Source organism: Tachyglossus aculeatus, chromosome 22 (genome assembly GCF_015852505.1).
Source record: "Tachyglossus aculeatus isolate mTacAcu1 chromosome 22, mTacAcu1.pri, whole genome shotgun sequence".
Lineage (NCBI taxonomy): Eukaryota > Metazoa > Chordata > Mammalia > Monotremata > Tachyglossidae > Tachyglossus > Tachyglossus aculeatus.
Genome location: NC_052087.1, coordinates 28,058,209 through 28,128,844, shown reverse-complemented (window position 1 = coordinate 28,128,844; position 70,636 = coordinate 28,058,209). Strand labels below are relative to the sequence as shown.

The following is a 70,636-nucleotide window of genomic DNA, read 5'->3' as shown; positions in this document are numbered from 1 at the left end:
AGTGGTCCGGAGGGTGGGGGTGGGTGGGATGGGGGGAGGGGGAGCCTCCATGACGCATCCACATTATAGTCTTCTCCCGTGCCTCTGTCCAACCTACCACCACCACCTCCGCAAAAAGGCACCGGCCAGATCAACAACTGAGACAGTAATACCACTGTCAGCAGGCTCCCCTCTGGGCTTCTGGGGCCTGACCGCTCCCATCCTCCACCCCAGCGGTCCAGGAGGCTGATGGCCACCTCCCAGCACGGCAGAGCTGGTGCCCCCAGAGCTCCCCAGACTCACAGATAGACTCCCAGGACCAACTGGGCCCTCACTGCTTCTGCCTGCTTCCAGGGGCCACAAAATTCCCATCATGAAGCCACTTCGGCAGATGAATGCCCCTGAGACTCCCTATTCATCCCTTGTTGTAGCTCCACAGAGAAGCCTTGCAGCCCCTCCCTATCCCTGGCTGGCCTGCAAGGGGAGTTGGGCCTGTTTCCCTCCCACTGCCCCCAGCTTTCCAAAGAGGCTGGATGGCGGGGGCCTGCCTGCTCTGGCACCCTGGCCCCTCTGCTCCGGGCCCCCCCGTCACTCGGCCGCTGTCTGAAGCCCACCTCTGGCTCGGCCGCGGGCAGCTCGGGGCTAGGCCGGACAGCTGTCCTCATGACAGCCTGTGGCCACGTTGGGTGTCCCCCCCCACCACTGCGGGCTCGCCTCGGCCCCCCGGCCCAGCTGCCCGACAGCGGCCATAGGAGATGGCACCGGCCCTGTCTCTAGAACCGCCAAGGCCTGCGGTTCTGGAAGCCGGCCTGTCCCCACTGGGCACACATCCTGCTCTCCACTGCTTACACAGCACGGACACTTTTATTCCCCGGCTGGGCTGCCAAATCCCTCACAGGATCCCGGAAAACGGATTAACCCTGTCCACGTGCCCTCCCTCCTCTCCACACCCCACCCGGCCGGTTTCCTTTGATCCAGGGGAGCTCCTGGTCACCCTCCCCGGCTCTTTCAGACTGTGAGCCCACTGTTGGGTAGGGCCTGTCTCTATATGTTGCCAACTTGTACTTCCCAAGCGCTTAGTACGGTGCTCTGCACTCAGTAAGCGCTCAATAAATACGATTGATTGATTGATTGATTGATTGATTTCCACCCTGCTCAAGGCACGGACGGCCAGAACCGGCCCGCGCCCTGGCACGCGGGTGCTGTACTTCCCAAGCGCTTAGCCCAGCGCTCTGGACACAGTAAGCGCTCAATGAATAGGACTGAATGAATGGATCTGCTGCATCCCAGTCCTCCACCGCACCCCAATTCGGGGAAGCAGGCTCCATCCCTGGTCCTCCAGCATCCTTCCCCCTCCCTCCCCCTCCATCCCCCCGGTCCTCGTTGGGCCCTTCACCTGCGTGCGGGGCACCTGCGGGAAGAGGTTGAGGGTGGTGGGCCGCTTGGGCCGGTAGGTGTCCATGCCGAGAGGGGCCGTCTCCTTGCCGGGCTCGGGGGCCGTGCCCGCCCCTTGCCGCCGGCCCTCCCGCCCCTTCTCGTCGTCGTCGTCGTCGTCGTCGTCCTCGGCGGTGTCCCCGGCCGCGTCAATCAGGTCCATCTGGAGCATCTCCGCCTGCAGCCGGCTGCCAGCCCCGCCACCGCCGCCGCCGACCCCGCACAGCACGGTGCGGTGGGGCTGCGGGGCGGGATTGCTCACAGGGGCGAGGCCTAAATCGGCGGGCGGAGCCAGAGGGGCCGGGCCACATCGACGGAGCACAAAACCTCCTCCCTCTGAGCTTCAAGTCCCTCCATCCCCTCGCCCCCTCATCCTACCTCCTCTCCCTTCTCTCCTTAATAACAGTAATGACATTTATTAAGCACTTACTCTATATGTTGCCAACTTGGGCTTCCCGAAGCGCTCAATAACTACGACTGAATGAATGAATAAGCGGCAGAGCCGAATTCGAACCCCGCTCTATTTATTCTGACGGTTTTGACACCCGTCTACATCATCATCACCCGTCTCTAGCTGTTGCCGACTTGGACTTTCGTTCATTCGATCGTATTTATTGAGCGCTTACTGTGCGCAGAGCACTGGACTAAGCGCTTGGGAAGTACAAGTTGGCAACATCTAGAGATGGTCCCTACCCAACAGCGGGCCCACGGCCTCTCAAGCGCTTAGTCCAGTGCTGTGCACACGGTGAGCGCTCAATAAATACGGTTGAATGAATGAATGAATGAAAAGGTCCTTCCCAAACTGAGCCTCCGCCTTCCTCTCCCCCTCCTTCCCCTCCCCATCCCCTCTGCCTTACCTCCTTCCCCTCCCACAGCACCTGTATACATGTATATATGTTTGTACGTATTTATTACTCTATTTATTTATTCTACTTGTACATTTCTGTTTTATTTTGTTAATATGTTTTGTTCTCTGTCTCCCCCTTCTAGACTGTGAGCCCACTGTTGGGTAGGGACCGTCTCTATATGTTACCAACTTGTACTTCCCAAGCGCTTAGTACAGTGCTCTGCACCCAGTAAACGCTCAATAAATGCGATTGATTGATTGATTGATTGAGCGCTTACTGTGTGCAGAGCACTGGACTAAGCGCTTGGGAAGTGCAAGTTGGCAACGTTCTGTTTTGTTGTCTGTCTCCCCCTTCTAGCCTGTGAGCCCGTTGTTGGGTAGGGGCCGTCTCTATATGTCGCCGAATTGTACTTGCCCAGCGCTTAGTACAGTGCTCTGCACACAGTAAGCGCTCAATAAATACGACTGAATGAATGAATTAATACTCTGTGCAAAGCACTGTTCTAAGCGCTGGGGAGGTTACAAGGTGATGGGACAACCTGATCACCTTGTAACCTCCCCAGAGCTTAGAACAGTGCTTTGCACATAGTAAGCATTTAATAAATGCCATTATTATTATTATTATTATCAGGTTGTGATCTCTCATCTGTAAAATGGGGATTAAGACTGTGAGCCCCCCGTGGGACAACCTGATCTCCTTGTCTCCAGCGCTTAGAACAGTGCTTTGCACATAGTAAGCATTTGATAAATGCCATCATAATTATTATTATTATCAGGTTGTGATCCCTCATCTGTAAAATGGGGATTAAGACTGTTAACCCCCCCCCCCCCCCCCACCGTGGGGCAACCTGATCTCCTTGTCTCCAGCACTTAGAACAGTGCTTTGCACCTAGTAAGCGCTTAATAAATGCCATCATTATTATTATTATTACTTCTCTTCCTCCTGTCCACTGAGCCTCAGGCCCCAAGCCAAGTCACGCCAGCCCCTGCTGACCTGAAATATTATTATTATCATTAGGTTGTCCCTCGGGGGGCTCATAGTCTTCATCCCCATTTTACAGATGAGGGAACTGGGGCCCAGTGAAGTAAAGTGACTTGCCCAAAGTCACACAGCTGACAACTGGCGGAGCCGGGGTTTGAACCCATGACCTCTGACTCCAAAGCCCAGGCTCTTTCCACTGAGCCACGCTGCTGTCTCCAGCCCACCCTGCACCCTCCGCTCCTCTGCCGCCGCTCACCTCCTCACTGGGCCTCATTCTCGCCTGTCCCGCCGTCGACCCCCGGCCCACGTCCTTCCCCTCCCCGGCCTAGACTGTGAGCCCGTTGTTGGATGGGGACCGTCTCTATTTGTTGCCAACTTGTAATAATAATAATAATAATAATAATGGCATTTGTTAAGTGCTTACTATGTGCAAAGCACTGTTCTAAGCACTGGGGATGATACAAGGTCATCAGGTTATCCCATGCGGGGCTCACAGTCTTAATCCCCATTTTACAGATGAGGTAAATGAGCCACAGATAAGTGACTTGCCCAAGGTCACACAGCTGACAATTGGCGGAGATGGGATTTGAAGCCATGACTTCTGACTCCCAAGCCCGTGCTCTTTCCATTGAGCCACGCTGCTTCTCTACTTCCCAAGTGCTTAGTACAGTGCTCCGCACACAGTAAGCGCACAATAAATACAACTGAATGAATGAATGGAATGCCCTCCCTCCACACAACCGCCAAGCTAGCTCTCTTCCTCCCTTCAAAGCCCTCCTGAGAACTCACCTCCTCCAGGAGGCCTTCCCAGACTGAGCCCCCTTTTTCCTCTTCTCCTCCCCGTCCCCCCAGCCCTACCTCCTTCCCCTCCCCACAGCACTTGTATATTTATTTGTACAGATTTAGTACTCCATTTATTTTACTTGTACATATTTCCTATTCTACTTTGTTAATGATGCGCATTTTGCTTTAATTCTATTTGTTCTGACGACTTGACACCTGTCCACGTTTTGTTTTGTTGTCTGTCTCCCCCTTCTAGACTGCGACCCGTTGTTGGGTAGGGACCGCCTCTATATGGTGCCGACTTGTACTTCCCAAGCGCTTAGTACAGTGCTCTGCACACAGTAAGCGCTCAATAAATACGATTAAATGAATGATGGGGGCGTGGCCGTGCCGGGAGGGGGAGGGCCAGACCCTTCCCTTAAAGGGACAGCGCGTCGCTCCCTTGCCTTAGGTCATTCATTCATTCAATCGTATTTATTGAGCGCTTACTGTGTGCAGAGCACTGTACTAGGCGCTTGGGAGTACAAGTTGGCAACATATAGAGACGGTCCCTGCCCAACAACGGGCTCCGGGAGTTTGTGCGTTAAGGCCGCGGAGGGCAGAGGAAGCCAGGAGCTCAGCCCGCTCCCGTTTCACCTGCCTATTCCCGGCCTGTCGACGCCTTCCTCCGCCTTCCCCGCTCCCGTTTCCTAGGCAACAGACGATGACCTCACCCAGGCTGGAAGCCGAGCCCGGGAGTGAGGTCAGCGCCGTTGCCATGGAGACGCGGTCCTCTCCCTCCCATTCAGACCGCCGGGGCAGAGGGGAGGGGGTCCACACAGCCCCCCGGGGATGGCACCGGGAGGAAGGCCGAGATTGGCGTGGCGGGCCTCCATCCTCCATAATAACAACTACGGTATTTGTTAAGCGCTTACTGTGTGCCAGGCACTGTACTAAGCGCTGGGGTGCACACAAAGTAATCGGGTGGGACACAGTCCCTCTCCCATGTGGGACTCGGGGTCTCGATCCTCATTTTACAGATGAGGGAACGGAGGCGCAGAGAAGTGAAGTGACTTGCCCAGGGTCACACAGCGGACAAGTGGCGGAGCTGGGATTGGAACCCAGGACCTTCTGACAGCCAGGCCCGGGTTCTAGCCACTATGCCATCTTCATCCACTGTGCCATGCTGCTCCATCCTTTACGCCATCCCGGCTGGGGGGTCTCCAGGCCCCTAATCCTCTCCTCCCCTCCACCCCTGCCCGCCTCCCCTTTCAGGAGCCAGGACACCAGCTGAAGCTTCTTGGGGTCCCCTTGGGCCCCTCAGCTGCCGCTAATTTGCCCCCAACTGCACCAGGCCTAGCTGCCCCTGTGGGCAGAGATGGGGTTAGGGGACGGGGGACCAGAGGGCTCAGAGGTCCACGGGTTGGCACGGAGACCACTATGTGTTTCCCTCCTCCCAGCCCACAGCAAACAGGGGCCAGAGCTCTCCAACCTGAATATTTTTTTGTAGCATTAGAGAAGCAGCGTGGCTCAGTGGAAAGAGCACGGGCTTGGGAGTCAGAGGTCATGGGTTCTAATCCCGGCTCCGCCACTTGTCAGCTGTGTGACTTTGGGCAAGTCACTTTGCTTCTCTGTGCCTCAGTTACCTCATCTGTAAAATGGGGGTTAAAACTGTGAGCCCCACGTGGACAACCTGATTACCTTGTATCCCCCACCCAGTGCTTAGAACAGTGCTTGGCGCATAGTAAGCGCTTAACAAATGCCATCATTATTATATTATTATTAAGTGCTTACTCTGTGCCAGGCACTGTCACAAAGCGGACACATCGCAGAGGCAGAACTGGAACCCAGAGCCTCTGACTCCCAGGCCATGCTGTTTCCAATGGGCCACGCTGTTTCCTCCACTACCTCCTTCTGGCCCCACCGGGAACTCTGGATTTAAACCCGTTGTTGGGTAGGGATTGGCTCAGTGGAAAGAGCATGGGCTTTGGAGTCAGAGGTCATGGGTTCAAATCCCGGCTCTACCAATTGTCAGCTGTGTGACTTTGGGCACGTCACTTAACTTCTCTGGGCCTCAGTTCCCTCATCTGTAAAATGTGAGCCCCCCGTGGGACAGACAACCTGATCACCTTGTAACCTCCCCAGCGCTTAGAACAGTGCTTGGCACATAGCAAGCGCTTAATAAATGCCATTATTATTATTATTATTATTATTATTATTATCAGATGTCTCTATCTGTTGCCAAATTGTACTTTCCAAGCACTTAGTACAGTGCTCTGCACACAGTAAGTGCTCAATAAATGCAATTTAATTTATGAATGAATGAATTTAAGACCCAGGTCATTCAGCTCCTTCCCCAGAGGCTCCGGCTGAGTCTTCTGCATGCTCTTCCTGATTGAGGGAGGAGTGTGGGGACTTAGGGACCCATTCAAGTGGTTCCACGTGGTCTCTCCCCTAGGAGTGGGGCGAGACTGCTCCCATGTTAAATGTTCAATGCGATAGTAATGGCTGGGAGACCCTACCTGCCTTACTCTTACAATTAGTTCCGAGATTTCTGTCCTCGGGTAGAACCCACAACAGGAGAGGGGGAAGCAGCTTGAGCGTTTATGTCTGCAGGAAATGGGAAACTAGCCTCAAAACCCTTCGGCGGTGGGAACATTCTTCTCCTCCATGGAAGTCCTGCCCTTTCAATACCTCAACCGCCTCCCGCTTGTTTTGATGCTACGGCCCGCCTGTCCCGGCTAGTCACAACCCTGATCCACTCAGGCCCCATGTGGATATTTGCAAACACATCTACTGATCTCTGAGCTTTTCTCTTAATGTGGTCCTCTCTGTTTCTCTTCTGCCCCGGGGGACTTTTGGGAACTCTGCTTTCCCTGGTTCCCAGGGCACCAGTCCCTGAGCAGGGCCCTCTGGTGCTGTCTGGGGGCGGATGATTTTCATTCCATTGTGGATATGGTGCTGCTGGAGGAGCCTACTGCTGAATGCAGCATCTTGGGTGGAGCCATCCTCTCTCTTCATCTCCTTCTCCCTCTTCCTCTCTCTCTTTCTCTGCCCTGGGCCGCTGTGCGGCACACTGGTATAGCTATTTTGGGAGCTGCGTTGGCTATTTTTTTTTTTGCTGCCCTAAGGCACTGCAAACTCCACCCTCCCCAGCTGACCACCCCCCCTCCGCCCCTACCAGTCAGGCTTTCTCCTCCAGGGCCACTCCCCAGAGAAATTACAATTTTCCATTCCCTAGGTTGAACCTGTCCCAAGTTGCTAACTCTTTCGAGGCTCCTTGTCACCTCCCTGTCCACTATCCCAGCAAACTATTTCCTGCTCTCAGGTGGCATCTGCAACCGCGACCCCCAGGAGACCTCTCCCTCACGCCCAGGAGGGCAAAGATCATGACCTTGTCCATTTTCTGTTTCAGTCCTGCTAGAGTTTCCCAGGCTCTGTTCTCTTTGCCCAAATCCCTGGCTTTAGTGATGCTATCAGAAACCAGCCTGGACCCCCTTGCTTCTGTCCCTCCATTGGTCTCCCCCACCTATGTCCCCACCCTCCCTCCCATCCCCGCCCCCCCATCCCCCTTCCCATCTCTGTCCCTACCCGAGTGGACAGGTTGTCCTTGCAGTGCAAGCTGATCCCACACTCATCTGTGATCTCCGAGAGGTCTTCATCCTCAAATTCCTCTAGGCTGATGTCGTGGGTGAGCCTGGCAGAAACAAGGAGCCAGAGTTACTCCCGGGAGGGGCCCTGCTGGCACCCACGGCTTGGCCGTGGCTGTGGCATCCGTGGGAGGCCAAGGGAGGGCACATTCTTAGCGAGGGCCAGTTTCCTGGAAGACTGCAGCTTCTATGAAGCAGGCAAGGGGTGTGTCCCCTTGGGCAGCTGGGAGGCACGAAAAGCTCCTGACCTTCAACCCAAATGGGAGATCACCGGGTTGGCCACGAGGCTAGACTCCTCTATCTTCTCCTTTTCGGGCCACAAGCCCACCCCTGACTCAGTGGCCTGGGGTAGAGGAATCGGGAGCTGGGGGACCCCCTTGGGACCCATAAGAGCCTGTCTTATCCATTGAAATGCCCCTCGCACCTAGGGACAAGAGGCCTGGGGAGGACTAGCAGGAAGAGAGGAGCCACTGTCAGTAGCCCCCGCTCTTCCAGCAACCAACGCTTCTGCTGGGCCAAAGACGGTGGAGGGTGGGTGCCCAGCAGAAGAGATGAAAGCCAAACTGGGAAAGTCAGAGGGCTATCATGGGACAAGGGGCTGGCAGCCCCAGGAAGAGAAGGTAGTCCGGTGGCAGGTGAGGAGAGTTGGGTGCAGCCATCTCAGCAGCTCCAAGAGCTCTCAAACTGGACCCCCGGGCCCTCCCTGGTGACCTGGTCTGTCTGGGGGAAGTTGCCTACACCAGACACTCAATTTCTCTTCCTCTCTCCCCTCGCCTCCCCTTCCCCACGCCCCCGGCCCTCCTGTTAGACTGAAGGGAAGGTAAACATGGGAGACAGGAGTCTAACCCTCCGGAGTAAGTCAGTATCTGTCCAGAAGGGGGCAGCCAGGAGCCTCTGAAGAAGCCAGCAAAGATTTAAACCCCTCAGTTTCCCCTTTTTTCACCCCTCTTGGCCCTCATGACTGCTCCACCCTCTTCAGCCCAGAGCATCACAGAGGAACAAGAAGTTTGAAAGACATGGTTCCTATCCGTCCCTTTCAGCTGGGGGAGGGGGGCAGGGCAGGAATGGGGTGCAGAGCTTAACATCATCATCATCATCAATCGTATTTATTGAGCGCTTACTATGTGCAGAGCACTATACTAAGCGCTTGGGAAGTACAAATTGGCAACATATAGAGACAGTCCCTACCCAACAGTGGGCTCACAGTCTAAAAGGGGGAGACAGAGAACAAAACCAAACATACTAACAAAATAAAATAAATAGAATGGATATGTACAAGTAAAATAAATAAATAAATAAATAGAGTAATAAATATGTACAAACATATATACATATATACAGGTGCTGTGGGGAAGGGAAGGAGGTAAGATGGGGGGATGGAGAGGGGGACGAGGGGGAGAGGAAGGAAGGGGCTCAGTCTGGGAAGGCCTCCTGGAGGAGGTGAGCTCTCAGTAGGGCCTTGAAGGGAGGAAGAGAGGCGGATGGGCAGAGGGAGGGCATTCCAGGCCCGGGGGATGACGTGGGCCGGGGGTCAACGGCGGGACAGGCGAGAACGAGGTACGGTGAGGAGATTAGCGGCGGAGGAGCGGAGGGTGCGGGCTGGGCTGGAGAAGGAGAGAAGGGAGGTGAGGTAGGAGGGGGCGAGGTGATGGACAGCCTTGAAGCCCAGGATGATGTGCAGATTGATTGGTGAAAGAGGTGACTGACTGCCCCCCAGGATTCACTTTCCCTCCTCTCCCACCCCCACATCTGCTCCCTGGGGTGCTCCCACCTTGGCCCAGAGGAGGGGCAAGGTTTGGCCCCCAGACAACGGGCCTAAGGGATGGCCTGGCCAGAGGACCAGCCCTGGGCCAGCGGGACTTTTCAGCTGAGAACCTGAGGAGCCGGGGGTGCTGGGCACCCTGAAGGCGCAGACCAAACAACATTGGTTGCCTGAATAGCTCCGTTGGGAGAGTGAGGCTCACCCCAAGTGCACAAGCGCAGTCCAATGTGCGCAGTACCAGAGGGGCAAGCCACGTCTCTTGCCTCAGACCGTGCCCTGGGCAGGCCAGCAGCAGGCCACATACAGGCATTGGATCTGCTCAGTGACCCGCCACCCCCAGGTCATCATCGATCGTATTTATTGAGCGCTTACTGTGTGCAGAGCACTGTACTAAGCGCTTGGCAACATATAGAGACAGTCCCTACCCAAGATAGGCGGGTAGCAATACCTGTTAGCAGGGGATCCTGAGGGAAACTGAGGCATACAATACCACCCCGGCAGAGAGAAAAACCAGAAAGACCGGCTCCTAGCCTCTCCTCACCAATGCAGAAGCCAGCTAAGTACAGAGCCCATCCCCAGCCCGGCGCCAGCTCCCCAGCCCCTACCAGTGCTCCCACTGATCCTCCAACCAGCTGTCCTCATCCGGACTGGACTCCATCTTCCCCACCAGGTGCATGGTCTGGGCTGTGGGGTTGGAGGGCGAGCGGCGGCCGTTGCTGTGGCCACCGGAGCGGCTCCCAGGCCTGCCCGTCTCGCAGCGGCCGCCTCCAACGCCGAGGTTTTGCTGCGGTTCTTGCCCAGCCCACGCGGCCTCCTCCCCCTCCGCCAGAGTCGGGTTACCGCAACCAGCAACAGCAGCACCACCTGCCCTGCCCGGGCCCAGGGCCCGATGACCAACACCTATTTGCTTCTGCCTCCTGCAAGCCTTCCTATCATCATCATCATCAATCGTATTTACTGAGCGCTTACTATGTGCAGAGCACTGCACTGAGCGCTTGGGAAGCACAAACTGGCAACATATAGAGACAGTCCCTACCCAACAGCGGGCTCAAAGTCTAAAAGGGGGAGACAGAGAACAAAACCAAACATACTGACAAAAGAAAATAAATAGAATAGATATGTACAAGTAAAATAAATAGAGTAACAAATATGTACAAACATATATACATATAAACAGGTGCTGTGGGGAAGGGAAGGAGGTAAGATGGGGGGGATGGAGAGGGGGACGAGGGGGAGAGGAAGGAAGGGGCTCAGTCTGGGAAGGCCTCCTGGAGGAGGTGAGCTCTCAGCAGGGCCTTGAAGGGAGGAAGAGCGCTAGCTTGGTGGATGAGCAAAGGGAGGGCATTCCATTCATTCATTCATTCAATCGTATTTATTGAGCGCTTACTGTGTGCAGAGCACTGTACTAAGCGCTTGGGAAGTACACGTTGGTAACATATAGAGATGGTCCCTACCCAACAGTGGGCTCACAGTCTAGAAGGGGCAGACAGACAACAAAACATATTAACAAAGTAAAATAAATAGGACAAATACGTACAAATAATATAGAGTAATAAACACGTACAAACGTACAAAGACTGACGGCAAGCCCCACCAGGCCTTTCCCTGCTTGCGGAAAATAATAATACTAATAATGATGGTATTTATTAAGCACTTACTATGTGCAAAGCACTGTTCTTTACGATTGTCAAATACGATTGAATGAATGAATGTCTTTTAGACATTCCAGGCCCGGGGGATGACGTGGGCCGGGGGTAAAGTGAGGCTAGAAGGATCCCCCCACACACATTCAGTCCAGCAGCTTCCCAGTCCAGGGAGGGAGGGGGAAAAGCTGGGCCTGGCCCACCGAGGCCTTCTTAGGCACAAAGAGCATGGCTCAGTGGAAAGGGCACAGGCTTTGGAGTCAGAGGTCATGGGTTCAAATCCCGACTCCGTCAGCTGTGTGGCTTTGGGCAAGTCACTTCACTTCTCTGGGCCTCAGTTCCCTTATCTGGAAAATGGGGATTAAGACTGTGAGCCCCACATGGGACAATCTTATCACCTTGTATCCTCCCTAGTGCTTAGAACAGTGCTTTGCACATAGTAAGCGCTTAACAAATGCCATTGTTATTATTATTATTATGGGCTTGGGAGAGCAGGAAGCAGAGAGGGGATCTAGATGAGAGAGTTTTGGGCTGGGGCTGGCCTGGACTGGACCCGGATTGGGATGTAGCTGTTTCCTCTCCTCCTCCCCATCCCCCCGGCCCTACCTCCTTCCCCTCCCCACAGCACCTGTACATGTGTTTGTACAGATTCATTACTCTATTTTACTTGTACATATTGACCGTTTTGTTTATTTTGTTAATGATGTGTTAGAGACTGCGAGCCCACTGTTGGGTAGGGACCGTCTCTATATGTTGCCAACTTGTACTTCCCAAGCACTTAGTACAGTGCTCTGCACACAGTAAGCGCTCAATAAATATGATTGAATGAATGAATGAATCTAGCTTTATTTCTGTTTATTCTGATGACTTGACACCTGTCCACATGTTTTGTTTTGTCATCTGTCCCCACCTTCTAGACTGTGAGCCTGTTGTTGGGTAGGGACTGTCCCTATATGTTGCCGACTTGTACTTCCCAAGCGCTTAGTACAGTGCTCTGCACACAGTAAGCGCTCAGTAAATACGATTGAATGAATGAATGAATGAATGAATGAATGAAGGCTGGGCTTGATGGAGGCTGGTTTTGGGCCTGGCCTGGATTGCGGCTGGCTTGGACTGGGGCTGGCACTTGGGCTGGTCTTGGGCTGAGGCAGAGGATGGGGCTGGGCCTGGGGCTGGAAATAAGTCCAAGACTAGGCTGGAGCAAGAGCTGGGGAAGACCCAGCCTAGGCTTCCCTGTTCCTGCCTAAGGGGTCTGAGGTGTAGAGGCAGAAACCTTCATTTCATCCTCCAAATTCCCTTTAAAGGGCCAGGGACCAGAAGCTCAATCCTAACCCTGCCCTGTCTGCCCCTCCCTAGCCCCCCTCTCCCCCAGGACCCCCCCCAGTTTCACTGAGCCAGGTTGCAGGGTGGGTTTGGTGAAGGGTGGGCTGGGGCAGGATTCATTCATTCAATCGTATTTATTGAGCGCTTACTGTCTGCAGACCACTGTAGACCGCTTTGCTTCTGCCTCCTGCAAGGCTTTCTAGATAAAGTGAGGCGAGAAGGACCCCCACATTCAGTTCAGCAGCTTTCCTGTCCAAGGAGGGAAAGGGAAAAGCCGGGCCTGGCCCACCAAGGCCTTCTGGGCTTGGGAGAGGTGGGGAGAGCGGGAAGCAGAGAGTGGATCTAGACTAGGGAGTTTTGAAGAGGGAGAAGTGGGTAGGGACAACCTCCTGCCTGAAAGAATGGGCTCTGGTGTCCCTCAAGAACTTTTTTTGTTTTACGGTACTTGTTACACACTTACTATGTGCCAGGCACAATACTAAGCATTGGAGTAGATACAAGATAATCAGATTGGACATAGTCCCTGTCCCACATAGGGCTCACGGTCTTAAATCCCTTTTTACAGATGAGGGAACTGAGGCAGAGAGAAGTTACGTGACTTGCCCAAGGTCACCCAGCAGACAAGTGGCGGAGCTAGGATTAGAATCCAGGTTCGTGCTCTTTCCACTAGGCCACGCTGCTTCCCTAGGCCACGGGCTTCTTGGCCAAATCCGCTTGGGAAGAGGAAGGGATGTAGACACCAACAGGACATCAGGACTGGACTTTAATCCCCAAGGTACCCTTCTGCTGTGGGAGAGAGCAGAGGGAGGGTGGAGGGCGGGCAGAGGGCAGGCAGAGGGAGGAGAGCTCCAAGTCTTATTATTAAGACTTTAATATTACATTTAATTTAATCATAATATTTAACTATATATTGTATACTATATTTAATTATAATTTAATATTATAATAAATATTATTATTAAAGTCTTCCTCCTCATATGGGGAGAACCTACTTGGGCCCCTTCCAGGCTCTTCTGAACAGGACTGCAGGGAGGCAGGAAAGGAAATCACACACACCGAGAGAAACAAAGGGCTTCCCTGCCTCCTGCCCTAAGCACTGTGAGGTTTATGGAGCAGCTCTGGGATGGAAGTCAGGACTTGAAGCAGTTGGTGGATAATGATGATGATAATAATAATAATAATTGTGGTATTTGTTTAGCACTTGCTATGTGCCAGGCACTGTACTACGCCCTGGGGTGGGTACAAGTGAACTGCGTTGGGTTCAGTCCCTGTCCCACAAGGGGCTCACAATCTCCATCTTACAGATGAGGTAACTGAGGCCAAGAGAAGAAATGACCTGCCCGAGGTCACAGCATACAAGTGGTGGAGCCGGGACGAGAACCCATGACCCCCTGACACTCAGGCCCATTTACTTTCCACTAGGCCAGGCTGCTTCTTCAGGAAGTGAGGGAGCAAGTGTTTTGATAAGTTGTGAAGGAACGGGGTGTTTGTGGTGCAGCCTCTGGGAATCCTGGACCACGTCTGAGCTGCACAGCCTCAATCAATCAATCACATTTTTTGAGGTCTACTGGGTGCAGAGCACTGTTCTAAGCACTTGGAAGAGTATGATGAAATGAGGACACATGATACCCACCCTCAAGGATCTTACAATCTAGTGAGCCCGTAGTTGGGTAGGGACCGTCTCTACATGTTGCCGACTTGTACTTCCCAAGTGCTTAGTACAGTGCTCTGCACACCATAAGCGCTCAATAAATACGATTGAATGAAAGAATGGAGGGAGGTTGGCAACGTATGGGGCCATAAAGGATTCCAGCACTGGCCAAGATTTTGAAGTCAGACCCAGCAAATCCAGAGCCAAGACCCTCTGAGTCCGTAACTTGGACCCACCAAGTCCAGAGCTCAGGTCCAGGAACCCGGACTACTGAGTCCAGTGCCCAGACTGATTGAATCCAAAGTCCAGACACATGGAATCCAAGTCCTGGACCCACCAAGTCCCAAGTCCAGGTCCACTGCGTCCAGAACCTGGTGAAGGGGTTCAGATGCAGCCTGAATTCAGGCTGTAGGCAGTGTTCCCTCCCACTTCCCTCAGAGGGATGTGCGGTCTGACCCAAGCAGCACAGGTGGAGGGAGGAGGAGGAGGAGAAGCAGAAGGAGGAGGAAGAGGAGAAGGAGGCTGTTCCAGAAAGGACTCACTCCCAGGGGGACAATTCCAGGCCTGCCTAAGCAACCCCAGGATCGGAGGAGTCCAGGAGGTGGAGAAACCCCAGCTTGAACCATCTTGCTGCCTCCCCCATTCCTGCCCCCAATCTCTGGAAGTTATTATTGATGTGTGATGGCCAGAGTGCCCCCAGGACACCCCGCTGGGCCTGCCAGGCTACGTGCTTCCATATCACTCTAAAGCAAGGCAGAAGGCAGGAGTCATCCTAATTGCGGTATTCGTTAAGCCCTTACTATGAACCAGACACTGTACTAAGCATGAGGGTGGATACAGTCCCTGCCCCATGTGGGGCTCACAATCTTAACCGCCATTTTACAGATGAGGTGACTGAGGCCCGGAGAAGTGAAGGGACTAGCCCAAATCCACACAGCGGACAAGTGGCAGAGCTGGGATTAGAACCCATGACCTTCTGACTCCCAGCTTGTGCTTTATCCACTATGCCATGCTGCCAGCAGATTGGCCTAGAGGGGCTGGCAGAAGCAGGCCCTCTCCTCTCACTTCTCACTGGTTTCCCACATTCCCATGTGACCTTTGGACTTCTTGATGGCCAGGAGGTTCGGGGGATTCTTGGGATCCATAGCTTGCTGACTAACCTTGTGCAAGTGGCTTTTTAGTGCTTCAGTTTCCATCTCCTTCCATTCCTGTCTGCCCGTTCAGCCTCAGTCCGTGTCTGCTTTTCCTCTTTGCTTACACCTAAGGGAAGCACGGGTCCTTCTGCGAGTCTATTTATGTATCTGAAGATCCATAGAGGCAAGCTCCATAGAAACCCCAGATGATGCTGTGTTTCTCTTAAAATGCCCTTGACGATCCTGCTGGACTGCAGAACTGAGTATCCTGGCCCCTGACTGCCCAGCCCTGGCAGTGGGGAGGTGCTACTCTCTAGGGGAGGCTTCTGGGGGGCAGAGGCTCTTGGGGGTAAAAGATGCTGGGGTGGCAGCTACTGGGGTAGAGGTTTCTGGGGATCAGAGACTTCTGGGGGAAGAGGCTGACTGATCCACGCAGGGGCAGGTAAAGGCTGCTGGAGGTAGAGGCTCCATGGTTAGTGGAGATGGGGAAGTAAAGGCTGCTGTGGGGGTAGAGGCTGCTGGGATTAGGGCCTTCAGTGGGGCTTGAGGGCAGTGGGAGAGGGGTTTGCTCTCCCCCCTACCTCCCACTGGAGATTCCATAACTGCTTGGGATAAGGAATGGCCTGGGGGGGACCCAGATGAATGAGGGAATTGGGAAGGGGGTTTGGTGGGGTCTGGGGAGTAGCCTCTGGGATAAGTTTATTTCTGTTGTTTTGATGTTTTTATTATTTCATCCTTCCTCTGTGTTTGTCACCCATCCCCTCTCCCCTCCCTTATTCTTGGGTTGAACTGGAGCTCCTTGAGGAGGGAGGGCATGTCTGATTTTCACCGGGATATTTTTTTCCAGAGCTTGGTACAGTGCACTCTCGATACACAGTAAGCACTCAGCTAATACCTTTACTACTATTACTACTACTATTACCAGAGCTGCCCCCCAGCCCCCACCCATGACCCAGTTCCCTGCCCTCTCCTCTCCCACAGCCAGCAATGCCCATTGGAGTGCCAGGCCAAGGGGAGGGAAATGGATAGGGGTCACCAAGCCACTCCTTGCCACTGACCTCTCCCTAGCTGCTGTGGCCACCCACTCAAGACCGTGCTGGGAGTCGAGGCACAGGCAGAAATGACCAGCATGTGACTGCCCTTCCTGACTGGGCTGGAAGGCAGGGCTCTGGGCCAGTATCCCAGTCCCTGAATCATTCCCCCCACCCCCACCCCCTCCACTCCTGGGCTGCTCAAGGAAGGCCCCTCCACCTGAGGATAGGCAGGGGAAAGTCAAATAATTATAACTCACACCAGTTTGTCTGTCCCAGTGAGCAGAGTCGCTGTCGGGATGTGCACCGTAGAGCTCCCAGAGGTACCAGAAAGGAGACGCTAAGGGCCCTGCCTTTGAGGAATACCCCCTGAAGCTCCCTGTGAGCTGTCTGGGCAGAGCTAGCAGGAAATGCTGTGATAATGTGGGAGTTTCTCTTATCCATGCCATCTCTGCCCTCCTTCTCTTGGATAAACCAGAGTCACCATTTTGCTCTTCTTTCTGTCAGCGCCCAGCAGGAGCCCAATAAATACAACTGATTAACTGATCGGTCGATTGACTTCCCCCCAATCTCCGGCCCCTGGATAACTGTCCTCGTTGGGTCTCCCCAACTCCACCCTCCGCTTTAACCGCTCTCCCTCCTCCAAGTCCTTCACAGACATCTCTGATCTGGTGGTCTCTTCACTGACCCGGGACCTAGGAACAGGGACATCTCCTGCTGGGAGACAGTCCAATCAACCTCCTTCCCCACCGGGCATTCTTTCCCAACAACTCTTGTCACTCCCACAGTCCAGGTGGGACAGTCTTGTAGCGAGCGTAGGAACAGAAATCAGGAGCTCACTGATCTCCAGTCCACAGGCTGAGTAAATTTTCTAGGTGTCAGGCATGCGGGGGCACTTCCTGGGGATTGAGGTTCAGCATGATGTCACAGGGCAGAACACCAGGCAAGTGGCGAAATGCTGCCCGGGTGGTCCAAGCTCTTAAGGCCCATTGGCTGATTCCAGTTTGGCTAACGGGGCCAATGGGCCCAGCCCCTGAACCAGGGAAGCCATGTCCCCGCCACGTTCCTCCGCAGAGACCCAAACTAGTGAGGCCAAACAGCTGCTTGGATGGGGATAGAGGGGCCGGTTTTCTAGGCTGTCCACTCCTTGAATCTCCAGCTAAACCGCCAAAGTTCAAAGGTTAAATCCTGGCTGGGCCTCAGGTCCAGTGTGGGGTTTGGCTAAGCCCTTTGGTTCCCCAAGAAAGTGGGGTTGGGCCCCCTGGAGAGCTGGGGGACAGTCCATACCCCCTTCACACCTAGGACTGACCCAAGGGTGTCTGGCTGCTGGCTCAGAGCCCCAAAGCAATGTCTGAGGTGTTACGGCATGGAGGTCAGGCCGTGAGACTCAGAAAGACCAAACTCAGCAAGGCCTTGGTTGATCATTTTGGAAGCACTTACACTGCTCCAAGCCTCTTGGGGTGGAGGCCGCAGCTCAGGACTCCCCGGGCAGGGCCCTGCTGCTGACCAAGATGTGACGCCCCGGGGCTCTGGAGAGGACTGAGTCTGGTCCCAGCTGCGCCCAGCCATCCCCTCCGGCTCCACTGGCTCCTACTGCCTTGCTCAAATTAAGCAAAGAGGGTGCGATATCTCCACAGAAAACACCCTCACATGAAAACCAAGAATGAACCAAAAGGAGAGGAAGAGTTCCACATATTCAATTTTCTTTCAGCTTCCTGCCTGACTTCTATTAGGTCTGCTTTCTGTTTTCCAGAAGGCCCAATCAGTCAATGAATTGTATTTATCTAGCCCTTACTGTGTACAGAGCACTGTACTAAGCACTTGGGAGAGTACAGTATAACAGAGTTGGTAGACACATCTCCTGTCCATAATGAATTTACAGTCTAGAAGGGGATATTAATATGAATAATATGAATAATCTCCCCTTTCTAGACTGTGAGCCCGTTGTTGGGTAGGGACCGTCTCTGTATGTTGCCGATCTGTACTTCCCAAGCACTTAGTACAGTGCTCTGTACACAGTAAGCGCTCAATAAATATGATTGAATGAATGAATAAATTAATTAAATTACAGATATGTACATAAGTGCTGCCGGGTTGAGGGAGGGGTGAATGAAAGGTGCAAATCCTAGAGCAAGGGCAACACGGAAGAGAGTGGGAGAAGAGGAAGGCCAGGGAAGGCCTCTTGGAGAGATGCGCTTTTAATGAGGCTTTGAAGGTGGGGGAAGTGAATGTCTGTCAGATATGAAGAGGGAGAGCATTCTAGGCCAGAGACAGGACATGGGTGGGAGCTGGCAGTGAGACAGACAATTCCTGATTTCCATCAGGTTTAACTAGATTTCTTTTTTGGCTTGAATATGAGAGCCAGTGCTAAGATTGCTGTTACAGTGAGAATGGTAACAGTTAAATTCCGTGTCCAAAGAAGCCAGAGCAAGAAGCAAAGGGTTAAAACTGAAGCAGGATGGATTTAGATTAGATTTAAGGAGGAACTTCTTCCTCCTTAAAGGGAAGTTAAGCACTGGAGCTGGCTACTCTTCATTTCTTTTCCTGGGAACCCTGAAGAATAGGATAGATGCCCTTCTGTTGGAGGTGGCTTAGATGGAGGCAGGAGAATGATCTCTCCAGCACTGGTCCACCTTAGACTGGTTCACAATTAGGTCTGATCTCCTGGGAAAAGGAGGGGACTGTGAGATCATGTTCCCCAATCATCATTAGTAATAGTAATAATAATAATAGTAATAATAATAATAATAATAATAATAATAATATTTTTAAGTGCTTATTATATGCCACATAATAATTATGTGCCCTGGGTAAATACAAGTTAATCAGTTCAGACTCAGGCTCAGTTCAGACTCAGTCCCTGTCCCACACAGGATTCATATTCTAAGAAGAAGGAAGAATGAATTTTAAATTCCCAGTTTACTGAGGAGGAAATGGAGGCCCAGAAAAGCTAAATGACTTGTCCTATGTCATACAGCAGGAAAGTGGCAGAGTTGGCATTAGAACCCAGTCCTCTGACTCCTAAGTCTGTGCTCTGTGCACAAATTGAAGTGACAGTAGATCCCTCCTCCTCACTGGCTCCATGCCTCAATTTCTCCCCCTGGAAAACGGGAGCAACACTGCTTGCCATGACTCATCTATCATAGTAGTAATTATGGAATTTATTCAGCACATACTATATGCTAAACACTAAAAAAAAAGTAGATCCAAGGTTATCGGGACTGGACGCAGTCTCAGTTCCACAACCTATCTTATTCCCATTTTACAGACGAAGAAACTGAAGCTCGGAGCGGTTAAGTGATTTGCACAAGGTCACACAGCACGTTAGTAACAAAAAGACTAAAACTTGGGTCTCCTGACTCCCATTCCCATGCTCTTTCCACTAGAATACACTTTTTTATGGTATGTGTTAAGCGCTTACTATGTACCAGGCACCGTGCTAAGTGCTAGGCTAGTTACAAGCTAATAAGGTTGGACACAGCCCACATAGGGCTCTCAGTTTTAATCCCCATGTCCCACATGGAGCTCACAGTTTTAATCCCCATTTTACTGATGAGGTAGCTGAAGCACAGAGAAGTTAAGTGACTTGCCTAAGGTCACCAGCAAACAAGTAGGGGAGTCAGGATTAAAACTCAGGGCCTTCTGATTCCCAGGCCCGTGCTTTATCAACTAGGCCTTGCTGTTTCCCAGAGCACTGCTTGCTCCACTGCCTCAGTGGGACACCCAAAGGGTCAGTGCAATGCTGCCTGTGTGGACCCAGGAGTTGTTGAGGCACACCTTGGAGAGGATTCCTCAGGCTGGACTTGGCCTCTATCCTGGTGCACCTAAGATTCTTGTGGCAGGAGAGAAGAGCAGCTGACCAGAATGGAAATCTAAAACAACCCCTCCAGGGGTAGAACAGAACTGAACTGTCAACTTCTTAACACTAAGGAGGCCCAACAGGTCTCCAAACAAACTGATTTCCTTCATCCCTCCGGGAGAAAAACACAAGTTACTGGGATTTACCTAGCGGCTTGGGCTAAGAACCCCTTAGTGTATTTCCAATGGGTGGAACTGGGCTACTGATGTGGACTGCCTTGTTTGTGGCTGAGACCTGGGGGTTTCTTTCTTGTTTAGGTGTTATTCTTGGATCAGCCCGACTTCCTTTCCCCCTAAAATTTTTCCTAGTGGCCATTACATTTCTACTCTTCGACCCCATCAAAGTGATTAGGGCCACAGCGCGTATACCCCATTCTGGATCTAGGTTCTTGTCTGCTGTGAGACCTTGAGCGAGTCACTTAACTTCTCTGTACTTCAGTTACCTCCTCTGCAAAATGGGGTTTTAATATGTTCTCCTTCCTACTTAAGCTGCGAGCCCTGTGTGGGGCCTGATTATCCTGTATCTACCCCAGTGATAATAATAATAATACTACTAATAATAATGGCATTTGTTAAGTGCTTACTATGTGCCAGGCACTGTACTAAACTCTGGGATGGATGCAAGCAAATCAGGTTGGACACAGTCCCTGTCCGGCTTGGGGCTCACGGTCTCAATCCCCATTTTACAGATGAGGTAACTGAGGCTTAACAACAATAATAATAATAATGATGGCATTTGTAAGTGCTTACTATGTGCCAAGCACTGTTACAAAGGCATAGAGAAGTAAAGTGAATATGCCCAAGGTTACACAACAGACAAGTGACGGAGTCAGGATTAGAACCCACGACCTTCTGATTCCCAGGCCCATGCTCTATCCACTACGCCATGCTGCTTCGCAATTCATTATTATTGTTATTGTCAGCTAAGACCTCCTTTTCTCTGAAGAGTTGCTGGTGGGCCAAGATAGTCCCTCTTGAAAATTCTCCCCCCAAATAGGTTGAAAGTGTCTTGAGTTAGAGTAACTGCCCCAATAGTCCCAGGAGTTCCAGCCCCCACCCTCCCAGATGGGTACGGGCTGCCTTCCCCAGAGCTAGGGAAGTCACGACCCTGCCAGAATTAGCTAGAGGGTCACAGGTCCCCCCCTGCATGGTCTACGGGTCTCTGCTGGCATCGCGTTAGCCTGAACCAGCCAGAAAACAGTTTCATCTGTTCTTTTCTTGGAGAAGTCCAGGTTGGAGAATTCACAGTTCCACACCCAATCTGGCTCAGGCACCAATGAGTCATAATCAATCCATCTATGGTATTTATTGAGCACTTGCTATGTGCAGAACACTGTACAAGCACATGGGAGGGTACAATACAACAGAATTAGCAGGCATGTTCCCGGCCCATAATGAGTTTACGGTCTAGAGGTCAGTAAGTTCTTCCTTAGGTCTAACCCAACTCTCTCTTGCTGCAGTCTAACATTTCCTCTCAGTAGTAGAACTAGGATGGCTCATTCCTTTGTGGAAATGGAGAACAACCGCTCCGTATCCTCATGCTCACCATGACCCTTCAAAGACCTGTAGGCTCTCAGACTTCTAAAAACCTTTGAGAGACATACAGTCATATCCGATCCTTCCTCAGCCCCATCTTTTCTCCAGGATAATCCATTTCAGTTCCTTCACCACCTCCTTATAGAAGGAAGTGCAGGGGTGGTTGTGGGTGCAAGGATTATATGTGAATCTTCAGGCACATGTGTGCACATATGGATAAATCTGTAATTTATTTAAACTAATGTCTGTCTCCCCCTCTAGACTGTAAGTTTGTGGGCCAGGAATGCGTCTGTTATATTGTTATATTGTAGTCTCCCAAACACTTAGGACAGTGCTCTGCACACATGCAGAGTACATATGATGGCCTGACTGACTGGCGACTACCACAATCAGTGCATGCTTTCACGCTCTTCTCCTGGCTCCTGTGAAAGTGGCACAGAGGAAGTCTTTGGGAGAGGAAGAGCTTCCTCAGTTTCTCCCAATACACTCCTCCCTCTCTCCTCCTCCCAGGGCAAGCAGTCTGGTATCTTGGCAACGCCCCCTCCCCCTCTCCCCCACCTCATTTTTCCAGGGTCTGGGCAGGTCGCAAGGAGCCATTAGCAATGCCCCACGCCCCCAACCCATCCCCAAACCCCTGGGGGATGCTCAGACAACCCATCTCAGCAGCCTCCCTGGCCGTGTGCTGGCCATAATAAAAATTATGGCATTTGCTAAGCGCTTACTACATGCCAGGCACCATACTAAGCACTGGAGTGGATACAAGCAAATCAGGTTGGACAGTCTTTGTTCCACATGGGGCTCACCGTCTTAATCGGCGTGGCTCAGTGGAAAGAGCATGGGCTTTGGAGTCAGAGGTCATGGGTTACTCTGATGACTTGACGCCTGTCCACATGTTTTGTTTTGTTGTCTGTCTCCCCCTTCTAGACTGTGAGCCTGCTGTCGGGTAGGGACCGTCTCTCTATGTTGCCAACTTGTACTTCCCAAGCTCTTAGTACAGTGCTCTGCACACAGTAAGCACTCAATAAATACGATTGAATGAATGAATGGGTTCAAATCCCGCCTCTGCCACTTGTCAGCTGTGTGACTTTGGGCAAGTCACTTCACTTCTTTGGGCCTCAGTTCCCTCATCTGTAAAATGGGGATTAAGACCGGGAGCCCCCTGTGGGACAACCTGATTACCTTGTATTCCCCCCAGCGCTTAGAACGGTGCTTCACACATAGTAAGTGCTTAATAAATGCCATCATTATTATTATTATTATTTTACAGATGAAGTAACTGAGGCACAGAGAAGTGAAGCGACTTGCCCAAGGTCACACAGCAGACAAGCGGCTGAGCCGGGAATAGAACCCAGGTCCTTCTGACTCCCAGGCGGTACCCTATCCCCTAGGCAGTGCTGCTTCTCTCCTCAATGCCCCCCAAGCAGCTCCCGCGGTCACCGCAGTTCTGAGCTTTCCCTACAACAGACTTGGGGGGGAGAGGGGATGATGAAAACTTGGACACTGGGATTGTATCTATTGAGCGCTTACTGTGCGCAGCGCAATCTACTAAGCTCTTGGGAGAGAACAACAGAACAACAGATACATTCCCTGCCCACAGTGAGTTTACCGTCTAACCCAAAGCGTTCAACGAGCACAACAATGCCTAGATAAAGCTCCGGCGTCCCGCATCCTGCAAGTAGGCCCATCCTGTCCCCAGTCGTCTGGGAGAAGCCAGGCTGTGCCCCATTATTCATTCATCCACCCATTTATTCATTCATCCCACAGCCACCACCGCGGTGCCCACTGCCTGTGTGGCCCTGGTGACCGGTGCGCTTCCGATCCTGCCCATTTTGCCAATGGGAAACTGAGCCCCCCAGAGAGGTGGGTGGACTGTCTTCCACCCTGCCCCGGTGGGGGTGGGCCTAGTGGGGCTTGGACGTTGGGCTCTGGGGGCTTCATAGAAGCGCCTCTGGGGTTAAGAAGCCAGGATGTCTGCCTTCTCTCCAAAGATGTCTCAGGAAAGTGGGTGTTGCTGGGAAGGGGACTGATGGGGTGGTGGGTGGGTGTGAGCGTATATATTATTGTGTATATATATGTATTCATGTGTGAGTAGGAAGGGTGTGTGTGTGTGTGTGTGTAAAAGTGTATGTGTGTATGGATGCATGAGCAGGGTGTATGTATGTGTATGCATGTGTGAGCAGGAAGGGTGTGTGTGAGTGTATGTATGTATGTATGTATGTATGTATGCATGCATGAGCAGGGTGTGTGAGTGTATGTATGCAGGCATGAGCAGGGTGTGTGAGTGTATGTATGCAGGCATGAGCAGGGTGTGTGTATGTGTATGCATGTGTGAGCAGGAAGGTTGTGTGTGTGTGTGTATGCATGGATGGGCAGGAAGAGAGAGAGTGTGTGTATGTGTGTATGTATGGATGGGCAGGAAGAGAGAGAGAGAGTGTGTGTGTGTGTGTGTGTGTGTGTATGTATGGATGGGCAGGAAGAGAGAGAGTGTGTGTGTGTGTGTGTGTGTACGTATGTACGTGTGTATGTATGCGTGGGTGGGAAGGGTGTGTGGGTGTGAGTATATATGTTTGTACATGTTTATTACTCTATTTTACTTGTACATATCTATTCTATTTATTTTATTTTGTGAATATGTTTTGTTTTGTTCTCTGTCTCCTCCTTCTAGACCGTGAGCCCGCTGCTGGGTAGGGACCGTCTCTGTACGTTGCCAACTTGTCCTTCCCAAGCGCTTAGTCCAGCGCTCTGCACACAGTAAGCGCTCAATAAATACGATCGATCGATTGATTGATTGATTGATTGACTGAGTGAGTATGTGTGTGCGTGCTCGGTCGGTGTGGGTCCCGGCTCCCAGCTCAGCCCTTCGGCTACGAATTGGCCGGCTCCGATGGCCGCAGGTGGGCTCCGGGCCCCGCGCCCCCCGGTCCCCCGCGCCCCCCGGACCCCGGGCCCCCCGGGCCCCCAACCCTCATTTCTTCAGTCAGAAAGTCCCGCAACCGGCCGCCCCCGCCCCAGCCGGGGGTCCGGGGGAGGGCGGCCGGGCCCGGGCCCGGGGGCAGGGGGCAGGGGGTTGGGGGGAGCCCCCGGCTCCTCACCTGAAATTGGGCGGCGAGGCGATGTGCAGCCCCAGGAACGGGGAGAGCCCTGTCGGGGAGGCGGCCCGCCCCCCTCCTCCTCCTCCTCCTCCTCCTCCGCCGCCGCCGCCCCCGTCTGCCTCCGACATCCTCCGCCGGCCTTGGCGGTGGCGGTGGCGGCGGCCCCGGCCAGCCCAGGGGGCGGGCTGCTCGGGGGGCGGGCTGCTCGGGGGGGGGCGGGCTCCTCGGGGGGCGGAGGACCGAGAGGCCGATCTGGCCGCCGCCAGGCCCGGGCAGGGGAGGGGGCCCGGGGAGGGGGGCGGGGCGCGGGGCGGGGCGCACCTGCGGGGGGCCGGGCCGGGCCGGGCCGGGCCGGGCCGGGTCCCTCCCCCTCGCCCTCCCCGCCCTCCCCTCTCCCCCCGCAGGTGGACGGCGGGCAGCGGAGCGTTTAGGGGAGGGCCGGACCGCACCGCCCCCCCGCCCCTCCCCGCCCCTCCCCGCCCCTCGCTCGGCCCGCGGGGTCCGGCCGGGCCTAGGCCGAGCCCCGACCCGGGGCTGGAACCGCTCTCCGCGGTGCTGAAGGTCCCCTTCTCCTCCCCTTCTCTGCCCCTCCTCCCCCCTTCTCTGCCCCCCTCCTCCCCCTCTTCTCTGCCCCCTCCTCCCCCCTCTTCTCTTCCCCCTCCTCCCCCCTTCTCTTCCCCCTCCTCCTCCCCTTCTTTCCCCCCTCTCCTCCTCTGCCTCCCTTTCCTCCTCCTCCTCCCCTCCTTCCCCCTCTACTCCCCTCCCCTCCTCATTTTCCTCCTCCTCCCCTTCCCCCTCCCTCTCCTCCCCTCCTTCCCCTCCTCCTCCTCCCCTCCCTCTCCTCCCCTCCTTCCCCTTTTCCTTCTCCTCCCCTCCTTCCCGCTTTCCTCCTCCTCTCCCCCCCTCCTTCCTTTTCCTCCTACTACTCCCCTCCTTCCCCTTCCTCCTCCTCCTCCTCTTCCCCCTCCCCTCCTTCCCCTTCCCCCTCCTCTCCTCCTTCCCATTTTCCTCCTCCTCCCCTCCCCCTCCTCATTTTCCTCGTCCTCCTCCCCTTCTCCCCTCCTCCTCTTCCCTCCTCTCCTCCCCCCTTCCCCTTCTCCTCTTCCCCCCTCCTCCCCTCCTTCCCCTTCCTCCTTCCCTTCCTCTTTCCCTTCCTCCTTCCTCCTCCCCCCTTCTCCCCCTCCTCCTCCCAGCCCCCTCGGCGCCCAGTCCTGCCTTCAGCATTAGCCCCCTGCCCTCCGCCCCCTCTCCCCCGGCTCCCTGCCGAACTTGGATCGCCACGACCACGGGATGGTGGCATCATGGTGACAGAGGAGTGACCAGACGGGCACACACGGACTTGAAGCCATTGCTTCTGCAGGCCCTATGGCTGTCGCACTGTGGCGGTGGCCCGGCGGCCCGGTGGCCCGGCGGCGGTTGGGGCACTGTGGGACAGCCTGGAGTCACGCCAGTGGGCTCCCGGGGGCTCTGCTGCCAGACGACAAGCGGACAGGGGAACGGAGGGGCCGTGGGAATCTTTCCACTAGGCCACACTGCTTCTCGCTAAGGCGGGACCGGATGACAGAGAGCCTTGAAGCCGCTTGTGCGGGTTGGTCTCGTGTAAGTTTCTCTCTAGACTGTAAGCTCATTGAGGGCGGGGAATGTGTCTTTCTTCCTATATTGTGCTCTGCCAAGTGTTTAGTACAGTGCTCTGCACACGATAAGCGCTCAATAAATACGATTGAATTAATGAGAAGGGCAAAGGGCTGGGGGAGGTGGTGGGGGTGGGGTGTGTGTGTTGTTTCTCCCCGGGGAGCAGAAGGCTTGGCCTGCCCAGCTGGTCCAGAGGGCTGAAGGCTGGCACGTGCCCAGTGGGGTGGCTTTCCCTGTCTGGATCCACAGTTCCTGGAAGTGATGAGATGTGCAGGGGGACCACCCCCTCCCCCAGGACTCCCTCCCCTAGGGCCCCTCCACTATCCCTCTGCTCCACCCCAAAGCCTTCACAGGGATCTCTTCTCCTGGGCTTCGTTCAGACTCGAACCAGGCAGTTTTCCTTCTTTCATGTCCCTTCACCCCACCCGCAGCATCAGGGTCCCGGTTCCAGTCTCACATTGATCTCAGCTGCATCGGGGCTGGGTGCTTCCAGGATCTCCGGTGTGGGGATCCCCCAGCCTACACCACTCCATCCCTGTGGCCTCGCTTCCTTCTGCTCCAACTCTTTCCAAGCCCCTCTCCTGCTGGCATCCAAGGCTCTCCGGGCTGGCGGTTTCCAATGGCATTTTCCAGTTGCTTCCCTCCAGACAGGGCCTGGTTGCAGTTTCTCCGTCTTTCCTGCTCCCTCTCGAACTCCCCTGGGTCTACGTGAGCAGGGCTCTCCGGAGACCCTTTCCCACTTCGGTTTCTTTTGGGAAGTCACCCTATGGGCCAGCTCCTGGTTGGTGCTTAAGGTGAGTGTCCCCGCCCACAGTTTACTCCTCACCCTCGGTTTATGGGGCTCTGAGATGTCCCGGGCCTCCCCCAGAAACACCGAGAAGGCCTCTGTTCCCCCTTGATCAGCCTCTTCGGTGGGGCTGGGGAGTTCGACCCCATCCTCTGATCACTCTACTTAAGGAAGAAGGCAGCGTTCTCGTCTTCACCCCATCTCCCTCATTCATTTAGTGCCATTTATTAGGCAGAGTACAGTGCTGGATTGGGAGAGTACAATAATAACACTAATAAATATTTGTTAAGCATTTACCATGTGCCGAGCACTATACTGAGCACTGGGGTACATAACATGACTTAGTAGGAGGGAAAACAAGCCATTGAATCCCCATTCTGCAGGTGAGGGAACCGCGGCACAGAGGAGTGAAGCGACATAGCAGGTAAACGATAGAGCCGGGATAAGAAGGCGGGTCCTCCAGTAGGCCACACTGCTTACCGAGTGAGACACAATCGCGGCCCTTGGGTAGCTTCTGCTGTGCAGGCCTCGAGGCTCATTAACAATTGGACAAGGATTAGGTTTGCTGCCTGGTTAAGGGCAGAAACAGCCCTGTTAGATTAGCACTCACGGCTGCCCTCCCCTTCCTGTCCTCTCCCCTCCCCCAACAGCCTAACTCCTTCGCTTCTCAAGGACAGCCATAGTTAAACCCTTGGGCTCGGTGAGTGAGACAGCTGAGGCTGCTATTAAATTCAGGCCACGTGCTGAGGGGCCCTTCCCCACTCTGTGGTAGCAGCAGCTCCCTTCCATCCAAATTTTCTCCTCCAAGACACGCTGCAAAATCTCAGGTGGCAGCGACTTCCTGGGCTGCAGCGGACACTTAGGCTCTGACCCCGCTCCTGAGACAGGGAAGCGGGGAGCTCGTGTACTGCCCGCAGTGACCCAGGCACACATCTGGCCAAAGAGACGGTCACCTGGGGAAGAAGAAAGAGCTGCCACAGTCCAGCCCTCTGGTCCCCTCCCCCCCACTTCTCCCACACCCATCTGCATGAGTTGGGCAAGCCCACTGTAGATTTGGCACACGGGGCATTTTATTTGCTTAGCCACAGCAGGGCTTGAATGATGGAAAGAAGCCTCCCGCCCTCGCTCTCCTCTCACCAGCTTTGGGAGGCTCCTACCCCAACCCAATGAGGCCCCAGATTAGAGATTCCTGAAGCCCCTCAGCCCGCAGCTGTGGTAACCAAATCCCAGGAAACGCTGAGATTGATATGGGCCCAGCTCGGAACGCAACTGAAAGTGGCAGATCGTACCCCCAGGGAAAATCATTTTCCAGCACAGACAGGGCTAGCAGATCAACACACCCAGGAGCAAGAGGGCTGAGCTGTTTTCTCTCCCCCTCCCTCTCCAGGAAGAGCTCTTGAGGTCCTGGCCGTTTAATCTTGGGGCTGACAGAGTACCCAAATGACTTTCCCAACACCAGCGACAATAACCCAGACCTAGGAGCCTTAAGGCCTTTCCAGCACGTACGTACGTATCTGTAATTTTTTAATTTACACTAATATCTGCCTCCCTCTCTAGCCTGTAAGCTCAATTTGGGCAGGGCATGTGGCTGTCATTGTTATATTGTACTCTCCCAAGGGCTTAGTACAGTGCTCTGCCCACAGCAAGTGCTCAATAAATAGGGTCAACTGACTGACTGAGCTTCAGGCCATAGCTTGACAGCGATATCGCTGTCGTGGTTACCGTTTTGCTCCTGGAGCGGGGGCACATCCTCCCCCTCCAGCCACGATTGCTTGGGGGGCTGAGCTCCTGCCCCAGTCCTGGGATGGGGGCAGCGGTGTGGTGATGGAGGCCAGGCTACCTCAGCCTCTCCAGTCAAGGCCTCTGGCCCTGGGACTTGCAACCTGGCCCAGCCCAGCTCTGAGTAGCAGGCGAGGCATTACTCTTCCTTCCATCATGTGGTCCTCAGGCCCAGGGACCGTGGATCAAGCCCGTGAACGGGAGCAGCTGCTTCTTTCCAGTGAAGACTACCGCTAAATGGGGGGCCATGGGGAGAGGGCTGACCCCAACCCCCTCACCCCAGAAAGGAGCCATAAGAAAACTGGAATGGGGCGAATGTGGGGCTCAAAAATGAGGGCAGCTTCCACCTTCTTGGGACGTGTGCATCGGCCTCGACAGGCTGAGAACTCAGGGCACGACACCAGGGCACCGAATGACCATCTAGGCAGTGGCAACCCAGCATGCTGGCTTTACTCGGGCATCAGGGTGGGGACACAGCCCAAAGACCCAGAAATTGGGGCAGGGTTGCCAGGTGTCCAGCACCCTTGGGGCTTGGATGACAGAAGCCCCATCGCGGCCTGCGGTGGAAGGGCCACCCTGTTGCACGATGGAACCAGAACTCAGCCTAGGGGCACCTCCGTGGAGGAACCTCTGGCAGGCGTTGTGGCCAGTGAGAGCCAGAGCTACTCAGGGCCTCAGCTGGGCCACTGGGGACCACGGGTGTAGGGTGTCAGCTAAGGCTCAGAAGACTGAAATCGCAGGGGCTCTTCTCCAGTGGGAGAGCACCTCCCCAGTTCTCTATGCATTACCTTGGGAGCTGCTCCTCGCCTCCCTCCTTTAACCTCTGGGTCATTCTTGGAGTCTACTCAGCCTCAGGCATCCCTCAGCCCTGTCCGCTTACCCCATGTCATACTCCCGGCAGCCACCCTCAAGCAGAGCCAGGCCCAGGCGGGGTCGGACATTTATAAAACACGGATGTATTGACAGGCACGAACTCGGAGAAACACCGTGGCTTTCAAACAACAGAAATCCATTTTTGAAATCTCTTTCGGTGGACAGAATACATTTCCCCTGCTGCTACCCATGTCCACAAGAGAGGGACAGGGCCCTCTCTGACCTGGGAACAGAAGTGGAGCAAAGCCAGCCTTGGAAAGGATGCTGACAAGCCTGGGCCAGGTCCTGGTCTTCCCACACCGGCCGGACCAGTGGACTGTGGCCAGAGAAGAGGTGCCACCTCGGTAGAATGGGCCTAGATGCCGGAGACAGTGAAGTGGGGGTAGGGTGGGGGTAGGACTGCTTGGTTTATCCGGCTGAGTTGCTCTGGCCTTACTAAATTTGGGAGCCAGGATCCTTTGAGGTGGACAGGAAAATGAAAGCGATCCATGGACGTGAAATGAATACAGAAACTGCATTCTTGTCTGACAGACCGGTGGAAGGCTCCTCTCCTTTCTTTTCCTCCACTCAGAAGCCACAGGAACATACATCCTTGCACTCCTCCCAGCTGTGTTCTCTAGAAGCTGACCACTGCTGGCCTCCACTCTAAGAAGTGGCTAGGACTCAGGCTACTAGCCAAAAGCCTAAGGGGCAGGGACACCCACTGCCTCTGTCCCCTACCACTTTTCCCCTCTCACACACACCCCCTGGGCACATTTCATTTTTGCAATCTGAGGGGACAGGAGAGGAGACTAAAAGCTCCTTGAATATAGCCCTCAATCTAGCCCCACTTCTTCGTGAGCATCTTTGTGGGTAGGGATCATGCATACCAACTCTATTGTATTGCACTCTCCCAAGCAGGCAGAAAGTGCTCAATGAACACCACTGACTGGAGAGACGGGCGTGACTTGAGATGGACTACGACAAGGGCAATTAAGCCCATCTCCTTGACAACTGTTGGGTTCAGAACTGGACCTGGATCCCAGGGAATGGTCTTAGTGCAGCCCATAGGACCGAGGCCAGTGAACAAGGTGGGAAAGGAAGTGAAAAAGAGGTTTGGGAAACGTCAGACCAACAGTTTTGACAAGGCTCTTCCAGAAATGGAGAGCACCTGGGATTATAGTTTTCAAAAGCATCCCCACCCCTCCACCTTCCCTGCAGCTCCAGCACAGACTAGAGGGCAGAAGGAAGGAAGACTTACTAAGGTTGGCTGAACTGCAGCTTGGTCTGTTTGGAGACTCACTCATTGAGCAGTGATTCCTGGCCCTGTCAGGCAGTCCATGGGGCATGCCTACTGCTTTTTTTCTTGGGGGAGGGAGAGAGGAGAGGATCAGGAGAGAAGGGTAGGTGCAGTCCTGGGAGGAAGGAGTCATCAGGAGGGACCTGGGGCCAGTATGAGCCTTTCTCTCCCAGGAACCTTTGCTCTTGCAGTTTCCAGGGGTGCTGGTTTGCTACAGGGAAGGCCCCCACCACCCCCGACTCCCCAACGGTTACCAGTTAGCGCCCACTGGGACTGCGTGTGATCTCCCGGCACGGTAACTGAGACCATGGCGACAGGTGCCTCAGCAACGGCTGGGAGGAGCCGGGGTCTGACGTAGCCGTCCCCGAGCTGCCGAACCGCCCAGGCTGGGCCCGCTTTCTCCGCCGGCAGCATCAGCCACCATGGGGAAGACCCAGAGAAGGGGTAACAGCTGCGACCTGGTCTCTTGCTGGCCCAGAGTCTGCTGGGCTCCCTGGATTTCCCCAGCTCCACTCCCTCCAAGCTGGGTGTTGTGGCTTGGCTTATGGCTCTGATAACACACTTTAGCCACTTCTTGGCCCCGTATTTTCAAGGTCATCATTTGGAGACGGGAGATTCACACTCGGCCCCAGACGCCCAGGGAAAGCACCTTGAGGTCTTTGGTGAAGAACTTCAGTGTGAGATGAGCAGCTTGGTTAAATGCCAGCAAGTGGCCCCGGCTGCTTGGAGTCCTGCATCCCACAGGAAGCAGTGAGGGGGGGCCTCCTGGGTAGCCAGCGACTTTCAGGTTCTGATCTCTACTCTTTGCTTCTCTGTAGACCTGGGTTCTAATCCTGACTCTGCCACTTGCCTGCTGTGTGACTTTGGACAAGGCATTTATCTTCTCTGTGCCACAGTTACATCATTTGTAAAACGGGGATTAGGATTGTGAGCCCCATGTGGGACGGGGACTGTGTCCAACCTGATTATCTCGTAACTACCCCCGTGCTTACAACAGTGCTTGACACATAGTAAGCACTTACAAATACCATCATTATTATTGTTATTACTATTAGAGTTCAGAGGGAGGGATGAGGAAGGGAGAGGAGTGTGAGCATCTCCCTCAGTAAAGGGAGGGCGTCTCCATGGAGGGTGTCTCCATTTCTATTCAAATTGGTTGCTGGCTCTTGAGGATCTAGCTACCCCACAAAGCTGGGGTATAACATTCCCAATCTCTTTCTCTCTCTCTCTCTCTCTCTCTCACACACACCCCCACACACATACCTCTCACTTCCCATCTCCCCCCAACCCCTTCCTCTTCATCCCCCATCCGCGTCTTACACACACTCTCCCACTCCAGGCCTCCCACCATTTGTCTGCCTCTTCAGTGATTGTCCCTTTTAAAGGTCAGTGACTCTGCTGCCATGGCTGCCGCCCCAGCACCCGCTCTTCCTTCATGAAGCTCTGAGCCACTTCAGCTGGAAGAGAAAAACAAACGCAGAAAGGAAACATTTAGTAGGCATTTCCAGCCAGCCAGGAAGCCAACCCTGACGGGACTGCTGGCCGCAAGGCGTCCGGATTGAGGATTAGGAGTTGGCTGAACTGGCAGGCCGGGTCCCCGAGATGCCCACAGGGCATCACAAACTGGGACACCGAGCTACATTGGCCCAGTCTCTTCAGAAGAGCCTGGAAGGGAAACCCCAACCCTGTGCTGCAATCCTAACCCAGCTTTAAACTTTAGGCTGGGCTACAAGGAAAAAATTGGAAGAGAAGAAGTGTGGCCTAGTGGAAAAGGCACAAGCTCGGGAGCCAGAGGACCTGGGCTGTAATCCTGGCTCTGCCACTTGCCTGATGGGTCACCTTGGACACCACAAGTGCCTAGTACAGTGCTTGGCACATGTTAAGAACTCAACATATACCCCCATTAATTATCAGAAGAGGGAACTGCTGTAATCCCTTTACTCCTAGGCCAACAGAGAGACTGAAAATGGGTCTGACCAATCTGAGGCCCTAGGTGATTTGCCCATGGAATAGGCAGGCTGGACTCAAACAAGTCTGATTCATCATATTTGGCCCCCAAAAAGGATCTGCCTCCAAGAGAGGCAAGCTACAGGCAGGAAAGAGCTGGCGGCCCCTTAGATGGGATTTAAGTGAAATTCCACCTGCTCAAACTGGAATGCCTGAACTGGGGAAAATGTCACGGAAATTAATAGTGATTATGGTATTCGGTAGGTGATTACACGATAAACAGCTTGGACACAGTCCCTGTCCCACATGAGCCTCACATTCTCGGAGGTGGGGTGGGGAGAGAAAACACGTTTAGTCCCATTTTGCAGATGAGGAAACAGGGGCACCAAAAAGTTAAATGACTTGCCCAAGTGGCAGAGCCAGAATTAGAACCCGAATCCTCTAAATCCCAGGCCTGCACTCTTTCCAAAAGGGCTTGTGGCTTCTCTAAATTTAGACACTATAGAACGTGGATCAAGGGGAGGGGGGAGTGGAAGAAAGACGACTCACCCTACTGAAGATGGGTGGATTACTTTTGACCAGCCTCAGTGGGCTTGCAGAGGCCCCTAGTAAGTAGACAGCCTTGAAATGTTCCACATTAGGGCATTATTACCCTCCCCAGCCTCATTAAAGTGGAACAAGGCACTCACCAAACTAGAAAACTGCAAGGACCATCAGCCCACCCAGTAGAGCAGGACAGAAGACAGAAGGGCAGCACTCCGGCCCTGGCAGTAATACAGTCTTTACCACTTCCCTGCTGTGTGACCTTGGGCAAATCACTTCCTTTCTCTGTGCCTCATTTTCCTCACCTGTAAAATGGGGACGATCTGTTCTCCCTCTTCCATAGACTGTGACCCCACGTGGGATGGGGATGGGGTTTGATCTGATTAGTCTGATTGGTGCTCAATCGATCAGTCCCCAAACTGAGCCCCCCTTTTCCTCTCCTCCTCCCCACCCCCTCGCCCTGCCTCCTTCCCCTCCCCACAGCACTTGTATATATTTGTACAGATTTATTACTCTATTTTACTTGTACATATTTGCTATTCTATTTATTTTGTTAATGATATGCATACAGCTTTAATTCTCTTTGTTCTGACAATTTTGACATCCATCTACATGTTTTGTCTTCTTGTCTGTCTCCCCCTTCTAGACTGTGAGCCCATTGTTGGGTAGGGACTGTCTCTACATGTTACTGACTTGTACTTCCCAAGCGCTTAGTACAGTGCTCTGCACACAGTAAGCGCTCAATAAATACCATTGAATGAATGAATGATCGATCTACCCCAGTGCTTGGCATATAGAAAATATTAAACAATTCTTCTTCTTATTATTATTATTACTACAGGCAAGAGGGCCTACACTAGTCTCAGTTAGTGTGCCACAGAAGGAAGGCACTGTATACAATCTGGTGTTGGTACTGTACTTTTAACATCTGCAGGAAAAGAGGGCTGGGGAAATCAGACAAGGGCTTGCAGGCAGAGAGAGGAAGGAAGCACTAAAGGGATGGGAAGCCCAGCTGGGGGGTCTGACACTAGGGAAAAAGCCCTCTAACAAAGGACAGGCAGAAAATCAATCTCAGCCATTCTTCAGGCAGGGAGACAGGCTGGGGGACTCCTTTCAGTCTGTCATTAACAAGAGAAATGAAGGAAAAACCTGGATCCTTGGGAGCTTAATGACTGACTGCTGCCTGCTGTGGGGAGCTCCCTTCTTTCCCTCCCCATGCCTTGGCAAGCCTTGGGAAGGAAGAGCTGAACTCACCACTCTGAGCCTCAGTTTGGAGCTCCAAGAGGGTGCAATATAAACCACATCAGCCGTAGGGCCAACAAAAAAAGGGTTAAGCATGACAAAAAGACACGATTGGAACCAAACCCATATCCCAGTGGGGAGGGGCTAGTCTCTCCTCTCAATCTCAGTCTAACCCAACTTGAAAGAATTGGAAGAGAAGAAGTGTGGCCTAGTGGAAAAGGCGCAAGCTTGGGAGCCAGAGGACCTGGGCTCTGATCCTGGCCCTGCCACTTGCCTGATGGCTGACCTTGGGCAAGTCCTCTCTAAATCTCAATATGGAGTTGACCGGGGCCACCCAGAGGCTCTCCTGAGAGGAGTGATGGGCAGCTCGTGTGTTTGAGACATGAAATAAAAAGGGAAGGGGGGTGGGTGTGGGGGGATGGAAGATTGGCCTCCCCAACTGACGGAAGCCGGCCTCAGCTTGCAAATGGCTATTAGTCGGGGAAAGGGAGCAACTTGGGCTCCTTGGGGGATGGGCTGGCAATGGGAGCCAGTTGGGCATTTGAAGAGTCAATGCTGCTCCCTGCTGTCTACCAGAACAACAGTCAGTTGGGAAAATCAAACGGTCCTGTTTTCCTGTTGGCGTCGGGAAGTGTTTCCCCCAAGTTTGATTATGCCTGTGTACCCAACTGGGCAAGCTCTCAGCACTCTTTTGAAGGGTGGGGAGTGGTGTGCGTGTGTGTACGTGTTTGCGTTTTTTCCCCCCATGGGAAAGAAGAAGCTAGAGAAAAAGGCATCCTGACTGTCAAAGAAAGGAGGAGCGGCCCAATTTAGCTCTTAAAGGGTGACCCAGTTAACGTGCCCGGAGCTTCAGGCAACTACTATGCACAGGCAAGCCATGAGGAGAAGGTTCCGGGTTTCCCCTCAGAGCCCGGCACGACTCTTAACCATCTCCTGCTCTTCTTCCTTGCGTCCCAGGGGAGGTCGGTTCCCCCTGCCCTACAGTCGCCCCAACTCAGCCCCCAGAAGCTGCTCCAGGGTGGCTCCACTCACCCTCAAGCGTCCTTGCTGGGCAGCTCTGGGCCGGGCCTTCCTGACACTTTGGGTCGTTTGCAGAGTTCTTCGCCGGGCAGTTCCTCGGCTGCTTCCAGCTTGCGCTTGGGCGAAGTGGGGCCGTAAGGCAGCGGCAGCGGCCTGGGGGCTGTAGGGAACAGGAGGGTCAGGGTGAGTCTGAGGAGTGGGGGTGTGACTGGAGGAGTGCCAGTCTGAGGGGCTCTTGTGCCCTCTGGGAGGGCAAGGCCAATAGCACGGGAAGTCCAGCAGGAAGTCTTCTGCTCAGCCTCTCTCTAGGGGGCCGTGTCCTCAGGATGCTTTCTGAGAGATCAGCCTAACCCAGCTGGAGGCTTACTAGCCTCTGACCCCAAAGCCCCCAGTACCTCACCTTCTGACTGCCCAAGGTCCCTATTAAGCCCCGCCAATGCATCAGCCCATGAATCCCCGAGTGGGGCCAACTGGGGCTAGTTTCAGGAACAGACCGTCCCCTCTTGAGCCATACAGACACTGACCTCCATCCCCACCCCCCAGGGGCCCTCCCTGTGGGCTCAGTGCCCAGGCAGAGGGTGGCCACCCACCTGTGCTGGAGCTGCTGCCGCTGGCCTGGCCCAGGCCGGACTCTGCCACGGCACTACTGAGGTCTTCCATACAGGAGGGGACGGAGGCCAGTAAGCCTAGGGGAGGAGAAGAGGAGGAAAATCTGGAAGATGGACTTCTCAACGGGACTCGAGAGTAGCAGGAAGAGGTAGGGTAGCACCTGGGACCAGGGGCTACTGCCCAGGGAGGACCTCAGCCCCCACCAGCCTGGCTGAGTCCAAAGACTTGGACCTAGGGAACCCAGAGGAAAGATCCCGAGGCAGGGAAAATTGGTGAGAGTGGCAGCAAAACTATAAGCTCGTGGTGGGCAGGGAATGTGGCTGTCTACTGTCCTACTGTACTCTCCAAGTGCTTAGTACAGAACTTTGCACACCGTAAGTGCCGGGTAAATACAACTGAATGAATGAATGAAAGGGAAAGGCTTCCTCGTAACTGGGAGAGAGTTGGGGTGGAGGTAAGAGAGGGATGGGGCTGCCTCTCTCCTGGGTTGCTGGGGAGGGGAGGGGAGAGGATGGTGAGGCCCGCTCTCTCCCTGCTACTCACAGAGACCCCGGTAGCGGGAGAGCTGCTGATAGATCTGCTTCATGCGCTCGATGTTGAGCCGGCTGGTCTCGGCATGGTTGACGATGGGCCGGGGGTAGTCGACCCCGATGACGCACTTGGCCGCCTTCTGAACTGACTCAGGGGCGTTCCAGGGCTCGTAGATGTAGCGCGAGGGGAACGCCTTCAGTTTGGGCAAGTACCGCCTAAAACCCAACAGACAATTACTTCCAAGAGGCAATTGCTCTCACATCCTTCAAAGTCTTACTGAAGTCACATCTCCTCCAAAAGGCCTTCCTTGACTAAGCCTCCTTTTCTCTTCTCCCACTCCCTTCTGAGTCACCCTGACTTGCTCCCTTTATTCATCCCCCGGCCCAGCCCAATAGCATACTATGTGTATATCTGCAATTTATTTATTTATATTAATGTCGGTCTCCCCCTCTAGACGGTAAACCCGTGGGCAAGGAATGTGACTGTTTATTGTTATACTTTACTCTTCCAGGCGGTTACTACAATACTCTGCACACAGTAAGCGCTCAATCAATATGACTGACTACGACGGGCTTAGAAAAGCAGTGTGGCTTAGTGGAAAGAACACGGGTTTGGGAGTTAGAGGATGTGGGTTCTAAATCCCAGCTCTGCCACTTGTCTGCTGTGTGATCTTGGGCAAGCCACTTCTCCTCCTCTGTGCCTCAGTTACCTCATCTGTAAAATGGGGATTAAGACTGTGAGCCCCATGTGGGACAACCTGATTACCTTGTAGCTACCCCAGTGCTTAGAACAGTGCTTGGCAAATAGTAAGCACTTAAATACCATAATAATTATTATCATTATTAGGGCTGACTGACTGACCCCAGCCTGCGTCCCCACCTCACATCAATCAGTGGGATTTATTGAGCGCTTACTGTGTGCAGAGCATTGTACAGAACTCTTGGGAGAGAACAATACAACAGTGTTGGCAGGCATGATCCCTGCCCTCAAGGAGCTTACAGTCTAGTGATGAGGCAGACATTTAAAATAAATCACAGATAGGGAAAACAGCAGACGAGAAGGATAAGTACAGGTGAGTATCAAAGTGCTTCATGGGTACAAACCCAAATGCAACAGGCGATACAGAAGGGATGGAAAATATGGTGGGGAGAGGAGAAGTCAGTTGGGGAAGGTTTCTTGGAAGATTCCTCCTTTGGGGAAAGAGCAGCAGAGAAACAGTGTGACCTAATGGGTAGAGCACAGGCCTAGGAATCAGAAGGACCTGGGTTCTAATCTAATCTGCCACTTCTCTGCTGTGTGACCTTGGGCGAGTCACTAAACTTCTCCGTGCCTCGGTTACCACTTCTATAAAATGGGGATTAAGATTGTGAGCCCCTCGTAGGGCATGGACTGTGTCCAAGCCAATTACCTCATATGGATCCCAGTGCTTAGTATAGTTTCTGGCACATAGTAAGCACTTAACAATTACCATTTTAAAAAAAAAGGGAAGGGGGAAGACCGGGGCTGGGGAGTCTGGGGCTCGAGCTAGGAGTCTTTCGCTGGGAGGGGTCGGGCCCGCGTGCCCACCTGATGAAGTCTCCGCTGGGGTCGGTGCGCCGGCCGAAGCCCACGGGGCAATAGCAATGGAAAAACTGCTGGAAGAAAGCGCTGCAGGACAACCACATCCAACTGCCCGCATTCACACTGAAGTCCGCATCCAGGAGCAGCTCGTCGAACACCTGCGGAGGGCAGAGGCAGGAGAGTCAGCGCCTGACAGGCTGTTCCGGATTTGGCCGGGCAATTCTTTCCCAGCTCACGTAGAGGGCAGACCAAAAAAAGCGGTTCGCTAAAGGCCTGGCCCTGGAGACCGGAGACACCCACCCTGGCACGTCCTGCCCGGCTGACTTCAATCAATCGCTGTACTAAGCGCTTGGGAGAGCACAATACAACAAAGTCAGTAGACGTGTTTCCGGCCCAAAACAAGCTTCCCGCCTGGCTCCCAGCCAAGTCTGCCCATCCCGGGTGGGCCGGCTCGGATCCCGGGGGAGACTCACCCGGACGCCGCTCTCCCAGCTGACCCAGAGGTCCCCTCGGGTGAGGAAGCAGGCCACGGCGTGCCTGGCCAGATGGTGGATCCAGCCCTCCTGCCTCAGTTGGGTCATGATGGCGTCAATCCAGGGGAAGCCCGTCTTGCCCTCTGCCCATTTGGCCAAGGCTTCCGGGTTGCGGTCCCAGGGGATCTGGATGCAGATGGGGTTCCCCTCCATCCGATCAAACCTGGGGTTGTTGGTGGCTGCGGTGTAGAAAAACTCACGCCAGAGGAGCTGCCCGTACAGGGAGAGGGGAGGCGTGCTGTTCCGTTTCACCTGGAGGGAGACGCATCACAGAGCAACATTTAACTCTCACCGGGTCAGCTCGAGTAGCACTGCCGCCCGGTGCTAGACCCTGGACTCCAGAGATAGATGGAAGCCGTTCCGGATTTGGTGTCCCCTGGATTCTTCGGCTTCCCTCACTCCCAGGAATTCAGGATGGTGGCATCACGTGCCCATAGGGTGTGCTTGACTGCCAACTTCTACTTGAGCAGGGGTCCCAGAAATGCTGGCTGACACCCCCCGAGCAGCCGGGTGGCTGAAGCAGAAAAGTGAGAGAGGGGTTTAACAGGATGGCCGTGACTGGGTAACCCCCGTCAGAGAGCCACTTCTGGGTCTCAGATCACTTCTTCAGCCCTATTGTGTCCTTTTCAACTAAAACGTTTGTGTAAAAAAAAAAATGCATCCACTGCATATAGATTAGGCTAAGCCTGTCCTGAAAGCAGCCCGGACCTCAGCCTAAACTAGGAGGGTCTGGATGTGACTCTACTTCTTTGCTGCTTCAAGAAAATGACATTTATCTACTTGAGATTCCATAATATTGGGATGGGTCGGCTCATAACCCCTGGCCCCCAACCCTATCTCTGAAAAAGGCCAATTTCATTAATTTAGGTTGTTGGCTGTATTTTTAAATTCATTTCTAAGCCTCCTGCATTATCCTTGGATTTGTTTCCTGGCCCGGGTCACTTTGGGTGAGTCAATTAAGTACCTTCCCAACCTAAGGTGACCCAGAGCGGGGAAGGAGCTCTGCTTTCTTCCCCGCCCTTGAGAAGAACAAGTAAATATGAACAGGAAGGAAAACCCAAATAGCCCTGGGACCCCTGGGGAGGGTGTGTGTTGGGGGGTGGGGGTCTAGTTACCTTCTTATACAGGTCCCAGAGGCGGTAGTAGAAAAGGCGGCAGGAGAGGCAACCGAAGCGTAGGTAGGGGCTGAGTCCGGTGGGGCTGGCCAGCAGAGAGTTGGCATTCATCCTCGGCCTCTCATAATTGGCCACCCAGGCCTGGGAGAAGAGGGAAGGGGTGATGGGTCAGGGAGCAGGAAAAGGTTCTGAGGAAGCTCACTGCCTCCCTTTACTCGGGCAGAGAATAAGGGCCCAGACTGCCTTGGGGCTCCTGGCCAGAGTTCCATCCATGGAACAGTAAGTATAATGGTTTATAATTTCGTAAGACGACCAAATTTTAAGTTAACTGTTTTCTGTTTCAAATAATTCTTTCTACTTTTCAGGGCATTTTTTAATATTTCATTTTGTCTGTTTTTCCTCTCCCTGCCATCATTTTGAAACCATACCCTGCTTTTTCGAATCATGAAAGTCTTCCTCTTAATTTTGGGGCTGTTAACTACTCAGTCTTGGATGATCCAACTGGCTAGATTATTGATGCTTTTCTTTGACTAGGATGTACTAAGCTCTTACCATATTCTGGGTGGCTTAGTAAATAAGATTCACTTCACAACAGTGCCTGTCCTTTACTCATTTTAGGTGACCCCTGTTAGATAAACAATCCTGCCCTTTTCCCTTCCTGTCTTCCTTCCAGGTCCTCTAGACTGTACATTCCCTGTGGGCAGCGAATGCTTAGAACAGTGTTTGACTTACAGTAAGTGCTTAACAAATACCATTAATTCCCCCCGCCCCAACACCCGATTCTTTTATGCACTCTTCCAAACGCTTTGTACAGTGCTCTGCACACAATGAGCACCATTGATTAACTGAATTCCCAGGAAAAACAATGCCAGCACAGCTGTTTGTGGCCAGCCACTCCTCATTTGGCCAGATAGACTGAGCCAGTCAGGAGGGAGCTAAATCCCAATCCTTTCCCCGGGAAACAAACTATTCCAATATCCTTCCCAGGATTACTTTTCTGACGCCCTACCTAGATTTCTCTCTGCCTTCATTTTCTCCTCTCTCCACTAGTATCCCCTCCCCCAACCTTGAAATTGGGTTAAATAATTAGTCCCCTGCCTCAGGCCTTCCATCCTCCACATCTGTGGAACAGTGTCTCCTCTGCCTTTTTGTTTCTGTGATTTTTTCCAGTTCCCCCGACTTGCCTCTGGTTTCTGTGACCCTCTTCTCTCCTCTGCTGCCTAAGCTTATTCCCTGCTCCTACTTGATCTTGAGAATCCTTAGTGAAGTTTCCAGGGCCACGGTGGGAAAAACAGACCATTCTCTCTCTCTGCTCTAGTCAGGCGACCGCTGCTCCCGCATACACAGGGCTCAGTGCTAGTCTAAGCCCTGCCAGAGGACTGAAAGGGGCCACTGTCCAGCCCCACTTCAAGCAGGTTCTGAGACCTGGGGGCATGAAGCAGTGTGGCTTAGTGGAAAGAGCAGAGACTTGGGAGTTAGAGGTCGTGAGTTCTAATCCCGGCTGTGCCACCTGTCAGATGTGTGACTTTGGGCAAGTCACTTGACTTCTCTGTGCTTCAGGTACCTCATCTGTAAAATGGGGATTAAGACTGAGCCCCACATGGGACAACCTGATTACCTTGTATCTACACCAGTGCTTAGAACAGTGCTTGGAATGTAGTAAGCGCTTAACAAAAACCATCACCACTCTTATTATTATTATTATGTTTAAACCCATGCTGGTTCCTGATACAGTGGAGTGCAAGTACTTTCCTTTTTCTGGCTGCTGTTAAATCTCCAGGCTCCCTGCACTGGGTCATAAGTGTTGCCTAGAGTTTAGCGTGGCCTTGGAGAGAGAGAGACCCCAGAGGAGACCAGCATAGGCTAAAATTTCTGCTGCCCAGACCAAATTCATCTGAGCTTAGCCTATGCCAAGGCGATGAGTGCAGGGGGCCAGAGCCAGCTTGATGCTCTCAGAACACCTGATGTATTATTGCACTTGGTATTGCATTATCAGCCTCCCCTGGCTTGCAGGGCATCTTACCTTCCTTTCCAAGTGCTTGTCTAGCCGGGCTAGGGCTTCGGTTTCTCCTCCTTGCCAAACGGCTGGGCCGAGACCATCTGTGGGGAACCCTGTAGGGAGACAGGTGGGTCACAAGCCTGGAGTCTGGGCCACTCCGGCAAGGTGCCGGAGCCCTTTAGCTTATCAATCCGTGGTCTCTCTGGGGCCAGAAGGAGGTGTTTGAAATAGGAGGTTCGAGAAACTGTCATACATCCCTATTATCCTCCCACGTCAGCCTGTCACCAGCCATCAACCCTTTCCCTTCTCTCCCAAAGGCCAACATCACCACTCCAGGCAGAAAGAGCCTTCCATAGATTAGCCAGGACCTGCCCTGGGAGAGCCATCCTGATCCAGGACCGGCTCAGGGGAATCATGGAATGGGGAGGGAGAAAGGCTCACTTCTCTGGGACCAAAACACAGAAGAAGATGCATCTGGGGTCGACTAGCATGTGATTAGGTTCGGGCAGTGCTGACAGTTCTTCTTCTCCACCCCGGGGCCCCAGAGAAACTCCCAGAGACCAGCAAAGCGCACAGGTCCTGGAGAATTGCCAGGCAGTTCTCCGACGAGGCGGTGCCGCTTCTCCAGGGGACGACTACACTCAGAGAAACCATTGTGGAGCGGGCCGGGCTTGGGAAGTGTTGGGGTGGGAGGCAGAGGAGGGAATAAGTTGCAGCCCTCTAGCTGGGCCACCCACCCAGCTCTTCCAGGGAGGGCACGCTGTAAGTGTCGTCGTGGTTGTCCTGGATCTCTGCTTTGCAGCCCTCCATCTGCTGGCTCGTCACACAGCTCACCGGCTTCTTGGGCAGCTCCATGCGGCTGATGATGGCCTGGAAGCGCTTGTAGGTCAGGGGTGGCTTCTGGCCATTCAGCTCGATGATTCTGGAGAGCCAAAGCGCAGCCAACATGAACCCTCAAGCACCATGGGCCTGCTGAGGGTGTAAGCGTGCCCCACCTAGGAACCCCCGGGTCCTGTGACACCTTTATTTCGAGAACACCATCCCTTCTGCCCTGGCCTTGTTTTCCCACTGAACGTTGCCAGGAGGGAAAGGGGCCCAAAAAATGGAGTACACCCATTCTACAGTTAGGGAAACTGAGGTGGTTTCCCCAGGTTTCAGAGCAGAGCAGCAGTAGCGGGGATTAGCTCCCTGGCTCCTTTCTCCTAATTGTTCAGCAGTCATATGAGGATGTGACCATCTACAACTCTCAACCAGTGGATCCCCTATTTAGTGTACCAGAACCCCCTTGGACCTCCCCACCAGCAGACAAAGGGAAACTTGCTCCTGTAGGGGTGAGGTCCAGGTCAGCTGGGCAGAACCTGAGGACACCCAATCCCCACCTGCTCATAGCTACAGGAGGGAGACTTCATCCTGTCCTGCAGGCAGATGGCAGCCCCCAGAAAGGCCTCTACTCTCTCTGCCTCCACCCCTGACCCCCATGGCAGGGCAGAGGGCTGGGAGGCAGTGTGAAGCTACAATCATCCCTGGAGCCATCCTGACCCAGATTCTCTATTTTACTTGTACATATTTACTATTCTATTTATTTATGATGTGCATTTAGCTTTAATTCTATTTATTCTGACGACTTGACACCTGTCCACATGTTTTGTTTTGTTGTCTGTCTCCCTCTTCTAGACTGCGAGCCCGTTGTTGGGTAGGGGCCGTCTCTACATGTCGTCAACTTGTACTTCCCATGCGCTTAGTACAGTGCTCTGCACATAGTAAGCGCTCAATAAATAAGATTGATTGAATGAATCTGCAGAGAATATGGCTCTCGGAGAATGAGGGAATTCTGGGATGGCTTATGCTTGAGGGACATCCTGCTGTGGGAAGAGGTCATTTAGGGCAACTCAACTGTTGGGGGAAGGGAACAAGTGAACCAACGGCCAGCCGCAGATGGTCCTGCTACATAAATACCGGAGGGAAGCTCCGGGCCAGAACCACTGGGCTCTCGGTGACCTCTGTGGTCAAGCATCAGTTCACAGCAGGGCTGAGGGATTAAGCTCTTCATCCTTTTTTTTTGTTGTTGCATGGGGAAGACTCTGCCTCTCCCTTTCCTTTGGCACGCGGCCAAGGGGAGGAGCTCCACGCCTGGCCTCTGTCTCCTGCTGGCCTCGCTCACATGTGAGGCTGTGGGACCCGGCTTGCCAGCGGTCACCGATATAGCTGCATCTACCTTTATCTATCTGCAAGTCTCCCTGGTCTGCTTACGTGTCAGGCTCTGCAGCAGCAGCAGGGAGGAGAGGAGCTCCCAGCCAGGGGGAGGTGGAGGGATGGAGGGAGGCGAAAGGATGGAGGGAGGGAGTGGGGTTTCTCCCCCTCCATTTACACTAAATAATAATAATAGTAATAATAATGATCATTATGATACTTGTTGAGCACTTACTATGTGCCAAGCACTGTTCTAAGTGCTGGGGCAGATACAAGTTAATCAGGTTGGACATAGTCCCTGTCTCACATGGGGCTCACCCTGTTAATCCCCATTTTGCAGCCAAGGTAACTGAGGCTCAGAGAAGTTAAGTGACTTGGCCAAGGTCTTGCTGCAGACATGGCAGAGCCGGGATTAGAACCCACATTCTTCTGACTCCTGTGCTCTATCCACTAAGCCACGCTGCTTCTCATTTAGAGCCTAGGGGGGTGCTTGGTGGAGGATGAATTTAGTGGCTGCTTGCAAGAGTATTCAGCCTTGGCCAGTTATGGAAGAAGGTGAATAGTGTGGCCTGGAAGCCCAGATGGACAGCAGGATGAGTTGCAAGTGGCCCATCAGGGCAAAGCTGAGGTAAGGGTGGGGCAGACAGGCTCGGAGCAAGGAAGAGAGGTGAGCAGATGGGACTGTCAACAGCCTTGGGGAAGTGTGAGCTAGGAATAGATGCCTCTCAGCCCTTCTAATAATAATAATAATAAAGACAATAATAACGTTATTTGTTAAGTGCTTACTACATGCCAAGCACTGTTCTAAGCGCTGGGGTAAATACACGGTTATCAGGTAGTCCCATATGGGGCTCACAGTCTTAACCCCCATTTTACAGAAGAGGTAACAGGCACAGAGAAGTGAAGTGACTTGTCCAAAGTCACACAGCTGACAAAAGGCAGAGCTGGGATTAGAACCCACGACCTCGGATTCCCAAGCCTGTGCTCTTTCCACTAAGCCAGACTGCTTCTCTGGAGGCAGGCCCTGAACCTAAGGTGCCTCTCTGCCACCCAGTGGGGCTCTGAAAGAGGAAGTGTTTTTAATTATCGGCTTAGCCCTAAAGCTGCCCCTAGTCCTCCCTCCAGAGGGAAATGCAATATACCCTATGTCCACAGCCGCCCTGCTGCCTGTACCTCCCCGCAACCCTCTTGAGGTGCTTGCCCGAATACCCCCAACCTACCTCGAGGGCATCTCGGAACCAGAACCCTCACCTGTCCAAGTCATAGAGCGTGTGAGAATTCTCCGTCACCACCTCCACGCCAGCCTCCTTGGCCATCTTGACGATGGCGGCGTCCCGCTCCTTCCCGAAGGGCTCCGAGTCGTATTCGAAGGTCAGGCGGGTCACACCCCATTCCTGTGGGGAGAGTCCCTGTCACGGGCTGGACCGGGGGTTGCCTGCCCTCCCACCCCTCCCGCCTCATGGCAGCAGGAAGATGGAGATGTGGGAGGCGATTGGGGATAGTGCGGGAAGGAGCAGTCCTGGAACTCCACAGCATCACCGGAAACCCTGGTGTGACTAGAGGACCTGGGGAACAACTCTGGGATGGGACAGGAATTTGGAGGGCTCATGCCATTTCCCCAACACCGGAGTGAAGGTGGGAGAGCGGCGGCCCCCAGAGCTTGGAGCATGAGACGGGGAGAGGCCTGAACAAACCCATCTTGGTGTTTTATGCTCGTAGGAAGAAGCAGGGCACTGAGGTAATTCACGCAGGGCCTAGAAATATTGCTCTTAGAGAATTCCAGCCTGCATCCCTGGCAAGGACAGCAGCTGACTCACTGAGTGGGGAGGGGAATTAGAGAAAATGGAGCAGGATCTCCACCTCCCACCGGTCCTGCCAAACATTTCCAGAGTGCGGCGCGGCCCAGCAAACCCGTGGCCTAGTTTCCTTGGCAAACCTAGGCTACGCCAGGCTGCTTAACGGTCTCCATGGCAACGTTCTCCACCCTCCCCCACCACCCGAAGCAGCGGCAAACAAACAGAGCTGACAGGCCTGCGGGATACTGCCGGCACAGTACGGCTGCTCCAACCTCTCAACTATGTATGGGCAGTCTCCTCGCCCGGCCCTCGTCCCACTCCAAAGGTCAGAGGAAGCCGGACAGGCAAGCTTTCAGAGGAAGGCAGGGCTTGGAACTGTCTTCCCCATCCCACCTACCCCCACGGCTAATCTCTTTTTGGATATTTGATCTCCAGATGGAAAAGACTTATAAACAGCCAGTGCTGGGGAGGAAGTGGGCCTGAAGCAGGACTGGTCAGTCAGCACTATAGGCCCCAGGGATGAATACCAGGGAAAGCAGTGATTCCAGACAAAGATTCCCAGGCAATGAAGTCCCAAATGCACCGGGGCACATGCCTAGGCCTGGGCTGCTTTGCCTCTTCTCCCCCTCAGTTACTTCCTGGAGGCTGGCACGGTCTGGCCTGACTCTGAGAAGTGCAGATCAAGACTGGAGTTGGTCTGAGGGTTTTGCCCCTATCCAGACTGGACTATTGGTGGGGAGAAAGTGCATGATGAGACTGTTAAACACTTACTATGTGCCAAGTACTGTACTAATTGGAGGAGAGGAACTTGAGGCAGCGGGTAGAGACAGCTCACTCAAGGATTTTGGAGAGTAATAGTAGGAGGGAGATGCGGAGAAAACTGGAAGGAGCCATTGGGTCAAGGGAGTTTTTTTTTTTTTTTTTTAGGATATCAGCTAATCGGGTTGGACACAGTCCATGTCTTAATCTCCATTTTACAGATGTGGTAACTGAGGCACAGAGAAGTGAAGTGACTTGTCTAAGGTCACACAACAGACACGCGGCGGAGCCAGGATTAGAATCCAGGTCCTTTGGAACTCTCATACCCATGCTCTATCTACTAGGTTATGCTGCTTCTCATCTTCATCTGGACATTTATCTCCATCCAGTCACAAAGCTGGAACCAACCCAACTCCAGATCTCTGCTAAGGGTCCAGGGAAAGGAAGGGAGCAAATTAATCTCAAGAACTGCCCCAAAGCCCTCTGATCCCAAGGATGGCTTTCATCAACTGGACATCAGAGGGCTATTTCCAGGAGCTGGGAAACCGGTGGTATGGTCACACAGACACGGCAACCAGCTGGACGAGTCGGAAGGGGCAACGATGCCCAAATTAGGTTGGCTGCTTCCTTTTCCAGCATCCACAGCTGAGCCAGAATGAGGGCATCTCCTGTTGACCAGAAAAACTTCAACATAGACAGCAACTTTGAGCCCCAAAGGAGAAACAACCTTTGACAATCTCGCTGGCACAAGACAAGTGCAACACAGAAAGAAAGCCGGTAGCATCTGGCTTGAAAAATTGATCAGATTTGTGACGACTTGTGCCTGGACTGAATGAGATTCAGCAAGAGAACTCCAATTTGGCTAATTTGAGAGGCCCTGGCAGTTCAAGCTTTCAGTTCACTTGCACACACATACAAAAAAAACCAAAACCTCTCAAGCTACTCCCCATCTAGACTGTAAGCTCTTAGTGGTCAGGGATCATGTCTACCAACTCTATTATATCGTAGTCTCCCAAGTGCTTTGTATGCACTAAATACTTAATAAATACCACTGATTGAGCACTGTCCCCAACTGAGGTTCAGCCATAACCATCTGCTTTCCCCAAGTCAAATCATCTAGAGAGGGGTAACTCTCACAGCCCCTGGCCAAACGCATCCCTTTAACCTACCTCTGAGCAAAATCTCCGAAGGAGAGCTCTTCCCCAGATTCAGGGTCAAATCTCAGGGCCATTGTTGTGGGGAGGGAATGTGTCTGCTTATTGTTACACTGTACTCTCCCACATGCTTAGTACAGTGCTTTGCACATGGTAAGCCCTCAATAAATATGATTGAATGAATGATTGGCTATGTTGCCTTCATTTTGGGGCCTCAACTCTTACCTTGAAAAGCCTCGGGAACACATCAGTCGGTTGTCCCCGGACCACAAACAGGCGGGAATTGAGTTTCCTCAAACTGGTGTCCAAATCTTCCAGAGACTGGAGCAGGAACCTGTAGGACCCAAATGGGGCTGGTTAATAGTAAGACTGGAAAGGACACCTACCCGCCAATGGAAGGGGAAACCAGGGACAAGCAAGGAGAGGTCATGCTATTTAAGTGGAATAAACAAATTCCCAAGCATCATGCCCTGTGACCCCAAGGCACAGATGGTACACCTCTCTGTGGCCCTGATGCCCGCTCAACTCAGCTAAATCCTTTTAACTCAACTTACTTGAGCCAAATCAAGTTGGGATCATCTGCAAAAGAGGTTGGGAGTCATGGGACTTTGACTGCAAGCCCCTTGTGGGACAAGGGACTGTGCCTAACCAGCTTATGTGGTATCTACCCCACCACTTGGTACAGTGTTTGGCACACAGTAAGTGCTCAATAAAAACCACCCCCATTATCCTGTTTGAGGCAGAAGGGCTGTGAATTTCAGAGTCTGATCCCATCATCTGAAAAGTCTCCGGAGGGATCCAGAAGGGTCGTGTGTTTGGTGGGTTGGCGGGAAGACACCGGACAGCCCAGAAGGAGCAGTAGGGAAACAGGAAAACGTGACCATAAAATCAAAACCTTGGTAGCAAGGAAAGAATCCCTCAGCCTGTGTCTCTGACACTGTAGAGCCACGGAAGTCAGTACAGTGTCATCTTCTGTTCAGGCCACAGACAGTGATTACCTAGAGCCCCAGAGATGATGACTCCCTCCTTTCAATACTTGCTTTGGGGCATGGATGGGCCTGTAAAGAAACAGCATGGCCTAGTGGAAACAGCGCGGGCGACAGAGTCAGAGGTCCTGGGTTCTAATCCCTCTGGCTCTGCCACTTGTCTGCTGTGTGACCTTGGGCAAGTCATTTCACTTCCTTTGTGCCTCAGTTCCCTCATCTGCAAAGTTGGGATTCAATACCTGTTCTCCCTCTACTTAGACTGTGAGGCCCATGCGGAACCCAATTAACTTGCATCTACTCCAGTGCTTAGTACAGTGCTTGGCACATTAAGCATTTAACAAACACCATAATTATTATTATATATTTGGGCGGTGATTTTTTAAATGGCATCTGTTAAGCACTTTCTGTGTGCCAGGCACTGTACTAAATGCTTGGGTACATACAAGCTAATCATGTTGGACCCAGCCCATATCCCACAAGGGGCTCATAATTCTTAATCCCTATATTACAGATGAGGTCAATGAGGCACAGAGAAGTTAAGTCACTTGTCCAAGGTCACACAGAAGACCAGTGGCAGAGCAGGGTTTAGAACCTAGGTCCTTCTAGCTCCGTGGTCCGTGCTCTATCCACTATGCCATGCTGCTTCTCACACTCAGATTTGCAGATTTGCTCGGCAAATCTCTCTCCAATCAAAACTCCAAAGACCTCGGGCTCTTGCGTTACCCGACCTGCAGTCAGGCTTCCTATTTTTGGCCACCATTGACCACTTTAAACGACTATAACCTACAAAGACCACCGTCCCTACTCAGAAGGGCTGGACAACATGACATACCATAAATCCTGAGTAAATGCTAAAACATCCTGGACAGCAGGCCAAGCCAGAACAGTTGGCTAGAGGGACCCATCCTAGGCAGACCCTGAAATTCTCAGGGAGGTTAGCTCCAGGGACCCACTCCCAGGGGCCCAATTCATTTTAGAAGAGTAGTTTATCCTGTAATCACCCCCTTAAAACAGACCGGAGCCCTGGATTCAGAGACAAACAACCATCCCAAATCCTCTGACATGAAATTGGAGCAGGTCTCCTAACTTGGATCTACATCCCAATGTGGGAGAATCAGTGATTCAAACTGCCTGGGTCCTGAGGCTGCAGAGGGAATGGGGGCATATGGCTGTGTAGAGTTTAAAGGCCAGGTTCCTTTTCATTTATGGAATCAAATGACCTGGCATGGTGGCCCTTTAAGCTCTTTGGGAGGAGGAAGAAAGTATTATATGCCTGGGTGCCCCCACTTTATGCTTCACTACTCAGGCTGCCCTTCTCCACTTCACTCTATTTAGTATCCTGACTTTCTGAAACCCCATTCCCGCATGTTACTACACTCTATTGCTTCTCCCTACATGTAATTTCATTTAGTGTATGTCTCCCCAACTCTACTGTAAGCTCCTTGAGGCCAGGGATCATGACTACTAATTCTACAGTAATTCTCCCCAGTGCTTAGCAGTGTTTTGCACTCACTAAACACACAGTGAATACTACTGATTGATTGATGCCTACTTTTCCCTCCTGCACTAAAAATTAAAAGTGGCAACTACATGCGTAAGGCCACGTTTTTGAGAACTGCCTGTCTATACTTTGAGAAACCCAGCATGGGGAAACAGTGGAGTGGCTATGTCAAGTTGGGATATCACCGTCGCCACTTGATAAATACTGACTGGAGAGCACACCTTCATTCTCTCTTTTTTTATGGTTATTTTTTAAGCATTTACTATGTGCCAGGCTCTGTTCTAAGCGCTAAGGTAGATACAAGCGAATCAGGCTGGATGCAGTCCATGTCCCACATGGGGCTCCCAGTCATAATACCCATTTTACAGGTGAGGTAACTGAGGCACAGAGAAGTGAAGTGACTTGTCCAAGGTCGTAGAGCAGACAAGCGGCAGAGCCGGGATTATAAAAACCCAGGTCTTTCTGATTCCCAAGCCTGTGCTCTATCCACTACATCATGCTGCTCCTCTTGAGATGAAAGAGCGGCCTACCAGGGAAATAACTCCTGATGCCACCTCAAACGTGTACCCTGCCATTTGTTCCATTTCACTAAGCTCTACAAATCCAAATGAGACAAAAACATTTTCTAAAATGCCACGAAAATCTCTTTGATTAGTGGTTTCCTCAGGCCAGCCTGAAAGATGCACACAAACATAAACACACACACACCCTTCCAATCAGAAAATCAGGACAGGCAGAGGCGGCCCTGGGGCAGAAGTACCCTCCCCAGCATTTTGTGCATTGGGATGGCTGACAGAACTGCCAACTTAACTGTTCCTTACAGAATTTCACTGCTCACAGTGAAGACTTAAGAAGGAACTGGGTTCTAATCCTTGTTCCACCACTTGTCTGCCGTGTGACCGGCCCGTCACTTCACTTCTCTGTGCCTCAGTTCTCTCATCTGTAAAACGGGGAGTAAGTCTGTGTCCAACCTGGTTAGTCTGTATCTGCCCAAGTGCTTAGTACAGTGCCTGGCACATAGTAAGTGCTTAACAAATACCATAAAACAAAAGACCAAACCAAGGAAGATCTCAGCCTACAGGCCTCAGTTGGAGAGTTCCAATCAACCCATCCTAGCCGCCAGCCTGTCCTGTGCTTTAAGAGTAATCTAAAATCTGAAGGGCGGTCGGCCAGGTGCCCCCAAATGTAAAATAAGTTGCGGGTGGTAGGCCAGACATTTTAAAGCGGGAAAGGCTCCTTTATATCAGAGTTCTGAATTGCAGCCCTCAAGATGGCAGCACAGTAATGCATTTTGGGATGCATTATAATAATAATGCAAGTTCTTTCTCTGTGACTGGTGCTTGGGTGGACTCCATGTACCAGAATATGCTGCAACAGAGCTCTCCAGCCAGAAATTGGTCCCTTATGAGGGAAGCTGGGATGGGGGGAGTGGGGGAGCGTGGGGAGTGGAGGGATGAAGGCTGGGATGTGGAGGAAGGAGACAGGTGGGGAAGGGAAATGAAAAAAGATGAGCAGCATCTGAGAAGCTGCCTAGTGCTCTGGATATTTATTTATTGTTTATTGCTGTTTATTGCTTTTCCCCAGTCAACCTGTTGGGCATTGCTACTCCCCTCCCGGGCCTGAGATGAAGGCTAATGTTACCATCACATACTAAGGCAATCCCACAAATGCTCGCTATGGCACAATCTATTTTCTTTCAAGAAAGGAAAGCAGAAGCCCTTTCTCTCAACCCTTTGGCTTTCAGCCAACCTTGGTGTCCTTTTAAAGAAAACAATATTTGCAAGTAAAAACTGAGGGGGCGGTGGAAGGTGGCCGCACTCTGCTGGGTACACATGCAGGAAAACATATACAGAGAAGCCGCATGGCCTAGGGATAGAGCACGGGCTTGGGAGTCAGAGGTCATGGGTTCTAATCCCAACTCTGCCGCTTCTCAACTGCGTGACTTTGGGCAAGTCACTTAACTTCTCTGTGCCTCAGTTCCCTCATCTGGAAAATGGGGATTAAGACTGTGAGCCCCACGTGGGACAACCTGATCACCTTGTATCCACCCCAGCGCTTAGAACAGTGCTTTGCACATAGTAAGAACTTAACAAATGCCATAATAATTGTTATTATTATTATAGAGCACAGGCCTGGGAATCAGGAGGACCTGAGTTCTAATTCTGACCCTGTCACTTGTCTGCTGTGTGATCTTGGGCAAGTCACTTAACTTTTCTGGCCCTGTTACCTCGAATGTAAAATGGGGATTAAGAGTCCCATGTGGGACAGGGACTGTGGACAACATGAGTGCTTAATACAGTGCTTGGCACACAGTAAGCACCTAACCAATATCATCAGAGAAGCAGCGTGGCTCAGTGGAAAGAGCAAGGGCTTGGAAGTCAGAGGTCATGGGTGCTAATCCCGGCTCCACCACTTGTCAGCTGTGTGACTTTGGGCAAGTCACTTTACTTCTCTTTGCCTCAGTTACCTCATCTGTAAAATGGGGATTAAGACTGTGAGCCCCCATGTGGGACAACCTGATTATCTTGTGCCCCCCCCAGCACTTAGAACAGTGCTTGGCACATAGTAAGTGCTTAACAAGTGCCATCATTATCATTATTGTTGTTAAATAAAAAAGATAATGCCATATAAACTATCTGCATCCAACTCCAAAGGCCAAATGCGGGTATCAGAAGCTATAGAAAGAACTGTCATCATCATCATCAATCGCATTTATTGAGCGCTTACTATGTGCAGAGCACTGTACTAAGCGCTTGGGAAGTACAAATTGGCAACATATAGAACTGTCATAATACTAGAGAGCAATCATGGTATTTCTTTCACACATTTCATCCTTTCTCTGCAGTACTCTATACTAAACATTTGAGAGTGTTAATACAGTAGAGTTGGTAGACATGTCCCTACCATCAAGGAGCTTATAAAGGGGGAGACAGTTAAATAAATTACAGATAGGGGAAATGGAAACGTGCACAAACGGTGTGGGGCTGTGGTAACTATCAACTGCTTAAGGGGTATGCACAGATGAATAAGGAGAAATGAGGGCTTAGTCTGGGAAGGAGGGGGAGTGATGTTAGTAGGAGAGAGTGATGGTCTGCTGGACTTGAAGTAGTAATATTAGTATTTGAGCCTTGTTCTAGATGCTTGGGAAGTACAGGATAAAGAAATGATACGCTACCTGCCCACAAGAAGCTTACATTTTATGAGGTGGAAGACTCTTTAGGGGCCTGGACTGTAATGATAATATAACAGTGTAGACTTTAAAATCCTCATGGGCAGGGATCATGTTTTCAATTGTACTCTCTCAACCTCTTGGTACAGTGCTCTGTCAACAGTAGGTGCTAAGTAAACAATATTGATCAACTGAATAATGATAATAATTATTAAGGTACTTGCTCATTCATTCAATCTTATTTATAGAGCACTTACTGTGTGCAGAGTACTGTACTAAGTGCTTGGGAAGTACAATTCAGCAACAGAGACAATCCCTGCCCACAACGGACTCACAGTCTAGAAGTGCTTACTATATGCCTTTTAGACTGTGAGCCCACTGTTGGGTAGGGACTGTCTCTATATGTTGCCAATTTGTACTTCCCAAGCGCTTAGTACAGTGCTCTGCACATAGTAAGCGCTCAATAAATACGATTGATGATGATGATGATGATGCCAGGCACTGTACTAAGCACTGGGGTTTATACAAGCAAATCAGTTTGAACAAAATCCCTGCCCTAAATGGGACTCACAGTGTCAAGCTCCATTTTACAGATGAGGCAAGAAAAGTGAAGTGACTTGACCAAGGTCACACAGCAGGCAAGTGGCAAAGCCGGAATTAGAACCCATGACCTTCTGACTCCCAAGCCCGTGCTCTAGCCACTATGCCATGCTGCTTCTCAAGGTATGTATATCCTCTTGGATAGCCACTTGTAAGAGAGCAGCGATGGATCTAAGGGGGTTTACCAGGGAGAGGAAAGGGCTGGTCTGAGAAATATGCACTGTTTGCCAATTGTGAAGCAATAATTTATTTTTTAGGTCCCAGTATGTTCTTGATCAACAGTCCCTGCTTTTGGCAAAGGATGTCACTGGCTCAGGCTAATGGACATGAATAAAAACATTAGACTCTCAGACAGAGCAGGACTTTTATCTCTTGCTACACATTATCCACTTTTAAAAAGGTCCAAATTGGAATGGGATCTCAGAGCACTGAACAGATACAAGCTACCTTGTTTCTTCCCTGACTCAGAAGACAAAGAGATTAGGGCTTCCCCCACGCAGGACATGTAGATATATTTACACTCGAGTAAAATAGGTTAAGTAGCTTGTCCAAAGGGTCTGAGTGAAAGAGCTCTGACTAAAGTCCAGGATTATACTGACATGTCGTGTAGGGCTACTGCTCTAAAAGTACACGTAATCAGCCACCTGACCTCTCTCTAATCAAGCCTGGAAAAGGTCAACCATCCATTCTGGGAGGACTATACTAGATTCAAGAACAGCAGAGAAGGACAATCTGGCTTCAGTTACACCAAAAGGCTCCCGCTGAACCTAGTTTGTTTACCTCCCCACACTTGCATGGTAAAATTGATCCAGAACATGTCGGCGCAGATTCTTATGAATTCTCTGCAGCCCAACCTCCTTTCCAAAATGTTTACGCTGATTTCCAAAAAGCAGGTGCAGCACTGAACCGGAGGTGTTAATCACATTTATTCTGAATTGGAGCAACGGTTGCCTCATCTGTAAAGTGGGGACTAAGACTGTGAGCCCCACGTGGGACAACCTGATCACCTTGTAACCTTCCCAGCGCTTAGAACAGTGCTTTGCACATAGTAAGCGCTTAATAAATGCCATTAAAAAAAAAAACTAACACGGACACAAGGTGTGGAACAGACGTGACTGAAGTGACACATGGCAAGGTTCTGCCTCCAACACCAATGCCTAGAACTGGAGTTACAGGTCTTCAGCTTTCCTGTTTTTCTGGTATGAAGCGGCTCATGTAACAGCAGAGTTGGGCCTTTCTGCTGCAAAGAAGCTCAATTTACCACTCTTGGATCTAAAAACAGCAACGGGAAGATTACATGTACCCGCAGCTGTGAAGACGAATGGTTTTTCAGCAGGAAAAAAAAAAATCCTGCGATTTAATGACAAGGAGCTATGCAGTTCTGGCTGCTGATATATCAAAAGAAGGGCACCAGAGGACAAGTAGTGTTCTTGTTTCAAATTCTAGGTCCCTGTTACCATAATCGACACAATGTGAATTATTTCACCTCCAGCCCTCCTGCCAAAAAGATTAGCCTTCCTGCAACTATAAAGCAATACAATACTGCCCTGGGTCATCAGGGCTCAGGATGATGGCCAGAGGGATTGCATATAATTTCTTTTCAGACTCTGACTAGATTGGAACTCTAATGTCCGTGAGAGTTGCCATGTCACAACTCTCATCGGCAAATCACTCAAAAAAACCTTCATGAAACTGAAAACAAGAAAATCCAGAAATACTCACGTTCTGGCAAATCCAACACCCCTCAATGTGCAAAAAGGCAAAAGTCCCGTATATTGGGCACATGACAACCAGAGACAGATGGATTTTATTATGTTTTAATCAGCATGCTTCTCAGTGATACAAAATCCTGACTTAAGACCTACTTACTTACCAATCAGAAAAGGAGCATGGCTGTGCATGTGTTTGTGTGTGTGAGTGGGAGGTGGCGTTGCGGGGAGGGGATGAAGAGCTTGTGACACCAATGGAGACTGTCAACCATTATTTGAAGATGTCAGTAAATATACTAATTTTACTACCGTCCAAGAGAACTGAAGCACTTACTCCCATTACATGAAGCCATCTCTGCAGGTGCCAGCATAAAGACTTTCTGACCAGATTGGAGACAGCTGTACAAACAGTTCTAACTCTCCACAGAGAACATTTTCATTCAATTGTGTTTACTGAGCATTTACTGTGTGCAGGGCACTGTACTAAGCGCTAGAGACATCACCAGGGCATTAGCGATTGCAACGTACTGCAGTTCGGGAGGAATGTTGTCCTGGGAGGTGGTCTCTCTGAGAACCTCGTCCTCGCCTGTCCCGCCGTCGACCCCCGGCCCACGTCCTCCCCCTGGCCTGGAATGTCCTCCCTCCCAACATCCGCCAAACTAGCTCTCTTCCTCCCTTCAAAGCCCTACTGAGAGCTCACCTCCTCCAGGAGGCCTTCCCAGCCTGAGCCACCTTTTTCCTCCCCTCCTCCCCATCCCCCCGCCCTACCTCCTTCCCCTCCCCACAGCACCTGTATATATGTTTGTACAGATTTATTACTCTATTTATTTGACTTTATACATATTTACTCTTCTATTTATTTTGGTTTAATGATGTGCATCTAGCTTTATCTCTATTTATTCTGATGACTTGACACCTGTCCACATGTTTTGTTTTGTTGTCTGTCTCCCCCTTCTAGACTGTGAGCCCATTGTTGGGTAGGGACCGTCTCTAGATGTTGCCAACTTGTACTTCCCAAATGCTTAATACAGTGTTCTGCACACAGTAAGCACTCAATACGATTGAATGAATGAATGAACCTCCACTGCTAACGTGTAATGACCATGCAAGCAGGCATCCTTCTTTTAATACCAGGGGAAAAAAAATAAACAGACCAACTCTTATTTCACAGCATTTTAAAGCCAAAAAGGTTCAAAATTGTATTCTAAGGTACCCTCTGGGGGTTTTACTGCATAGCTAATTGTAGACTGTACCTCTAGACTATAAGCTTGTTGTGGGCAAGGAATGTGACTGTTTTTTGTTGTATTGTACTTTCCCAAGCTCTTAGAACGGTGCTCGGCACACAGTAAGCGCTCACTAAATACGACTGAAGAATGAATAATCCTTTCACATGGACACATGAGGTCTTTCACCTTGGTGTCCTTGACATCACGAATTTTGCTGCTCTCTGTCCTCAGCCTAGCATTTCATCTTCAGGATCATTCTATAGAGTGCATTAAATCCTCTGGTGGGAAGAAGGAAGGAAAAAGGATAACATTAACAAGCTAAAACCTGCTCACAAGTTTCCAAGACCAGAGGTGCTTTGCTACAATTTTGGTTCTAAAATCTGGATTTCTCAAGTCATGGCATTTAATACAAGCAATGGGCCCCAATCCAACCACATAGATAAACACTCCAGGGCAGAACTGGTCCATGACAAAAAGATGGGAATTAGCCTGGGCTTAGGGCAGGAGTTTGGAAAAGGCTTTGAGGGATCTTTCGCCCCTAGCCTGTCCCCACTGCTGACTCCCCAGACTCGTTGTGGGTAGGAAATGTGTCTGTTTAATGTAATGAAAATATAATAATATTTTCCCAAGCGCTTAGTACAGTGCTCTGCATACAGTAAATGCTCAATAAATACGATTGAATAAATGAATCCACTCATGCTGGAACATTTGGGAGTTTTGGTAATAATGGTATTTGCTAAGCGGCCCCTGAGTGCCAGGCACTGTACAATTATCATTAACCATTCATTCATATTTATTGAACACTTACAGTGTGCAGAGCAATCAATCAATCAATCGTATTTACCGAGCGCTTACTGTGTGCAGAGCACTGTACTAAGCGCTTGGGAAGTACAAGTTGGCAACATATAGAGACAGTTCCTACCCAATAGTGGGCTCACAGTCTAGAAGGGGGAGACAGAGAACAAAACCAAACATATTAACAAAATAAAGTAAATCGAATAGATATGTACAAGCAAAATAAATAGAGTAATAGATATGTACAAACATATATACATATATACAGGTGCTGTGGGGAAGGGAAGGAGGTAAGACGGGGGGATGTAGAGGGGGACGAGGGGGAGAGGAAGGAGGGGGCTCAGTCTGGGAAGGCCTCCTGGAGGAGGTGAGCTCTCAGTAGGGCCTTGAAGGGAGGAAGAGAGCTAGCTTGGCGGATGGGCAGAGGGATTGGGGGCATTCCAGGCCAGGGGGATGACGTGGGCCGGGGGTCGACGCTGGGACAGGCGAGAACGAGGCAGGTGAGGAGATTCGCGGCAGAGGAGCGGAGGGTGCGGGCTGGGCTGGAGAAGGAGAGAAGGGAGGTGAGGTAGGAGGGGGTGAGGTGATGGACAGCCTGGAAGCCCAGGGTGAGGAGTTTCTGCCTGATGCGTAGGTTGATTGGTAGCCACTGGAGATTTTTGAGGAGGGGAGTAACATGCCCAGAGCGTTTCTGGACAAAGACAATCCGGGCAGCAGCATGAAGTATGGATTGAAGTGGGGAGAGACATGAGGATGGGAGATCAGAGAGAAGGCTGATGTAGTAGTCCAGACGGGATAGGATGAGAGCTGTACTAAGCACTCGGGAAAGTACAATACAACACTAAAGAGAGACAATCCCTTATCACAACGAGATCACAGTCGTATTTACTGGGTGCTTACTCTGTGCAAAGCTTAGGGCCTGGTCATACCGTCTGTTTCTCTCTTCCACGAGAAAAATAGATTACTATTTCTCTCTTTCAAGAGAAAAACACACTAATGCCACCCAGTTCTTCTCAACCACCTCTTCCTCCCTTCAAAGCCCTACTGAGAGCTCACCTCCTCCAGGAGGCCTTCTCAGACTGAGCCCCCTCCTTCCTCTCCCCCTCATCCCCCTTCCCATCCCCCCCGCCTTACCTCCTTCCCCTCCCCACAGCAGCTGTACATATACATATATATATATATATATGTTTGTACATATTTATTACTCTATTTTACTTGTACATATTTATTCTATTTATTTTATTTTGTTAATATGTTTTGTTTTGTTGTCTGTCTCCCCCTTATAGACTGTGAACCCGCTGTTGGGTAGGTACCATCTCTATATGTTGCCAACTTGTACTTCCCAAGCGCTTAGTGCAGTGCTCTGCACACAGTAAGTGCTCAATAAATACGATTGAGTGAATGAATGAATGAACCACCCATATGAAATTAAGCAATAGTGTTTCACGGGCTCTCCCCCTGCGCAGAGCACTGTCATGGGTTCTAATCCCAGCTCTGCCGCTTATCAGCTGTGTGACCTTGGGCAAATCACTTGACTTCTCTGTGCCTCAGTGACCTCATCTGTAAAATGGGGATGAAGACTGTGAGCCCTACGTGGGACAACCCTGTATCTACCCCAGTGCTTAGAACAGTGTTTGGCACATAGTAAATGCTTAACAAATACCACATTATTATTATTAAGCACTTGGGAAAGTACAATACAGCACTGAAGACAGTCCCTGCCCACAACGAGCTCATGGTTGTATTTACTGGGCGCTTACTCTGTGCAAAGCACAGTACTAAGCCCTTAGGGCCTGGGCATACCATCTGTTTCTCTCTTACAAGAGAAAAACAGACTAACGCCACCGAGTTCATCCCAATCACCCATGTACAATTAAGCAATAATGTTTCTTGGGCTCTCCCTCTGCACAGAGCACTATACTAAGCGCTTGGAAAAGTACAATACAGCACTAGAGAGAGACAATCCCTGCCCACAATGAACTCACGGTTGTATTTATTGAGTGCTTACTCTGCAAAGCACTGTACTAAGCCCTTCGAGCCTGGGCATATAGTCCGTTTCTCTCTTCCAAGAGAAAAACAGATTAGTGTTTCTCTCTTCCAAGAGAAAGACAGACTAACGCCAATCAGTTCGTCCCAAGCACCCATCTACAATTAGGCAATGGTGTTTCACAGGCTCTCCCCCTGCGCAGAGCACTGTCCTAGGCACTTGGGAAAGTACAATACAGCACTAAAGAGAGACAATCCCTGCCCACAACGAGCTCACGGTCATATTTATTGGGCGCTTACTCTGCAAAGCACTGTACTAAGCCCTTCGGGCCTGGGCGTATAGGTTGCTTCTCTCTTCCACGAGGAAAAACAGACCACAGCTTCTCTCTTCCACGAGAAAAAACAGACCACGGCTTCTCTCTTCCATGAGAAAAAACAGATCACGCTTTCTCTCTTCCCCGAGAAAAAACAGACCACAGTTTCTCTCTTCCACGAGAAAAAACAGACCATGGCCTCTCTCTTCCACGAGAAAAGACAGAGTACAGCTTCTCTTCCACGAGAAGAGACAGACTATGGTTTCTCTTCCACGAGAATAGACAGACTACGGTTTCTCTCTTCCACGAGAAGAGACACTACGGTTTCTCTCTTCCACAAGAAAAACCGACTACTGTTTCTCTCTTCCACGAGAAAAACCGACTACTGTTTCTCTCTTCCACGAGAAAAACCGACTACAGTTTCTCTCTTCCACGAGAAGAACCAACTACTGTTTCTCTCTTCCACAAGAAAAACCGACTACTGTTTCTCTCTTCCACGAGAAAAACCGACTACTGTTTCTCTCTTCCACGAGAAAACCAGACTACTGTTTCTCTCTTCCACGAGAAAACCAGACTACTGTTTCTCTCTTCCACGAGAAAACCAGATTACTGTTTCTCTCTTCCACGAGAAAAACCGACTACTGTTTCTCTCTTCCACGAGAAAAACAGACTACGGTTTCTCTCTTCCACGAGAAAAACTGACTATGGTTTCTCTCTTCTAAAGGAAAACCAGACTACAGTTTCTTCCAGGAGAAAAACAGACTACTGTTTCTCTCTTCCATGAGAAAACCAGACTACTGTTTCTCTCTTCCACGAGAAAACCAGACTACTGTTTCTCTCTTCCACGAGAAAAACAGACTATGGTTTCTCTCTTCCACGAGAAAAAACAGACTACGGTTTCTCTCTTCCACAAGAAAACCAGATTACTGTTTCTCTCTTCCACGAGAAAAACAGACTACAGTTTCTCTCTTCCACGAGAAAACCAGACTACGGTTTCTCTCTTCTACGAGAAAACCAGACTACGGTTTCTTCCAGGAGAAAAACAGACTACTGTTTCTCTCTTCCACGAGAAAACCAGACTACGGTTTCTCTCTTCCACGAGAAAAAAAACAGACTACGGTTTCTCTCTTCCACGAGAAAACCAGACTACGGTTTCTCTCTTCCACGAGAAAACCAGACTACGGTTTCTCTCTTCTACGAGAAAACCAGACTACGGTTTCTTCCAGGAGAAAAACAGACTACTGTTTCTCTCTTCCATGAGAAAACCAGACTACGGTTTCTCTCTTCCATGAGAAAAACAGACTACGGTTTCTCTCTTCCACGAGAAAACCAGACTACGGTTTCTCTCTTCCACGAGAAAAAAACAGACTACGGTTTCTCTCTTCCACAAGAAAAAACATACTACTGTTTCTCTCTTCCACGAGAAAAAACCAGATTACGGTTTCTCTCTTCCACGAGAAAAAACAGACTACAGTTTCTCTCTTCCACAAGAAAACCAGATTACTGTTTCTCTCTTCCACAAGAAAAAACAGACTACAGTTTCTCTCTTCCACAAGAAAACCAGACTACTGTTTCTCTCTTCTACGAGAAAACCAGACTACGGTTTCTTCCAGAAGAAAAACTGACTACTGTTTCTCTCTTCCACGAGAAAACCAGACTACGGTTTCTCTCTTCCACGAGAAAAAACATACTACTGTTTCTCTCTTCCACGAGAAAAACAGACTACAGTTTCTCTCTTCCACAAGAAAACCAGACTACTGTTTCTCTCTTCCACGAGAAAAACAGACTAGTGTTTCTCTCTTCCACGAGAAAAACAGACTACTGTTTCTCCCTTCCACGAGAAAACCAGACTACGGTTTCTCTCTTCCACGAGAAAAAAACAGACTACGGTTTCACTCTTCCACGAGAAAAAACATACTACAGTTTCTCTCTTCCACGAGAAAAACCAGACTACGGTTTCTCTCTTCCACGAGAAAAACAGACTACTGTTTCTCTCTTCCACAAGAAAAACAGACTAGTGTTTCTCTCTTCCACGAGAAAAACAGACTACGGTTTCTCTCTTCTATGAGAAAACCAGACTACGGTTTCTTCCAGGAGAAAACCAGACTACTGTTTCTCTCTTCCACGAGAAAATCAGACCACGGTTTCTCTCTTCCACGAGAAAACCAGACTACGGTTTCTCTCTTCCACGAGAAAAAAACAGACTACGGTTTCTCTCTTCCACGAGAAAAAACAGACTACAGTTTCTCTCTTCCACAAGAAAACTAGACTACTGCTTCTCTCTTCCACAAGAAAACCAGACTACTGTTTCTCTCTTCCACGAGAAGAACAGACTACGGTTTCTCTCTTCTACGAGAAAAACAGACTACGGTTTCTCTCTTCTACGAGAAAAACAGACTACGGTTTCTCTCTTCTACGAGAAAAACAGACTACGGTTTCTTCCAGGAGAAAAACGGACTACTGTTTCTCTCTTCCACGAGAAAACCAGACTACTGTTTCTCTCTTCCACGAGAAAACCAGACTACTGTTTCTCTCTTCCACGAGAAAACCAGACTACTGTTTCTCTCTTCCACGAGAAAACCAGACTACTGTTTCTCTCTTCCACGAGAAAACCAGACTACTGTTTCTCTCTTCCACGAGAAAACCAGACTACTGTTTCTCTCTTCCACGAGAAAACCAGACTACTGTTTCTCTCTTCCACGAGAAAACCAGACTATGGTTTCTCTCTTCCACGAGAAAAAAACAGACTACAGTTTCTCTCTTCCACGAGAAAAAAACAGACTACAGTTTCTCTCTTCCACGAGAAAAAAACAGACTACAGTTTCTCTCTTCCACGAGAAAAAAACAGACTACAGTTTCTCTCTTCCACGAGAAAAAAACAGACTACAGTTTCTCTCTTCCACGAGAAAAAACAGACTACAGTTTCTCTCTTCCACAAGAAAACCAGATTACTGCTTCTCTCTTCCACGAGAAAAACAGACTACTGTTTCTCTCTTCCACAAGAAAACCAGACTACTGTTTCTCTCTTCCACGAGAAAAACAGACTATGGTTTCTCTCTTCCACGAGAAAAAACTACGGTTTCTCTCTTCCACGAGAAAAAACAGACTACAGTTTCTCTCTTCCACGAGAAAAACAGACTACAGTTTCTCTCTTCCACAAGAAAACCAGACTACTGTTTCTCTCTTCCACGAGAAAAACAGACTACTGTTTCTCCCTTCCACGAGAAAACCAGACTACGGTTTCTCTCTTCTACGAGAAAACCAGACTACGGTTTCTTCCAGGAGAAAAACAGACTACGGTTTCTCTCTTCCACGAGAAAACCAGACTACGGTTTCTCTCTTCCACGAGAAAAAAACAGACTACAGTTTCTCTCTTCCACGAGAAAAAAACAGACTACAGTTTCTCTCTTCCACGAGAAAAAAACAGACTACAGTTTCTCTCTTCCACGAGAAAAAACAGACTACAGTTTCTCTCTTCCACGAGAAAAAACAGACTACAGTTTCTCTCTTCCACGAGAAAAAACAGACTACAGTTTCTCTCTTCCACGAGAAAAAACAGACTACAGTTTCTCTCTTCCACAAGAAAACCAGATTACTGTTTCTCTCTTCCACAAGAAAAACAGACTACAGTTTCTCTCTTCCACAAGAAAACCAGACTACGGTTTCTCTCTTCCACGAGAAAAAACAGACTACAGTTTCTCTCTTCCACAAGAAAACCAGATTACTGTTTCTCTCTTCCACAAGAAAACCAGACTACAGTTTCTCTCTTCCACAAGAAAACCAGACTACTGTTTCTCTCTTCCACGAGAAAAAACAGACTACAGTTTCTCTCTTCCACAAGAAAACCAGACTACGGTTTCTCTCTTCCACGAGAAAAACAGACTACGGTTTCTCCCTTCCACGAGAAAACCAGACTACGGTTTCTCTCTTCCACGAGAAAAAAACAGACTACGGTTTCTCTTCCACGAGAAAAACAGACTACGGTTTCCCTCTTCCACGAGAAAAACCAGACTACGGTTTCTCTCTTCCAGGAGAAAAAAAACAGACTACTATTTCTCCCTTCCACGAGAAAAACAGATTACCGTTTCTCTCTTCCACCAGAAAAACAGATTACCGTTTCTCTCTTCCACCAGAAAAACAGATCACCGGTTCTCTCTTCCACGGGAAAAACACTAATGCCACCCGGTTGGTCCCAACCACCCATCTGCAATGAAGCCCCAGTGTTTGTCGGGCCCTCCCTCCCTCCGTCCCTCCCTCCCTCCCTCCCTGCCCCCGCGCAGAGCCCTGTCCTAAGCGCTCGGGGGAGCGCAGGGCTGCTGGCGGAGCCGCTCTCCCGGCCCCCGCTCACCTCCAGCGGTTGATGCCCACGGAGGAGGAGGCGGCGAACCAGGGGTCCAGGATGTAGACGCAGCGTACTGAGCGCGCCCCGCGCAGGGCCGCCTGCAGCGCCGGGTTGTCGTGGAGCCGCAGCCCTTTGCGGAACCAGTGCACCGAGGAGGCGCCACAGCCGGGCCCCGCCGCCATCGGACAAGGACGAGGACAAGGAGGAGGAGGAGCGGCCGCAGCGTCCATCACCACCGCCACCTCCGCTCCGACTGCCACCTCCCCATCCTCCCCCTGCCGCCCCGCCCAGGCCCCGCCCACCCCTCCGCGCCCGTCCAATAGCGACACCCCATCTCCCGCATCCCCGAGGGAGGCCCCGCCCACCTCATCTCCCATTGGTGGGAGCCGCTCCCCTCTCGACCTATCAGCGGGCCGGGTGGCCGCCGCGGCCCCGCCCCCTCACGTTCCCTCCATGTGTCTCTTGCCGGCCGCGGGAGAGGGCGGGGCGGCTGGCTCGGCGCATGCGTTCAGAGAGATCCTCGAGCGTGCCCGCTCGGGTTCGTTCGTTCGTTCGTTCGTTCGTTCGTTCGTTCGTTCGTTCGTTCGTTCGTTCGTTCGTTCGTTCGTTCGTTCGTTCGTTCGTTCGTTCGTTCGTTCGTTCGTTCGTTCGTTCGTTCGTTCGTTCGTTCGTTCGTTCGTTCGTTCGTTCGTTCGTTCGTTCGTTCGTTCGTTCGTTCGTTCGTTCGTTCGTTCGTTCGTTCGTTCGTTCGTTCGTTCGTTCGTTCGTTCGTTCGTTCGTTCGTTCGTTCGTTCGTTCGTTCGTTCGTTCGTTCGTTCGTTCGTTCGTTCGTTCGTTCGTTCGTTCGTTCGTTCGTTCGTTCGTTCGTTCGTTCGTTCGTTCGTTCGTTCGTTCGTTCGTTCGTTCGTTCGTTCGTTCGTTCGTTCGTTCGTTTCGTTCGTTCGTTCGTTTTTGTTCGTTCGTTCGTTCGTTCGTTCGTCCTCATTCATTCATTCAATCAATCCTATTTATTGAGCGCTCACTGTGTGCAGAGCACTGGACTAAGCGCTTGGGAAGTACAAGTCGGCAACATCCAGAGGCGGTCCCTACCCAACAACGGGCTTACAATTTATTGAGCGCTTACTATATGCAGAGCACTGTACTAAGCGCTTGGGAAGTACAAGTCGGCAACATCTAGAGGCGGTCCCTACCCAACAACGCGCTAACAATTTATTGAGCTCTTACTGTTCGTTCGTTCGTATTTATTCATTCATTCAATCCTATTTATTGAGCGCTTACTGTGTGCAAAACACTGTACTAAGCGCTTGGGAAGTACAAGTCGGCCACATCTAGAGGCGGTCCCTACCCAACAACGGGCCCACAATTTATTGAGCGCTTTCTGTGTGCAGAACACTGTACTAAGCGCTTGGGAAGTACAAGTCGGCAACATCTAGAGACGGTCCCTACCCAGCAACGGGCTCACAATTTATTGAGCGCTTACTATATGCAGAGCACTGTACTAAGCGCTTGGGAAGTACAAGTCGGCAACATCTAGAGGCGGTCCCTACCCAACAACGCGCTAACAATTTATTGAGCTCTTACTGTTCGTTCGTTCGTATTTATTCATTCATTCAATCCTATTTATTGAGCGCTTACTGTGTGCAAAACACTGTACTAAGCGCTTGGGAAGTACAAGTCGGCCACATCTAGAGGCGGTCCCTACCCAACAACGGGCTCACAACTTATTGAGCGCTTACTGTATGCAGAGCACTGGACTAATCAATCAATCAATCAATCGTATTTATTGAGCGCTTACTATGTGCAGAGCACTGTTCTAAGCGCTTGAGAAGTACAAATTGGCAACATCTAGAGACAGTCCCTACCCAACAGTGGGCTCACAGTCTAAAAGGGGGAGACAGAGAACAAAACCAAACATACTAACAAAATAAGCACTTGGGAAGTACAAGTCAGCAACTTATAGAGACGGTTCCTACCCAACAACGGGCTCACAATTTATTGAGCGCTTAACTGTGTGCAGAGCACTGTACTAAGCGCTTGGGAAGTACAAGTCGGCAACAGACAGAGACGGTCCCTACCCAACAACGGGCTCACAGTCTAGAAGGGGGAGACAGACAACAAAACAAAGCATTCATTCATTCATTAATTTGTATTTGTTGAGCGCTTACGGTGTGCAGAGCACTGAACTAAGCGCTTGGAAAGTACACTGGGGTAACAGATAGAGATGGTATTTGTTGAGCGCTTACTGCGGCCCAGGAATTTTTTTTTTTGAAATGGCATTTATTAAGCGTTTACTATGTGCCAAGCGTTGTTCTAAGCACTGGGGAGGTTACAAGGTGATTAGGTTGTCCCACGTGGGGCTCACAGTCTTAATCCCCATTTTACAGATGAGGGAACTGAGGCACAGAGAAGTTAAGTGACTTGCTCAAAGTCACACAGCTGACAAGTGGCGGGGCAGGGATTTGAACCCATGACCTCTGACACCAAAGCCCGGGCTCTTTCCACTGAGCCACGCTGCTTCTCAGCGGTGGGGTAGATACAATAATAATAATGGTGATGGTGATGAAGATGATGGCATTTATTTAGTGCTTACTATGTGCACAGCACTATTCTAAGCAGTGGGGAGGTTACAAGGATCAGGTTGTCCCACAAGAGGCTCACAGTCTTCATCCCCATTTCCCAGATGAGGTAACTGAGGCACAGAGAAGTTAAGTGATTTGCCCAAAGTCACACAGCTGACAATTGGCGGAGCCCGGATTCTCCTCACTCTCGGCTTCAAGGCTCTCCATCACCTCACCCCCTCCTACCTTTCATTCATTCAATCATATTTATTGAGTGCTTACTGTGTGCAGAGCACTGGACTAAGCGCTGGGGAAGTACAAGTTGGCAACCTCTAGAGACGGTCCCTACCCAACAACGGGCTCGCAGTCTAGGAGAGGGAGACGGACAACAAGACAAAATATATTAACAAAATAAAATAAATAGAATAGTAAATATGTACAAGTGAAACAGAGTAATAAATCTGTACAAACATATGTACAGGTGCTGTGGAGAGGGGAAGGAGGTATGGCGGGGGGGATGGGGAGGGGGAGACTACCTCACCTCCCTTCTCTCCTTCTCTAACCCAGCCCGCACCCTCCGCTCCTCTGCCGCCGCTAACCTCCTCACTGGGCCTTGTTCTCGCCCGTCCCACCGTCGACCCCCGGCCCACGTCCTCCCCCGGGCCTGGAATGGCCTCCCTCCACACATCCGCCAAGCTAGCTCTCTTCCTCCCTTCAAAGCCCTACTGAGAGCTCACCTCCTCCAGGAGGCCTTCCCATACTGAGCCCCCTTTTTCCTCTCCTCCTCCCCACCCCCGCACCCTACCTCCTTCTCCTCCCCACAGCACCTGTATGTGTTTGTACAGATTTATCACTCTATTTATTTTTGTTGTACCTCTGTACTATTCTATTTATTTTGTTAATCATGTGCATTTAGCTTTAATTCTATTTGTTCTGATAACTTGACACCTGTCTACATGTCTTGTTTTGTTGTCTGTCTCCCCCTTCTAGACTGTGAGCCCATTGTTGGGTACGGACTGTCTCTACATGTTGCCAACTTGTACTTCTCAAGTGCTTAGTACAGTGCTCTGCACTTAATAAATATGATTGAATGAATGAATGAATGAATGAATTTGAACCCACAATATTTGTTGAGCGCTTACTGTGTGCAGTAAGTAAGTACAAGTTGGCAACATATAGAAACGGTCCCTACCCAACTACAGGCTCACGCCACGCTGCTCCTCTGAGATTCACAGAAGGTTTCTTGTCTTTTTAATGGTATTTGTTGAGCACTTACTGTGTCCCAGGCATTGTACTAAGCGGTGGGATAGATACAATAATAATAATAATAATAATGATATGTGCTAAGTGCTTACAATAATAATAATTATGGTATTTGTTAAGCGCTTACTATGTGCCAAGCAATGTTCTAAGCACTGGGGTAGGTATAAGGTAATTAGGTTGTCCTGCATGGAGCTCACAGTCTTAATCCCCTTTTACAAATGGAGTAACTGAAGCACAGAGAAGTTAAGTGACTTGCCCAAGGTCACACAGCAGACAAGTGGCGGAGCAGGATTAGAACCTATGTCCTCTGAAGTCCTGAGAAGAATCGTGTCATTCAAAAAAGGAAATATTAATATTCTAGCGAAAGGAGTTGGAATTTATAAATCTGGAAGGGTGAAGAGTGACTTAATATTGAGACGCAGTGTGGCTCAGTGGAAAGAACACGGGCTTTGGAGTTGGAGGTCATGGGTTCAAATGCCGGCTCCGCCAATTGTCAGCTGTGTGACGTTGGGCAAGTCACTTAACTTCTCTGGGCCTCAGTTACCTCATCTGTAAACTGGGGATTAAGACTGCGAATCCCCGGTGGGACAACCTGATCACCTTGTAACCTCTCCAGTGCTTAGAACAGTGCTTTGCACATAGTAAGCGCTTAATAAATGCCATCATTATTATTATTATTGTCTTCAAGGGTAGGTAGGTTACTTTAATGTTGATGGTGAAAAACAGTTATTATTCTCCACTGAGATCAAAAGAAGAGGAATGATTTCCATTTCAACCCAAATTTACCAACAATGAGTGGCTTAACATTGGCATAGCCTGCTGTGCCCCTGAATTTTTAACCAATAAGATAACTCCAAGACGTTTTAGGTATCATCCTGCTTGGAGGCAGGAGACTGAAGTAGTTGACCTTGGCATCTGTGACCCTAAATAGAGGGAATTCTCTTCTGGAGGAATGTTTTGGGCAGGAGAGCCCTCATGTGGTTTTGGCTGCATAAAGCCTCTGTTCTGTGTATCAGCTTCAGGGATTGAGATTGCGGAAAAAAAAAAAAAAAGGGAATGGAGCAGCTTGGATGTGAGCCAGACCAGGCAGGGTTCTAAATAGAAGGATTTAGAGAGAGGATTCAGAGAGTCATTCCAACTCCTTGCAAACTTCCAGCCCAGATCTATCCATCTAAAGCTGCACATTCTTACAGGTCTGCCCTCTTAGCCCAGAGACCCCGGATGGTAAGGGACTTCACTGACACAAAACCTTAAAAGGCCTGAAGAATTTCCCAATGCAGCGAGGAGCCTGCTGACCATCTGGTTTCCGTTCTTGCTGCATCCATCCTGACAACATGGAACTGTACATGGTGCTCCCCCTCCTCTCTTTCCACCAGAGCTATTTTATCGGGTGCTACTTCCCAGTCAGTAATGTATGAGGGGGGATGGGGAGACTCCAAAAAAAAGGGCCTAGTAGTTCTGTGTGCTTAGCCAGGTTCTGAAAATAGCCCAGACTTTGTGTCTTCAGTTCACCCATTACTCCTATACTACTGTGTGACTTTGAGAAAACTCTCTTCCAAAAAAGTCTTCCCAGATTAAGCCCCAACTTTCCTCGTCTCCCACTTCCTTCTGCATCACCCTGACTTGCTCTCTTGGCTCTTACTCCCTCCCAGCCCAACAGCACTTATATACATATCTTTAATTTATTTGTATTGATGTCTGTCTCCCCACCTCTAGACTGTATGCTCGTTGTGGGCAGGGAATGTGTCTGTTTATTGGTGTATTGTACTCTTCCAAGCGCTTAGTCACACAGTAAGGGCTCAATAAATCCAGATGAATGAATGAAACTCCCAAACTCTTCACCCCATCTGTAAATTGTTAATAACATGGACACATTCAGGGAGTCTTCATGAGGAGTAACCAATGAAGGCAAATGCTAGTGCTTAGCAGATGTGAAAGTGCTAAATAAATGTTTCTTATTAACTAGCCAGTAGTATGGACTTTTGTTCATTTTCTTTTTGTTCTATTGTATTCTCCCAAGTGCTTAGTACAGTGTTCTGCACACAGTAAATTGCACAAATACCACTGATTGATGGATACCAATACCATTGCAGCTTTTAAGTCTCAATCTGTTCATTTTAGCCCAAATGGATTTCTGACAGGGCTGGGGTTTTTTA

The 70,636-nt window shown here is 51.0% G+C and overlaps 2 protein-coding genes across 2 annotated transcripts in view; both read right to left on the bottom strand.

Moving 5' to 3' along the window:
- MAPK8IP1 (mitogen-activated protein kinase 8 interacting protein 1) overlaps positions 1-10,124 on the bottom strand; it is a 19,437-nt gene extending 9,313 nt beyond the window's left edge. Inside the window, exons 1-3 of the mRNA XM_038764939.1 lie at positions 10,022-10,124; positions 7,596-7,701; positions 1,376-1,654 (exon numbers count right to left, since the gene is read on the bottom strand). Coding sequence (XP_038620867.1) covers positions 1,376-1,654; positions 7,596-7,701; positions 10,022-10,092 — 456 coding nt within the window. The 5' untranslated portion in view covers positions 10,093-10,124. The remainder of the gene's footprint in view (positions 1-1,375; positions 1,655-7,595; positions 7,702-10,021) is intronic.
- Positions 10,125-32,314: 22,190 nt separating this feature from the next.
- CRY2 (cryptochrome circadian regulator 2) lies at positions 32,315-64,841 on the bottom strand. Its single transcript, XM_038764441.1, has 12 exons — positions 64,666-64,841; positions 48,257-48,365; positions 45,574-45,716; positions 42,870-43,054; positions 42,157-42,245; positions 40,134-40,274; positions 38,959-39,270; positions 38,492-38,643; positions 36,938-37,140; positions 36,376-36,471; positions 35,798-35,945; positions 32,315-32,490 (listed from the first exon to the last, which is right to left on the bottom strand). Exons 1-11 carry the CDS (start codon positions 64,839-64,841, stop codon positions 35,800-35,802), a joined length of 1,752 nt encoding a protein of 583 aa, XP_038620369.1. The 3' UTR covers positions 32,315-32,490; positions 35,798-35,799.
- Positions 64,842-70,636: the final 5,795 nt, after the last annotated feature.

What these genes read in the sequence shown, in the direction of transcription:
- CRY2 (XM_038764441.1), bottom strand. Translation starts at nt 64,841, where the DNA reads ATGGCGGCGGGGCCCGGCTGTGGCGCCTCCTCGGTGCACTGGTTCCGC. An exon ending in GTGGGCATCAACCGCTGGAG is followed by an intron (nt 48,366 to 64,665) that starts GTGAGCGGGGGC and finishes TGGGTCCTACAG; the next exon opens with GTTCCTGCTCCAGTCTCTGG. An exon ending in CCCAGCGGAGACTTCATCAG is followed by an intron (nt 37,141 to 38,491) that starts GTGGGCACGCGG and finishes GTTGGGTTTTAG; the next exon opens with GCGGTACTTGCCCAAACTGA.